Here is a 72089-nt window from a genome sequence, read left to right on the forward strand (position 1 = left end):
GGGGCCCTGCTCGTGGACCCAGGGTCGGGAGAGAAATTAGTGAGGGTGAGCTCAAGAGAGCACTTAGTGATCAAGTACTCGCGAATGGCCCAGCAGAACACGGTCTGTCCGGTGTATTCCATCATGTGTGAGTTGGTGTGTTATGACTGTTTATTCCGTTCTCAGTTCTTTCCCACAGCTTCTCACGCGACCTCATTAATGACCTGTAAGTTCCTTCCGCAAAATCAGCTAGATGTGTCCTATCTAATTCCCTTATCGAAGGCTGAGTGAGGAGGGAGTCGAACGATTCCCTGAAAATAATCAGAACACTACTTCACCTCTCGTCAACTGCCGGGTTTGACCCGATCGCAATGTTTTCTGTTTCGACACTCTGAAGCATTGCCTTCTAGCGTAAATGATTTGGGTTAATTCAGGCGTTTGCTGGCTGAAATTCGCTGGATGTACTTTACTCTCTTCATAGAAATAGCATTCAAGATTTACATGTGCATCGACACCCAATCAGTCATCACCAGCCCTCTTTCAACAACGCCGAGTCTGGTGTTGGCATAGTTTCACTGTTGGCAAGCTAGCAGGTATATTGATGTGAATGACAGCAGGGGAATCGAGAGCCCCAAATTCGTGCTTGTGCTTTCCTTTCGCCTGAGAACCTCGTCCATTGAAGCATTTCCCAGCCCTGTAAAAGTGCACGGGCGTCACCGGGTTATTTGCTAACTTGGCTTGTCATACTTCCATCATCCTGTAAGAGCTCAGCTGGTGACTCCAACACACTCCTTCCTGACAAAAAGTAATTGCATGCCCGCCTGTGCTTGGTGTGCAAGAAATACATTGAGAACTCCCCTGCTATTCGCATCATCAACAGGCGAGGCATCAGCGACCTTCGACATGGGGCGTTGAGTTGCGTTGCATTTGGCCCCCTGGCCGGGTATACATGCAACATCCGATGACGGGATACTCAGAAGCAATAACGCATTCACCCCAAATGGTACTGACAACAATAATGTTTGGAATGAGAGGGCGAAGAACAACAAATGGCAAACACACGTTGGCGACTTTTCCACCTGCGCTCGTAGAGCATGTTTCGTGCACATCACGAAACGAGAGGGTGCTACTACTTAGAGTTCAAGTCCAAGTCGCACAGATGTCCAGCATTATGGTATTCCTACTATGGAGGCTGGTCACATGCCTGATGATGTTCCGGGTCCTAGCGATCCTCCCAGCTGTCGACGAGTTAGAAGCCACAGTGGTTGGGTCAGACTGTCACCAGCCTCTGCCGAGTAAACGCCATTGTACAGTCCGTATGCAAAGGCTTTGAGCTCAGTTAGGCTGACCACAGGGCCTTGAATGGCGAGGCATGCATGACCGCAAGTAATTGACGATGCTAAGAGAAAACCCACGACCAAGGTGCCCCCCGAAGTCACAAAGTTTGAAATACGAGATTCAACCCGCAGCATCGGACGATGCCTAGTAGCCGGCAGCGTTCATGCATGGTACAGACAGCGTCACCAAGTAATACCAGTTCTGCTGAACTGTGTGGACACTGGAGCTAAGGAGGCACCCGGACTAACCTTACGATACTCGAAGTCGAGGGGAAGGTGACTCTAGAATATATTGGCACCGAAGTGCGGAGCGCCGGCCAGCCTCGCGCCAGAGCTAGAGCGAGACAGTCGAGAGACGCGCTAGCTGACCTCAGTCTGATGGAAGACTCGAAAGAGATCGTACCCGCTTAAGGTGTAGATAGGTCCTCCGCTCTGGATGTCTGTTGCCCGTGCTTACTGCGGCACGAGACTTCTTTAGACCCGGCAATATTTCCGCACTCCAATTCAGCAATTCACATGATGAATCAACCTTCCGGACCTCAGCATGATCAATCCCGTCAGAGTGCCTCGTTCGCCTAGTAATATTTGTTCGCCACACACGACCTGAAATGGCACAGGATTGATGTGAGTACTCCTCTCATAGTGTGGGGCGGTCCCGGGGTCGTCTGGTGTCTAGGCAGGATCCCAGCCTCTACTAAAGTAGATCTGGTGTCTTGAACGTATTACATGAGAGGCGAGAAAGCAAAGTGCAGAAAAAATTATCATCTGCAGGACTCCGTTCTGGGAGAATGGTGGGTAGTCATGCATTAATTCATCCTTTGTACTCAGAATTCCGTTCAAGACATGGTGAAATTCAGATGCCAGTGTCAATGTGACGGAAGTGGCCGAGCTGATCATACAATATTGCATTGAATCCGGGTGGCAAAGCCCCCAACTTCAAGGTGTCAACGCGAACGGCTATTGTCATGCAGGCGCTATCAGTGAGAATTGTCACTGACTTAATTGTGTCCCTTGGACAGCACTGCTCAGCCTCGACTCCCGTCTTATGAAAAGCAGCGTGCGTCTAATGCGTAGAGGCTTTTCAGCAAACTGAATCGACCCCCACCTCTATTAGTGTTTTTTTACCTGTGCTTCTGGCGCGTTGATGTTGAGGGACTCTCCAACCATCTCGTGGCCGATGACCCTTTGTGCTTTGTCGTGTTGCGGTGCTCTCGGGTCTGTGTCTATCATCCAAAAGGATAAAAATTTCTGCGTGTTTCAGTAGGCTTGCCTCGTTTTCGCTCTTCGGGACTTGGCTCCGCCCACTCTGCACTGGATAACATACAGGCACAAATGGGCTAGACTGGCATCACAGCACAGATAAAATTTAACCCGTAAACTGGCCCCAGATCTTATCGAAAAAAACGTACCTGTATAGTTAGGGACCCTCCTCTTGTTGGTATGAAAATCTCAGTCACGGATACCAGAAAGTACGAGTGTTCTTGAAGGCAAAAGTTCCCAACGTGACGGATCGATATCCTATCCCTTCCCTTCCCCGACCGTGGTCAAATGTTCTACATCTAAGCGGGCGGATGTCACTGGTACATACAAAAGGGACTCCGACTCTGTTTGATGACGATTATTCTTCTGTGCCTCGCTCGACCAAGTATTATCGGCACTTTTTGTTCACTCACTGTAATACTCAGCGATTTTCACGCGCACGGCAGCTCAGGCAATCAAATATGTCTCGCCCTTTATACACGCAACTGATTCCCTCATAATATTATCTTCGGTCAGTTACAAAGGTCTCAAGTGGCGATACTGGATCGCTGCTGACGCGTTCGTTGACGCGATATACTGCATATTAACTCCGCTCGTGTCGCTTCAGGTCGTGTATGATGAAGAAGGCACGCCGATAAGATCTATGGTGTTACAATCTGAGACAAACTCAAGTTGCCAAAGCTGTTGTGTGCCTTCGTAAAATGGATTCCTGCATTTGAAGCTGGAAACTTTCTAGCGCTTGAGATATGGGGTCCGCAATATTGATTATCCCCAAGCCATATTTCCAACTTTGCTAAGTTGAGTGGTCGCATGACGCTGTTCACTTCTCAACGGTCAGGATAATCCGTTGTTAAGAAGAGTCTATGATATTGGGAATCAGAAGCAAAGGGGAGATAGGGACAGAACAGAAGAATCAAAGACAGAATGATGGGTGCTAATATAAGTAATTGATGTGTAGGAACGACAAAGAGTATTCTTCGAGTGATCCTATCGTTACCCGAAGGGTATAAAGGGGATCCATACTAAAACGGAGAGCAGTGCCGTATGGCTACTACTTAGCCTTCGCCTATCTGAGACTAAAGATCCAGCGTAAGACCACCCCGCTGTGGCCGTTGGACGTTCTGCCAGTAGTGTGCGATCTTGGGAGAACCTATGTACACATCGAGTTGCTGCCCTCGATACGAGATGTTGCATTCTGCCAGCCCTGTGTGCCGAACTTTCCTCAAATTGCTTGTTAGCGTGAAGGAATTGCCGGTGGCAAGACACGCAAGCAATGATGGAGCATAACGCATCAGCGAACGCGCTGGCAGCAACTCAGTATCGCCATTTGAGACTCTTTGAGCTGACAGAAGATATTATTATGGAATCGACTGCGTGGTTAGAGGGCGAGACATACGGTGTTTTATTGTCTGAGCCGCCGCGTACGAGAAAGCCGCTGAGTAAGTGAACAAAAGGTGCTATGGATAACGTGAAAATGGCGCACCTGACTGAGCAAGACACAAAAGAATGATGGAGAGTCGGAGTCCCTTTTGTATATTGGTGATATACCAAACATATGCATCACTCCGAGGCTGGTTGAGGTGGCCGGTTGAGAGCAATTCAACCACCTCAATCGGCTCCAGTAACTCCGAAACATTGTCGGGACTGGAATGGGCACTGTTGATTGGCCCCACTCTTACACTTTCGACAACAACTTCTGTGTTTGGCCTCCGGCGCGGCTCCCACTGTATCTTACACTTGTTGACTTGCAACTACAGTTTCTGTTCCCGACCCTTCATCCCTGCCCACGGGGGTGGCTGGGGTGTGGACCAAACTATTCTGGCGGGGTATGTGATATATAAGAAACTTACCCCAGGGGTGACGGGATCCGGATATCCCCCGAATCCACGGACTCCATGAGCTCCGAATCTGTGGGCGGAGGGGTATCAAGGACCAAGTTCCCCCGCACCCGAAACGTCCCGGGGCAGTCCCCCAGAATCCCAGAATGCGCACTAGGCCTTCCCTCAACCCAATCCGTGCGATTTCACACAAACCACGTACCGAATTGAGCTGATTGCGTTGGGATAAGCCTTGACGCCACTGCGCTAGTGAGTATGAAGCCTAGGACGGCCGAGACGATTCGACGTACACATCCCTAAGACCAAATGTTTATCATGGTTGACTCACTGTAGCGTTGACCCCATGAGCGCAGAACACGTTGTAGCGAAAGGAGTGAGGATGAGACGGAGTAGAAATCGGAGGAGAGTTTTCGTATTGGATGTTGGAATAATTCGGTTAAAGAGCATGTCATCACAAGGGCCGTCTAAGAGCAGCCTGGTAACCGTGGAGGCTTCCGGAATGGTAGGGACTAAGAACTATTGCCACTGCGCATTTTTTTCTCCCATGCCATGCAGAAAATCAATAGGTGCCAGCGTTTAGCACAGAGTGAGCGAGAGTTCGCGGAACCCACGAAAGTCAGCATCCTATGTACTTATTCAAGGCCTGAAGGATGGTTGATGCTAACGCGTTTGACGGTTCGTTGTGATGAAAATAAGCACACTTAGGGCCGAGATAAGTGTACAGTCAAAAAATATTCTGTTAGTAATATCCTGTAGAGCACTTGGCCACTATGGACCCTAGTGGGGGGGGGGGGGGGGAAGGGACGCGCGCGCGATGTCCCTCGCGTGGGAGACTTAAGATTGCCTTCAAGTGCGCTCCTATTTTCTGAGTGGTATCTTGATGCCGGCGGGAAGAGCGGCTCCGGAAAGAATCTAACTATACAGGTGCGTTTTTGTTCAACAAGGATTCGGGGCCAGTTTACGGGGTTGAATTTCACCTGTCATGTGTAGTCAGCCTATAGTAGTCCAACCTTTCTGTATGTTATCCGGCGCCGAGTGACATTCATGTGATATGTTCGAGACACCAGATGTCCCCATGGCACCATCACCACGATGAGAGATGCGCTATCCTTTACATGCACCTTCGGCGATAAATTGTCTCGTCACATATCGTGACGGCAGTAATCATGTTTGCATCCTGTTTCAACTTCAATCCAGGCATGTCGTTCAGGTCGCGCATGGCGAACAAAGCACCCTGATAGGGTTGGGAAACAAACTCGAGCTAAAGACATTGGGAGCCCTCGCTCGTAATTTTACTCGCTTCGGCTAGCATGTCTCCTAACTACCTGCACGTTGGCTGGCACTTCGGCACTCCGGTGCTGTTGGTGCCAATAGGTTTCCTTCGTCTCGACTATCATAAGGTCAGCCCATTGTGGCCCCACTAGTTCCATATTCCATCGAGTGTGCCTACGTGGTCCAGTCGACTAGTACTACTCGATGAGGCTATCTGTGCTTCTGCAAGAGGTATGCATCATACGACTAGGTCGCTTGGGAAGGGTTGGCGATTGGTTGTGACTGCCATGGATCTCGGTTTCGTGGCCATTGATCCAGTTGAAATAGATCTGCCCCCCGCTCTGTTCCTCCAAACACTGCACGGCCAATGACAGCGCACAGTACCTATTTCAATTTAGTTTCATTATCGTAAATCCTTTTAAGACTTCGTCAAACCACCTGCCATCCCCACGCGTGCTCGGTGCTCTTGTGACTCTGGGCTCCATACTGAATCGTGCTAGCGAAGGCAATATGTATGCTAAGCTCTCTCTGCCTTTTAGCGATGGAATTGTTAGCTTTTGAACGATGATGGTGTCGGTAAGCTATGCATAACATGTGCATATAAGAGGACTTCAGCCTAATATAATTCCAAGGCCGGATGGAACATTATCGTGCCGATCAGCGCGGTGGTTGCGGGAAGGATTTGACTTATGATGCCAGCAGTTCGGATTGTCGATTGTAATGTGAATGATGAAATCGTTCCAGCCCTTCAACAGGGAAGGCGTCTGAAACCTTTGCTGAGGAAAGCGGGACATTGGAACGAAGCGCCGGCGGCCATAGAGACACACGACACTGGACAAGCGATGAATCGCATGTCCCTTACTCGACCTCCCGGCCCATGTTGACTGCTGGCTGGTGTCAATTTGGGGAGGACTATCAATCAAATTGGCCACAGCTTGAAACATACGGGTGTCTGCAATATGGTTCATCCACACTGCACGTTTCCAACGTCGCGAAGCCGTGCGGCCGCCTGACGTCCGCTTCTCAACAATCGAAGCAATCTACTGCTATCTCTCACAGAATATTAGGAATCAGAAGCAAAGGCGAGATACGGATGGGTAATCGGTGTTCCATATTGTGGGTGAGCGAAAAGAGTATTCTTCCGTGTTGTCACTCGAAGGGCACTCGAAGGGTACAAGGGGGTCCATTACACTCGGAATCGGCCATTACCATGCAAAATCAGGAGCAGCGTTTGTATGGTTATCATTTTAGCCTTCGCCGATCTGGGACTAAAAGATCCAGCGTAAGACCATGCTGTTGTGGCTTTTGGTACCCCACATAGTTGACTTTAGGTGGAGGTTGGCTAAGAGGCCAGAGGCATTGTGAAATGGTATCAGAGGCAGGCTCCTGCGGGTTAGTTGGAATGGGACAACCTATCCACCACGAGTGGCAAGTAACGTGCGGGAAAATGGAGAAAAATTGTCAAGCCGCAGCATCCGAAACTTCGTTTGGAGACTTCAGATAGTTGCGCGTGGGTTCATCCTTGGCACTTGTTTCTGCGACGGAGTTGGCCGAGTCAGTCTGTATCAGTATTCAATTTCCCATCGAATCAAATAGGGCGAAGCCCAACGTGAATTTATGGTCGTTTGAGGTTAACCCTAACGACCACTGCCACGCAAGCGCTCGCAAATCAACCATTGGATGGGAATCGGAACTCCCTCAACAACTCAGACCATGACCCCTTCGAGTTGCTAGACAGTGCTGCTCAGTCTCTGACCGTCCCTTGGAAAGTAGCGTCTCACATGTGTGTAGGGGCTTCTGTCGGCAAATCGAAACAACCTCTCCACTAGCTGTTTCTGCTTGTCCTTGTCTGAAGCCTGCTCCAATGATTGCGATGTTGAGGAGCTCTGCGGGCTTCCCGGGCCCACGACCTTTCATACCCTGCAGTATTGTGGCACTCTCGAGTCTAATCCATATTTTTGGCACAAGGACCTTGAGATATCATGTTATCTAGATTCATCAGTTGAGAACTCGCAGTTTGAACTAACACGACCTCGCACTGAAACTCGGTGATGCCCTTGAGACGAGAAAGTTCTTGTTATCCGTCTTGGAAGTTTATGAAGTGCTTGAAGATGGCAACGTCATTGGCGACATGACACCCTCTATCATCCGGAAATGAAAGCTTGTCTACTTTGCCTTCCCCTCCTCGGGACTTAACTGTGCTGGTCCTGCACCAAATAACATATAAGCATGGGCTACAAACGACAAATGAAATTCAACCCCATAAACTGGTCCTGGATCGTAATTGAACAAAACGCACCCATATCGTTAGATCCGTTCCGGACCCGCTCCTCCCGACGGCATCAAGATCCCACTTATGAATATCAGAAAGTACGAGCACTTTTGAAGGCAGCCTTGAAGTCTCCGATGCGAGGGATATCGTATGCTTTCCCCTCCCCCACTAGTGTCCATACAAGCTGTTCGTGAACAAGTGTTCTACATCTAAGCGGGTAGATGACACTGATGGAATATTTTTTAACTGGACACTTATCTTAACCCTAAGTGGGTATTCTCATCATAACAAATCATCAACTGCGTTGAACATCAACCACTTCCAAGCTTTGAAGAAACAGGAATGCTAACCTTCATGAGTCCTATCGTCCATTCCGTGCCACACGTTGTCTTGGACATGAAAAGATGAGGAGCAGCAACAGTCTCTAGTCTCTAGAAGTCCGGAGGCTCCCCCTACGCCGCCCAAACGACCTTTGCGACTGCACGCTCCCTGACAGAATTATTCCAGCATCCGGTGATTTGTATCCGAAAATTCTCGGATTTCTAACTCCGCCTTGAACCACAACACAACACTCCCTTCCATTTCGTACTCATGGGCTCAATGCTTCAGTGAGTGATACCACAAGCATGATACACATCTGGTCTTAAGGATATGTGCATAGAAACCTCTGGGCCGTCATGGGGTTCACACTCACTGTAACACTCTTTTCTCTTTCTCTCTTTTTCATTGCTCGCATGCATCGTTCAAGTACCTGCGCTCCTGTTTCCGCTTGGAACTATGCCGTGGCGTTGGGACTTATCCCAACCCAATTAGCCCAACTCGGTACGGAGTGAAAATTATACGATTGGCATCCAAGTTCATTCTTCCCCTTTCAGGTGTCGGATTGTTGATTTTCATATCCTGCGCTGGTATCTGTGAGACCTTTCTACAACTCTTGAGGACTTTCTTTTCATCCATTCTCCAGCTTACCCGCTGAGAGAAGAGGTGATGCGCGTTCTGGGGGCCTCTTCTTGGATCATGTCAATATTCTCTGCGTGTGCATTATATTGTAAGTTGTACCGATTCGATGTTCTTTACCTTTAGCTAAACACAACCGCACCTCAGTGTACCTCGGTTTTCGGTATGTCCCCTTATTCTCCTCTCGCTATGGAAACTTATTTCCCTGATCCCTAGTACGCTTAGCCTAAGGTGTATATGTTCGGTGTATCAGCAATATATACAAGGAGGACTCCGACTTTGTTTGGTGGCCATCATTCTTTTGTGCCTCGCTCAGTCGGGTGCGCCATTTTCACATCATCCATACGACCTTTTGTTCACTGGCTTGTCATACTCAGCGGTTTTCTCGTATGCGGCGGCTCAGACGATAAAAACACCGTATGTCTCGCGCCCTCTAACCACACAGTTGATTCCATAACAATATCTTCTTCTGTCAGCTCAAAGAGTCTCAAATGGCGATACTGGGTTGCTGCCGGCGCGTTCGCAGATGCTCTGTGCTCCATCATTGCCTGCGCTGCGTGTCTACAATTTCTTCATCATGCTAATAAGCATTTTGAAGAAAGTTCAGGACACAGCGCTGGAAGGATGCAGCGTCTTGTGTCGAGGGCAGCAGTCCGATGTGTACATAGGTCCTCCCATATCATCCCAAGATCGCACACTAACGATTATGTACTATAGATATTGGTGTTTTTATCTGTCTTTGTTCTCCAAGTGCCGCGGGGGATTTTGATCATTTGCTATGTCAGTAACAAGCCATTAACATTTCAAGCGCTGCTTACCTTGAGTTTTATTGGTTCTTCAGCCCAGCAGTCCGGCCTTGGACTTTATATCCCCGGTACTAGGGCAAGTAAGTCTAATTTCCCGCAGTGCTGATGTGCACGGATATCCTACACTGGGACCCAATTTACTAGCTCTATTATATGATCTACGTCTTATCCATCATACGGATCATACGGAGTACTCCACGGGATCACAATGTGGACATGGACGATGGGATTTCTCCGTCACCTAGCTCGGTGGCGTTGAGTTCAATCCATTTCGTGCTGCCAAACGATATCCCAGGTATGAGAGAACTCGGTACTTGATACATATGCCTGATGCCAGCCTGCAGATTCGGAGCTCATGGAGTCCATGAATCCGGAGGACCGTGCTGATACCGCCACACCTGGGGTAGGTTTCTTCTATATATTACATTAGTACCAAGGGTTGACTTTGTGGCCCTCCATCAGAATAGTTCGGTCAATCTTACTCTCATCCGTACTCCAGCCATCTCCGTAAGCCATGCCTCGCAGAAGCCTACCTCTGATGCCGTCTTATAATGCCTCCTACCCCTTAGCCCTCCGCATCATAACGAGAGATCCAGAAGACGGTCACAATGGGGTGGTCTTACGCCGGATCGGCGAAGGCTAAGTGGTAGCCAAATGGCACTGCTCCCCGTTGAGGGCCAAATGGATCCCCTTTTATAGCCTTCGAGTGACGATGGGATCACTACCCATTGTCGTTCCTACAGCATGAAACATCGATTACTTATCTAAGCAGCCATCATCCTCTCTTTAATCCTTCTGTTCTCTCCGTATCTCCCCTTTGCTTCTGATTCCCAATATCATGGACTCTTCTTATGAGACATAGCAGCGCGGATTACTCCGACCGTTGAGAAGTGAACAACGTCATGCGACCATGCAACTTCGGAAATGTGGCTTGGGGATGAATGATATTGCGAACCCCTCATCTCAAGCGCCAGAACATCCCCCCCCCTCAATTTGATCGAAAACCTTCCCCAAAAATCGACACCGGCCAGCGGCCGGTGGAGGTAGATTCATCGTTTGTCCGATCCACAAGTCGCTATTGTGGGCGTTTGATATGAGCAGTCAGCGGATTGGAACATGCAGTGAAAGCGTCACCATTTTTCCAGAAGCTGAAATTATCAGGCCCATTTTCTCTTGCGTTGTGTCTGGCCGGCAAGTTTCAACCCATAACTGCTCGCCACTCCGCGGAGCGGAAGTCTGTAGAACCCCCTTCTTGCATACTTAGGGTTCGACTGCTGCCTAGCTCAACTTTAGCACAGACCCACAACCTTGGTGACGAAATCCAAGGGCAGCTAGACGTCGCTTCAGGCCATTCTTTTCTTTTTTAGACGCCTAGTACCTTGCTGAAGCACTCAAATCCAGGAATCCGTTTTACGAAGAGTCACAACGTCTTTGGCAGCTTGTTTGTCTCAGATTGCAATTGCGCAACATCACAGACACGCTTTATTCACAATCTAAAGCAACACAGGGCTAATGCGAGGCAGGTCTTCTGTTAAACACGACGCTGCCGTCCCAATATGTGACAAGGCAATTGATCCACGAATCGGGCAAATTGGCAAGGTGCAGGTAAAGGGATACTGCACCTTTTTCGCGTGGAATTAATGTGAGGGTTCCGTATTATGCACCTTGCAATTACCAAGGGACTGCTGGCATTATGAGTCCTTCGCCCAATCGCGCTGATCGGCATCACATCGCATTGTGCAATGCCTTGGAACCCGGTTTTATATGTACATATTATGCATAGCTTGCTAACACCATCACCATTTAAACGTTAACATTCCCATCAGTGGTTGATCAGATAGCTAAGTTTATAAGTGGCGCAATCAGCATCCACGTAATGAAGTGTGGATAACGCATGCTTCAGCCGTAGGGCGTCCACAGAGAACCGGGCATGAGGAGATGGCGATGCCAATAGTGAGGCATAGATGCAGTGCGCTATCCTTTGCCATGAAGTGTTTGGGGAACAAAGCAAAAAGCTACCAAACACACCTCGACTTCCGAGACCCAGTGACAACCAATTGCCAGCCCCCGAAACCTAGCCCCTTGATAATCGTGCGATGAATGCTTTTTGCAGAGTCAGTGAAGGTCGCGGGCACGAGATTCGTGGTCAACATAGATATAAAAAAGCAACTAAAGCGAAGAAGTAAAATACAGCATTGAAAGCATAAGCAGTCCTATTCACGGTTTAGTGCAAAACATACAGAAATGTCCTAGGTCGAGGGTACCGGCGCAACGAAAATTGGAAGCTACAGCGCTCTAGGTACACTATATCCACCATTATCTTGTGATTGAGGATTCGGAGGATCTTGATAGTGAGCAAGGCCGGCGTCATGCTGGTCATAATAGGAAGGCTGGACTAGATCCAATGGTTCTGAAGGGGGAGAGCCAGCGGTTGACCGAACCGGGCGCATCTCCACGTCCTCCGGGACGTAACCACGAATAATGCCAGAGTGTACTTGGGGGGATGGATACGGTGGCGATGCATGCTGTATTTGTGGGGATGGGACAGGGATTGCCGAAGCAGAGCTGTATGAAGCGGATGGAGAGGCAGTGTTCCCGCTGCCGCCGAGAGGTGTCAATGTTCTTGAATTCTGAGACGCTGCTGGCGCCGGAGTCAGGGTTCTATGGGATGTATTATCTCTACGTCCGCCTGTATCCCCTGAGAACAACGGGGCTGGTTCAGCATTAGAGTTACGCTCGCTCTCATCACTGTATTGCTCCTTGTCTAAAAAGCCTGCGTCTTCCGGATCACGGTTTTTGCGGTAGCGGTGTCGGATCCCTAATTGCTTTTTGAGGTCTCCCGCAACCCATGCTTCTCTAATGATATCCTTGTCTAGGGGGAATAAATTTGGGACCAGGCCTTTGCAAGGTAGCGAGGGCCTGGACTTTCTAGTTAGCCTAGACGATCCGGTGATGACACCAGACATACCAATCGCAATAACAACGCTGAAAAAGACAGCACTCCAGAAGCTCGTCGTACTGAAAAGGATGTTGATCTCATCGGTGAAAGTATCAAACTGAGAATATACGGCAATCCACACAATGCACGATAGCATTGATCCAATTATCACTATCCAGGTCAAGATGGTCCAACTAAGAAATGGGTCAGTTGATGATGCACGATTAGTGAACGTGAACAAAAGACTCACTATCGATTACTCAATCCGACGAAGAGGTTTGCAGAGAAAATCGCGGCCACAGCAACAGTTGTACCGAAATCAGATAGTGATTCAATGCCACGACCATTATGCGACGCGGCTGGACCAATCGACCAAAAGAAATATGGGACGAAGAATACGACGAGAGATTGATACAGGCCCTCAAACATGTAGGTCCAAAACTTGAGTCTGCTGTACTCAAGTCCGAGAATACCTCGCTTGTACAGCTGAGGAAACGCGAGTGTTGCCTTTGCATTCAGGTCTTGATCGAAAGCTGATGCGAGGTTAGCAAATTGAGATTACATGCGTTTATCACCTGCTTACCTCCAAGAATTATTACCGGAAGGGATGTAAACACAACATTATACAAGATGATGAATGATGCATCGTAAAGATACGTCGCATCAAAGCTAAACGACAAGTCAGCAATTCCAAACACCCGCCAACAAATGCGGTTCTCACGTACTTGCAAAAAATGAGGAACCAAAACATTGCCAATGTCCATATCACATTCTTTATCGGCTGTTAGCAACCTCATAACCCTATAAATGGAGTCACGAACCTTGTAGAAGAAATTGCTGTGCATATCAGCAATGCGCTGATATGACCATCTTCCATGGACAAGTACCAACTTGGCTAGAAAACGGAACTGCGCGAACGCATAATCGGCTGACATAGCAGCCTGGGACCCCTCAAGTCCAAATAAACCGCAGCCAATATTAGCTTCTTGAATCATGGCAACATCGTTGGCCCCTGCGATGGGCCACTTTGAGTCTCGTAGTGATACAGAGAAAGATTGACCGATCGTAATACATACCATCCCCAATGGACAACGTCATTGCACTGCGTCCCTCTTTCACCTAACGGAACATGGTTAAAGAGGTACGAGGTTAGAAGGATAAGGACCCACTAATTTCACGGTAAGAGCCTTTTGGGCAGGAGATACACGGCAACAGACAACAGTCTCGCACTGAATACCGAGATTGAGGAATAGCGGTTTCAAGGTGGGATCCAAAGCGTATCGCAGCGTGTCACCATCTATGACGACAGCGAATCCACCACTGTGCCGAGGTTCCCCGTTGGCACTGTCACGTCCACTCATGGATGCAATTTTGTTCAAGCCGGCCTCAATCTGAAGTCTTGCCGTGTCCGACGAGTCAGCTGAAAGGATCATGATCTCCATTGCGTTCGTCAAAAGATTGCAGCTAAAACCTGCGATATTGCTGGCGTTAGTGAATATGATTGAGAACGTGCGCAAGAAAAATTGCATACCGATCTCGATAGCGGTCTGAACCTTGTCACCAGTGAGGATCCAGAGCTTGATACCAGCTTGATGGAGTGTCTTGATGGTCTCGGGCACACCTACTTGCAGCTTGTCTTCCAAAGCTGTGGCACCCAAGATGTGAAGATCTCTCTCAATCATGTCGCAGGCCTTCTCGATTTCCTCTTCTCGATCTTCCACCGCAGACGCAGCAGCATCATAGGCCCTCACCCATTTTTCGTACTCTCCTTCCTCTAAGTATCGGTATGCTACGCAGAGAGTTCGCAGACCGCCATTTGCAAAAGCATCAAGGTCGCTGGCAGTGCGTTCCTTCGTATCAGGATCGTGATCAGCCGCCAAACGGGCGTAGACGACGCTATCAGCGCCCTTGCAATAAAGGACAATACGACCCTCAGGATTCCGAACGATGACGCTCATCCGCTTACGTGTGCTATTGAACTCGAGAACGCGCAGGGGGGCATAGCGCTCTAATTGACCCAGAACCTCGATGTCGATGCCCTTGCTTCCTTTGTAAATAAATGGGAAACCAGCATCGCGGGCAGCTCCGACCAGCGCAGCTTCATCGGGCGATTCAGCCTTGTAAGTGACAAGGAAGGGTTGTTCATGAGGTTCCGGTTTTTCGGCTAAGACGGTATGACAGATAGAGAGAGCGCGAAAAAAAGCGATTATGTGAGGTAGCTGGGGAGAATCCGGATTTGCCATCTCGTCCGCAAGCTTGGTTGAAATGAGGGTGAGTTTGTCCTTTTGCAGGTATCGATTACTGAAGGCCCCTTCCATGGTGTAGATCATTTGCACCTTAAGTAGTCGGATGTGCTCGTCTTGTTCCTGGACCGTCATACTTTGTGTCACGCCTTCACGGACAGCGGCACCTCGCATGGCCTCTGTGATACCATCCCCATAAGCAACTCCATTAATTGAGCACTTCTGGAACTCCATCACGTTCTGGGTCAGTGTCCCTGTTTTGTCCGAGAAGATGTACTCTATTTGGCCTAGATCATCGGAGATGTTCCATGTTTTCGGTACGCAAGAGGTGTCGAGGGGCTCATGATACATGTCACTATCCTGATTGATGAAGTACGCCTGAATGGTCTTAACGAGTTCGATCGAGATGAAGAGAGATATAGGCACGATATTCTGAAAAGCAATGAGGGCAGACCTGTGTGCAAGGAAAAAACAAAGACAGTAAGTCATGGAGTACTCAAGGCTTATATGAGCGGTGCATACGCAAAAGTAAAGATTGCGTCGACAAAAGGAATTGTCGACGGGGCGGCGTTCGTTTCGTAGAAAAAATCTCCACTCGTGTCCGCGTCTTGATAATAAAACCCATTCCCAAGAGCAGCGATCAAGCACAGTGATATCAATAGGGCAAAGTTTACAATGACGTTGAAATTCGTCTCCGTCTCAATCTTGCTACGCTTATGGGGCGTTTCCCCACCGTTCAGCATGATTTTAGTGTCGGATCCGGTGAACGCAACTAGACCAATAATCCACTTTGTGTTACGCACCGCACAACCACGAAGGAGCAGTTCGTTGATCGTCACGGGCTCCTGTTGTAAAAGGGCGGAGGGGGTAACATTGACAGCGGAAGGCTTTAAGCGGTATTTGAGCACGCCGTTGAAGGAGTACAAATTAGCATGAGGGGCCTCGGCGTCCAGAATGAAGGCAGACCGTTCAACGTCTTCTTCGGACAACATGGATGAAGTGGCCTTCAATGCACGTCGCGGCTTGAGATTCGTTTCTCCATCGAGATTCTTCGTCTCGACATAGCATAAGCCATTGGGGTCAGAGGTCGAGAGCACAACGATGTCAGCAGGCACTTGATCATTCTCCCGTAAGAGGATAACATCGCCGACCTCCAGCTTCTTCCAGAGGGTTCGTTCCCAGTGAGCTGCCCCTGTGATCTGGGTATCCCAGTCGATGACGCCGTCACTACTTTGCGCCCGCGTAGACATGGCATATTGTGAAGAATTAGCAACAGGTGACCGCCCCGATTCATCAGGAATGATTGCTGATACAGACACGTTCGCATTCGGATGACCAGGAGGGTATGGGAATGATGGATCATGTTGGGCAGGGATTTCACCTGGCCCATTAGAACCCTCAATCTGAAATTCACCCTCACGTCTCAGGATGATAGCAGTGGATTCAGACGCCTCCTTCTCTCGCAGCTTGCGTACACCCTTAGTCACTGTGCCCGGAGGAGGAGCTAGTCGGAAAGTCCGCTCCAACCATGTGCGTGGATCTTTGGGTTGATTGACATTCCTCCAATCACCGAGCTTGGTGGCGGGGGAATTGTTCACGAGGTCGTCCTGCTGGGCGCGTCGGTAGTCTTCGATACCATCTTTGAGAGCGGTAACACTAATGATGAAGACAAGAGGGAGCATGGAGATTTGGGGTGCCGCAGCACCGAAGGCGGGAAAAACTGCGCGGCAGGAGCATTGGAACAAAATCCAAGGATCTTGGAATATGAAAAACGTACTGGAAAGAACGACCATCACCAAGAAGTACAGATTAGCAATCCTAAACGCAGAAAATACAATGAGAATCCATCACGAAGTCCCCTTCACAAAGCAACACACCGGCTGAACTGCTCCGCCAAATTCTTAGGGAGGAAAGTGAAAAGCGTGTACTCTGTGATGTGAACATTGGTGAGAACCCGTATGACAAGAATAACAGAAATAAACTGTTTACTCACTGCTCGTCCGAACTTTATTCCTTGGAAATCGCACTTTAGGCTCTCCTTTGTTGTCTAATTCGGAAGGGGACAAAGAGGTGTTCATATAAATATTTCTACGTGAACCTGTATGTTTGGCGCCTTGATTTCCGGCAGATTCAGACGCTGGTATATCCCTCGGATCCTGGGTAGAATCCTCATGAGCCCATGGTCGTAGGATGCTTCGTCCACTTTTACTGCTCCCTTTTCGGCGCATACTCCAGCCGTGTCTTCGCCTCCATCTCTCTCGCCGATTTTCGGTGCGTACAGACTCAGCAATGACAGATGCCGCGGTGCGGACGGTTCGAAGGCGAAGGGCTGGATCGATCATTTCGTCATCCTCGTTGTTGTTTGCATGAGGAGCGTCCTCCTGGGATGCTGCCTCAAGTGCCGGATGCCGTCGAAAGAAAGACATCCTAGCGTCGTCTGTGATGGGAAGCGGAAGAAAGATAGGAGGTGTGACAAGATGACTACTAGCACTGAGAACACATTTGAGCGACCGGAAAGAAGACAACCCTGTTCCTACCTTCTTGAGCAAGTGAATTGAAAAGAATTCTGGAGAGTTTGAGCGCGTACAACGAGCAAGTTATGGTACTATGTCACAACAGAGAGACCGCAAAGACAGTGGATGAGGAGACACAGGCTCAGCACAGTGCAGCAACCAACGGCCCAAACAGCTGTGCCGCTTGCATCAACGGGAACTTGCCGTCGATTGTAAGGTTTGAATTGAATTGAGATGGCAATGAATCAATTATCAAATTGCCTTCGTCACAGCAGGCACAGGATTTCTCAATCGCGACGTCCGATGTTGAGAATGTGACGCCTAAGGAGAAAAGGAGCAAGCAGCTAGCTGCCGCCAACGAACAAAACCTATGCAGGTTGGTACTGCCTATGATTCACACATAAAGACTAACGTAACCAGAGGCGCCAAGCCAGGGATAGTTCTATATCGTCACGACAACAAAGATGACATACTCCAATCTAGTAAGGTTCCCAACCATCATGTCGACGAACCCAAGTACATCTATCCATCACAAAGCGTTCAAGTCCACTTGAAAACCGGCCCAACACCTCGGCAAGATCTCGCGAGACGGCGGAACTTGGGAACACGACACCACTTACTCGGATCTCTTTCAGTGCATTGAATCCTCGCATAGCCTCCGCGATACCGTTCACCTTGTTCAGTAATGTGGCGGTGTCCTCCAATTCCATATGTGAACAATCCACGAGCTCCAGCGCAGTAAGATTGGGAAGTTCCCGTGCAATGAGACTTACGACTGAGGGATCGATCTCCTTCACGTGTACCGCAAGTCGCTGGACTCCATGCTCCGAACCCGAACCATCAGAAATGATTGGCAAGATCCGTTCCAGGCGATGGTGAGGAACGTAGGATGCCATGTTCGCACTCCGGATTGAGATGCGTGAAACAGGTCGACCTTTCACAAGACGGACAACATTTGACCAGTGTCCATCTAGCTCTTCAAGTTTGGGAAGCAATGACTGCGGGAACGACGTAGGAAGCATAAATGTCGAGAATGACTTTCCCAACTCGAGACGCTTCAGAGATGAATGCGCCTTTAGGAAAGTGCGGAAGCTCGGATCGTTCAAACTCCACGTAGAGCGGAAATGAGTGAGATGAGGGAACGTGCATTGGGTGAGCGAAGTGAGCGCAGGCGTAGATCGGTTTTTCGAAGATGGGATGATGCTGAGCGAACGAACGTTGACAAAGGTGGTGAGTACAAGCTCAGACGTAAATGTCGTAGGGTTGTCCATGATGATCTCGAGTTTCTGAACGTACGCCGTTCGCTGATGCTTTTTCGCCAGAGCCGCGCGAATCTTCCCATGACGGCCGTCTGTCGAGCTCACCGAGATCGAACGGTAAATGATGCGTTCAATCTCATCGGCGAAGAAGCGGTTCACACCCATGGCTGCGATTAAAGATTTGGAGTCCAACAGTGAAATTACATGGAGGAGAATCTCGTGAGGTAGTTTAGGGGAGTCCAAGGGATCCTCGGTGTCAACCTAAAGAGAGTGGAGTTTCAGCACACACATCAACGTAGCACCGAGAGGGAACGCCAACCGTCATTAAAGACAACTTCTTCTCCCCTGCGCGTCTTCAGTTACTCTTACGCGTCGATTATAATAGGACTGAGTCTATATTTCTCAGCGAAGGGCATATATCTAACATGTGTGACGTGTGTGACGTGAGCACTGTTGCAAGTGGCTGTGCCCACCCATGAGCAACCCAGACCCGCTTTCTGCATATGACATCCTAGGAGTTGCTGAGGATGTCTCAGAAGGTGATTTGAAACGCGCGTATAGGCGCCAATCCTTAAAATACCACCCTGATCGGGTAAGTGTCTTTCAGCGATCAAACCACCGAAGCTCCCTCTCACTGAGGTTACTCTTAAAGCATCCCGACGACCCCGAGGCAGGCACGTATCACCGTGACTCTGTCATTATATCATTGTCCCAACTCACGCACCAGGCCAGAAGTTTCATGAGCTGACAACCGCCTACGAACTATTGCAAGATCCCGTTAAGAGACAAGCGCTAGATGAATCACTGCGAATCTCCAAATCTAGAAAAGCTCGCCTAGCCTCTCACGACTCCAAGCGGAAGATTCTTCAGGAAGAACTCGAAGCAGGCGAGCGCGCTGCGAAAAAGTTCAGGGCTGGTGATGTCGAACGTGCGGCGGCAGCCAGCGAGAAACTGGCTAAAGCAAAAGAGGAGAGCAAGCGTCTCCTGGAGGAAAGAATGAAAAAACTACAAAGCCATGCCCCTCAATCCAGAGCAAACAGCCGTTCTAGTGCCACTGAACCTGTGGCTACAGGTACGCTCCCCTGTCCACACCACTCATCTCGTGACATCATGACAATCATTGCAGATACCCCGCTTCGTATTCGATATAATGCCTCGAAGTTCCCCACGTTAGTCGATTCTTCATCAATTTCCGCATTCTTCTCCTCTTTCGGAGAAATTAAATCCGACCTCATCGTGTTGACACGCAAGAAACGCAAGAACTCAGGAGGTGGAGATGATGTGATTACTGCACTTATTCCATTTATATCTTCTATCGATGCTCTCAACGTTGTCTCATCTGCCAGTCAAGACCGGTTCAAAGGCATGCACATCTCACTACTTTCTAAGGGTGCAGGGACGTCGGGAGAGGGATAACAGAAAGACACACGGCAGTCTAGCATCCCAAATTGTACAGTTTATATGGTAATCGACTGCGTGAAACGACCATAGAAATGGACGTGTCCCACAGAGCAAGAAGCTGATTGCACAGCTACGTAGCGACCGGCAAGGTCAAGGGTGTAAAATAGAGACGGTAAATTACACATTGCTTACATATCTGCTAGCTATGTATCCCAAGATTGCGTCCCTGCAACTTGACTACGCACATTATTAATTAATCCAACAACGTCGTTTGCATCCACGGCAACTTCAACCATTTCAGAGATGTCAATATCGAGGCCGAGAATCTGCGGAAAGGAGTGTTTGGAATTAAAATTAAAATTAAAATTGTAAGATACCCAAACTCACCCTCGCGCTGACCAGACGCTGAGAGGCGGGATTGAATATAATAGACAAGGTGTAGGACAGGGGGCTCGAATACACGAGATGCAGCTCGTTCTCTGAAGCAACTGTTACCTCATCTAACCCGATCGACTTGGAATACAGCTCAATTAGAGCTCGGCGCCTTGTGGTCGTGGGTTGAGCTAAGCGTTTCTTTTTTTCCATTGGCATTGAGTTGCCATCACTCACCAGACGCATAGATTCGTGACTGCAGATTGCTGGTGTGCTTTCTCGCGGAGGTGCTGAGCCAAGGAGCCTTCGAGCCTAGCTCGCTCTGGGCGGAGGCGTTCCAGTTCTTTCATAGCCAGAGCAATCGATCCCTTCGTATTCGTTACTTGTGCCTTTACGTTCGAATCCTCGTCATGGAGGAGAACCAAACGCTCGTCCTGCGCTTCCAGCATCTCATTGACCTTGGAGATTGGTAATCTCTAAATGGATGGTTTACTGAAAGTGAGCCCCCCCCCCAAAAAAAAAAAAACAAACAAACAAACACTCGCACCTTGTGGTTTGGATTCAAAGCTCGCATTCTGGCCAACTCCAGCTTTGCATCTTTAATCCTCTGGGAGATAGCACGGCCCAGTTCGAGTCCGGACTTGACAGCATCCTCGCGATCATTGATGGCGTATGAGGTTCTGTCAAGCTGGAGACAAACATCTTCGACAGTCTGCTTCAAAGACTCGAGTTGAGCCCTATGCTGCAAATTGAGCTTTCCTTTTTATGCACGTATTAGCACAGAGTCTCATCATGCGGCAGCTGGAAAGATAGTTGCATACTGAAATCCTCGTTGTCCCCGTGTGTTATTCTCTCTGGGTCTGATAGTACAAGATGAAGAAATTCTTTCTTTGCGACCACTTGTTTGTATTTGAGTTTGTACCATTTTGCGTATCCCTAATGCTTGATATTAAACACACGCCGTAAAAAATACCTGACTGGAACCGCGGCTATCTATATACCTTTTGCTTCTTGATGCGGTGCTCCAGAACGCGTGGATTCGTACGTGAATCGCGGATTTCAGGATCCTGGAGGTCCGCCGAGGTTACCCGGTCCGCAAAACCACGCGATATCTCGCTAAGGAACTCATCCTGGTGATGCAGCTTCACGAGACTAGTGAGATTAGAACATGAATCACAAGTGGTGTCTGCAATAGACGATAATACCGTTCTAGGGACAATTCCGCCTCTGAGGGTGTGGTGCTTAGCCTATTGCGTGCCAATTCCCCCGAATGCATCAAATCGCTTCAAACTGCAGAACTTGTTCAACTTGACATTTGCGTGGGCTCTGTTTACCTTTATTTTCTTTTTTCCCACCAACTCACCGCGCCATTCCCACGGTCCGATCAAGCGTTCATTGGTTCATTTGGGCACCGTCCTTCTCACCACTCAGTGATAGGTCTTTTGTCTTAACCATGCCCGAGCTGTTCCGCGGATCTGTTTGTTAAGGTGAAGGGCCTAAAAAAGCCTCCCCTAATTGTCAACAAGGCCCCCGGGGCTCTCGCGGTCGCGCAATACGGTCCGAAGAGCAGAGGCTGTTATTTCCTAGGGATGCTTGGAAACGACATACATAGTGACGCCCGCCTCAACTAATGGAGAAACGTAATAGCCAGTGAACGTCGCACGCTTCCTGTTTACGTCTATGCTTGTCCATTGTGGATCAGTTTATAAGTATCAATCTGTCTCCGATTCACCCCCAGAGGCGAGCGCTAGCATTCAGGGATTGAAGCGTCAAATCAGCCTACCTACATTACTGAAAGGGACGGGCACAGCCCATGTGAACGCGTATCATCGAGCCTCTCTATTCGGGGCTCCTTTTCGCGCCTATATCGAGGGGGGGAAGTAGGCCGGGCCACCTATTCTTGGTTCATTCAATCCATTTTTAGATCAAGGTGCATTGCAATCCCTGGAGAAACCCTACCATTCAAAGTATGCTCTACCACCCATCGCTTACAAGCGAGCCGCGCGCCTCAACTTTTGCCATCAGTTGTGAAAAACACATCAGGAAGCACACCTTTTTTAGGGATTCTCCAGCTGCTACCCGGGAATCTTTCCACTATTGGCCATGTTCCATGGGATGATGAAAATCCTGGGAAGCAGCCGTCGACGGCCACCGGCAAGTGCCAAAAAAACTGAAAACCCAGAAAACTGGACAACCCCTCAAATCAATCGCAATCTCTTGGTCACGGCGACCACCGCTCGGTCAGGCTCAACGTCACTACCTTTATATAAAACTAGCATACAAATTTCCCTGATTATCCAACGACTATTGTCTGTCAGAATCTAATCCTTGCATCGGCCACTTTATCGCCTTTATGTATTCGTCTCAAGCCAAGCCCCCCCCGCAGTCATTATGGGCGTTCCGTACGTACAGTACGTAAACTCCTCACAACTTCCGGTGCCTGCTATCAATGAAGAACACGATTACTACCATATCCTTTTCGCTGGCCTGAGTTTCAGAATGTTTTTTAGGGGTCTGTGTCCATGCACAACCCTCAACTTCCAGAAAAAAATCAATGGGCGCTAGCATACCTCATTTTGGACTCTCCGAGATCGATCACCTTGCACGAACATTCCGTTTCCGCCAGGCTGGCTCCCATTCCAAAAATCTGACAGGATCGCCTACGCTCGTACCACTGCTGTAAACAACGTGTACAAGGGGGAGAATCGTCTATACATGGCACAAATTCTTGCATGGCATCCCTGACGGCGGACGCATTCACTTTCAATTATTATTATTGCGACCCTTGCACTACTAAATCGTGCAGATATCGTGCGTGGTGGCCCCAGTCAATACATCGTTATCGTGTTACAATTGTTGTCCTCAAGCTCCGTGAGCCTCCGCCGATGTGTCTACTTTATCTTCCCTACTTTGGCATATGAGCGCGCACGTCCACGTCCCTTGCGTGATCCCCTGTCAACTATGCGTGATGGAAAAATCAAGACAAATTCAACACGATGGCGAACCAACGGATAAAGAGTTCAAGGTGTCGAGCGAGGAAACATGATGACATGAGGGTGACAGCGGGGGGGCAAGGACAAGGACGTGCGGGAACGTCACTAAGCTGGTCCATGAATCATTTGGACCAAAAAAAAACCATTCGAGGTCGGAGAAATGATATAATGAATTGTAGTAGAAAATGAACACAAGGGTAAAATAAAGAAGGATCTTCGAATGGTTGTCTCCGTACCTGACTCACGATACGGAAGGGCAACAACCAGGCTGGCTCTAGACCCCTCACCCCAAACGCATGATCTAATATCATTCCGGTCATTAACCCTGATCATCACCAAAAAGTGTGCGCCCGGTTCTTCAGCGCGCTCGGACCATTTTTTTGTTGTTGTTGCGTTTACCAGTAAGTAAGTAAATTCAAAAAATAACCGTGTCCCTCCGTCCACGGATGGAACAACCCCTCGGATCACTTAGACATTTACATGGCAATTTGCGGTGGAAAGGAAGAGTGGAAAAAAAGAAAAAGAAAACCGTAACTCGGGTGCAAGTACCCTAGGCACAAATGACGAGGTTTTTTTTTTTTGCATTGCGAACGGACTTCGGCGGAAAGCTTTCGATCGATCCCCATTCATCAAAAGACATAAACTGATGAATATTGTTTACATATTACTTAGGGTCCAAGATCTAATCGTACAATTACATGGAAACTAGATACATACCCTATTGAGCCAGAGTGGCCCATCGGCGGAGGATTGGCCGGTAACAAAAAAACAACAACAACACGAGTAAGTATGCATGGCCGATGGGTTCTCCGACTTGCAAAGGGGGGGGGGGGGCAAATTGCATGCAGTACATACCACGGGAAAGGAAATACTGATCAACAAAACATTGCAGTTGAACAGGGAGCAAGCTGAATAAATGTGCTTCCACTCAGAATATTACCGTAAAACAAACACTTCCATGGATCACACATCCCATGCAAGATTCGCAGTTCCATACGTGGGGTAACAATCGACCGTGCGAAAAAAAAAAACCTATCTTCTTGCAGCAGAACTTATGAGAGATCTCATAAGTAATGTAATACATACCTTTGACCTAGATCAACTCCGGATCCACGGACTCGAATCATCTTTTTTTTCTTTATTTAGCTACGACAATCACTTATGTAACATGTTCACAGCTGTCTTAGGCATGGTTACGCGCATGCATGATGATCGCGAGCTAATAGTACAGTAATGGCACATCCCCTTGGTTCCAAGCCATCATGCATGTCAACCTTGACGAGCGGCCTCGGTACTGTATAATCTAAATATAACCCGTCTAGTACTCACCTATGTCCGAATTAGCCGTGCCATTACGACGTGGAATTGCGCGGGTTGAATGAAGGAACAGACGAAGACGTCGGATCTGGAAATCAATATTTTCCTTCAAGTAAAATTGGCGAAACATCGCCGCCCCGCGGCGCCGCATAACCACCCAGGCCAGGGCAACCATTAGCGACATATCAAAGTCTAGAACTGATAATGAGGGGAGGAAGCTGGGCATTGATCATGCATGATCATGAGCATTATACACACATACGTACCCGGTTTTGCGCGAAGAATTGATTGGGTATGTAATTAACGTCGGCCACGGATTACATATGGCATCGATGATTCCGGGGGGGAGGGGTTGAAAAGGGATATCCCAGGTGTTATCATGCACGAACGCACACACATACACACACTCATGTCATGGAGTCATATCCCCGTATGGGTACGCCGAAGATCGATAGCGCAACACGTACAACCGAACCAGTCGGACTTTCGAGTCTGTGAATGGCAGATTATATGATATACACAGTGCATGCAACTCTCCCATGCATGCAAGAACATCTCCGAGCCTGAGCGTAAATTTGGAGCGTGATAATAACTTGTCACTTGCCGCGCGCACACATTGCGAGAAAGTTTAAGAGATGCGAAGCTAGCCTAGCAGCGCCAGCTGAGGTACAAATTCTATACATTCCACACCAGCGCAGCACTAGCTAGCCTTGCCACAGCTAGACAAAGCAAACTAGAAGCAAGCTAGAAGCAAGTGCGTAGCGTGGCTAGCTTCGAAGCGATATACATAATGAAACCTGCTTTTTTCAGAATCGACGGCGCAAATAATGGCACGTTCAGAAATCAATAACACTTGATCTATGAGGGGGTCTTATTTGTACGTACGATGTTATACGGGACGAAGCACCCTCCCTCCTTCGCTTACACATGCATGTATACATAGCCGCGCCCGCGCCTCCGTCCGTTCATTTACATATAATACGATACGGGCGCAGATACGAATACAATAGAACCAGCGCAAGCCGCCCCCTTCGATCCCCTTCGCCGGTTCCTGCCAGGTGCTACAATGGCCTGAGATAGATAGATGGATGGATGGATTAGATACCGTACTATATACCTGCAACGTTGTTGTTGGCTGAATGAAGGAAGTACAAAGAAAGCCGCCACTAGCGCAAAAGGAACTTTTCGAAGAGATGAAAGGAAGGATCCGGAGGTGGAAGGAAGGCGCGCGCGCCACAATATACAATGTTGAATTCGAAGATGTTGGGCAAGCTCATGCTCCATTTGGTCACGCGACTGTATTGTTGAATTGGTACCTCGCGAGTTACTTGTACTACGTGGTGCCACTAGTCTAGTCTAGTGCTGTCACCGCCCAGGTCGCACTGCTGATCCCGCAAAAATAATTAGGATAGGTACCTTGAACAAATGCGCGGAAACTTTTCCAACCTCCATATAGTAAAACAAGTCCAATGCAACATTAGTACTACGTTAGTGGCGACGGATGTTCCTTGCCTTCTTCCCCTCCTTCCTTCCTTTTACAATCGGCATGCCAGCGCAAACCAGCGCCAACCCCCCACCCCACCCAGCCGAGCCAAAAACTGACCTAGATCGTACCCGTATGTCGCCAGCAATTATACCTCTATTAACATCGTTAATACATATTCCACTAACGAAATGCTGTGTAACAAGCTCCAACCCCCCACACATCAATTCCAACCGCAGCTTCATATCCGCCTACCGCATATTCACGCACAATATCCACACGATATGATATGGTGTGACATGACATGCGAACGTCCCCCCCCCCGCAACCCTCCACTTACTATAGTAGTGCTGTCATCCCATTCTCATAATCATACGCAAAACCCCTTACCATCACTTTCTCTCGCCTTCTACATCATTCATCGTTCTACCATTTACTCAAAGCCCTCCATCCGCACTGAACAACAGCCGTGACATAAAATCATTCATTGCAGGCATTTGCAAGTTGACCTTGGCGCGTCTGTTTGTTTGTACTTTGTGAATTTTTGTACCGTGTGTAAAAGAGATCAAGAATGGATGAGACGAGTGAAAGAAAAAAAAAAGGAAAAAGTTTGATGAGCAAGACCGGTTGGGATGTTAAACATGGAGGAGACGAAAAGAGGAGAGGTAACGAGGAATGGCAACAGGATATTACGAATTATTGGTGTATTGCGAGTTGATTAGTGGGGACGAAAACCCCCTCGGATTCCTGCAAAGGAAAAAAAAAATCCCCTAATTTGCAAGAACGATAGGAAGGTAGGAGATTTTTTTTTCCTTTGAAAAGGGGGCCCCACGGAGTTTTATACACGTAAAAGACGAGAGACGGTTAAAGGGTAGTTGCGTCGATATGAGAGGAGGGGGGGGGGGTTGGTATTCGGACGTGAACGGGAGAAAGGGAAAGAACGAAACAAAAAAAAACGTATTACATTCTGCAAGGGTTGTTAGTTAGTTATGGAAGAAAGGATTGAGGGACGAGATGAAATGAAAAACTCACATATAGAATAGGAATGAAGAAAACAAAGGATGCACAGGCAAAGTTTGGGCGGGACGCAAATATGTGACAATTGGAAAAGGGGGGGGGGGAGGATGATAAAGGGAAACGACTAGCGGTTGCGTTGGTATCGTTTGATGCGAGCAAAAAAAAATTGAGGTCTTTTGAGGGGGGGGGGGAGGTATTCTGAGATGGGGGACCGTGCGAGTGCCGAGTCAAATCACAATACCGGAGGGAAGAAAGATAGACGGGAGAGGACGGGTTGGGAGAGGGAGGGGAGCGAAGTGTTGTGATTCACACACAGGGAATGAATAACGACCCTGAGGTGACCCGATAAATCATGTCGTCATTCCCCTCTCCCCTACCAAAGCGCAACAAAAAGAGTCCGGAATGCCGACCTAACACCCTCTCTCTCTCTCTCTCTCTCTCTTCACGCATTCCTGAGCAAACTTTGGGCAATATACCCCAAAGCAGGATGATTCTTCACCATCCCTTCGACTTGAGCAGGAGCGACACCAGCTCTGACGACCCTCATATCGACCTTCTTCTGTTGAACGGCCAACGTATCGAAGATGAACCGAACGTCATCCGCATCGATCTCCTTCCGACGTTCGGAGGTACATTTGATCTTTTCGATGAGCAAGTCGGTCGGTTGGAAGAAAGGTACGGAGTGGAAGTAGGATGTGTGAGGGTTCATGACTTTGATGTGGAGTATTTCGGGTGGGAAGCGACCGGGTCGAAGGAAGACGTCGATACCGACTCGGGATGTCCAAAGGACACGAACCTATCATTAGAAAAAAAAAAACAAGCAATAAGTCTCTTCCATCGAACGCCAGGGATGTAGTAGTCACTCACCGCATCGCGTCGAGTACCGGGGACGACTGCAAACTCGGGATCTGCATCGAAAGCATCGATAACCTGTTCAAACGTAGTACACGAAGAATCAATCTCCACATCGAGATCTTTGCTAGTCCTGTTCGCGCCTAACAAGACGAGTTCATATCCGCCCATAAGCGCGTAAGGGATTCGGGCAGCTGCGAGACATTTTGAGAGAGAAATGGCAGCGATGCCGAGAGTATGGTTGTCGATCTTCTTTTCTGACATTGTTTATGGGATAAGAGGAGGTGGGGGTGGGAGGTTTGTGAGATTTGGGGGGGGGGGGAGGGGACGAAGGTGGCGAGATGAACGAGGAATTCGCAGTGCTGGAGGTCTCGAACGGGTCGATGGCAAGACTGGCAAAGGAGAGAACGAGTGGCGAGAGAGCGAAAGCAAGAGAGGAGAGAAGGTATATATATATATGCTATTGCGGAATTTTTCTCGAGTTTGTAAGGACCAAGGTTAGTTGTCGATGGAGTTTCATGATATTTTTTTATTTAATTTCCAATTGCTAGATTGAATGCAACTCTCCCGGCCTTTGATGGAATGAATATGATGAGGAAAGACCCGATTGAATACATTTTAAGTAGCACAAAAAAAAAACCGATTCCATTTTATTTTATTCATCAGCGCTTAGACTTTGCTTTTTTAAGTCTGCAAATGAATGAATTATTCTTTTTCCAATTATCCTCTAATTGGAAAGAGGATTTACTGAACAAGATCTGGGTTGAGATTGTAATGATCAAGAAAAAAGAAAATACCCCTTTCTCGAAAAGAAAAAAAAAAAAAACTTTTTATACCCTCGGGAAGTAACATGGACCCATCAATTGTTTTTGAACGCTGACAATTCTATGCTGACAACGCCGAACCAATGAGGCAACTTTTCAGTTTTCTGGGTCAACCGACCATCTCTTCTCCTCTCCTCTCCTCTCTCCTCCCTCGCTCCATTTACCGGGAATCCCGTTTTCTCGGAGGCGAGAGGACTTCTTCCGCCGAGTTCCCCAGGGCAACCAACCAACCAACCCGCACGCACTGCACCCTGTGACTTTTTTTTTTGCTGTGCAAATGGATTGGCCGCTTTCCTCCACAAAACTCGCCAAGTTCGTCCCCCCATTTTACCAGCCCCGTGCCCATGCTGACACAACTGAGACATGAGGGGATTTTCTAGCGGATTTTTTCTTTTGCGTCCGTTTTGTCTTTGATAGTTTGGGTTTGCTAGCGCCGCCAAAGTTGCGACTCCAGTCACACACACGCAGAGCTACCGTTGCAATCCACAGTTGCATGCCGAAGCTAGGAAATCACACCGGGTTAAAGAGCTGTGGTTGGGGCGCTTTCCTTACTCCACGAATCAGTCGTTACCCTTCATTAATATCGTCATCTCCACAAAACAACCAAGGCAACCACCCCTCGTTTCTTTCTCCACATGACATAACGTACTCTCACTTTTTCTCCTTATTGCTTTACTCGATGAAAATGTCGCATCTCCTCATTTCCTCTCCAGGCTTACCGATAATGAAAAGCGCGCCTGTCAGGGGTTATTGGAGGAGCGAGAGAGGGCACAGCAGAGAACAATCATGGAATCGGGTCGGCGACTCACTCCGCATGTTACCGATTTAGGGTGTATATCGTGTGTATATGGGTTCTTGCGAAGCGCGCGCGCTTAATTGGAAAGCCCACAACTTGAAACAGTTAACAGTTACACAAAGCATAACCCTGTTCGCGATCCTCCATAATCTTCTGTCTATCCTCAAACCCCTTCGCTTACAGTACTTGGCAGATCAAATCACTCGCCTTCACGTACCGGTCATATATACATATAACGCTTGGTACTAACAGCTTGGCTTCTAAACGAGTTTGAAACATAATATAGACATCGATTTTCACCTATTGCTTTTATGTATACATAATCGCCAACACTACAACAGTCGCTTACATTGCCAATCGGAAGCCACTCTCACTCTCGTTACTTTCAGGGTCGAAAACAATCATCTTTTCCACGCCATCAAGGTCGGTATATCGGTAAACCCCTCCGGTCCGCATACCAAAAACGGGTTGAGGGGAAGATCAATCAAGTTTGTTTCATTTCTCTCCCTCTCTCTCTATGTCACCGCCGTCCAACATCCTGGTACAGTACCCTGAATCCCAATACAAAATATCCTTATTCTGACATAAAAGTCATAGCGGAGGAGACCGTGTTCAATTACCTGGGAGCAGCTTACTCGGTAAACAGCCTTCTTTTTTTAGTAGCCTCCGCTCCGTTCACCGAACCGAGTTACCGTCAACGACGCTAAAACGTGTGAATGAGGAGGGATGTGCCACAATCAATTATGCGGACATATACATAACATTTTTTTGCTCTCTCCCATCCGTTCATTCTATATAACCGACCCCCGTCAATACACAAACCTCCTGAACAGCAAGCAAAAACCTATAGTACTAGCTTCTTTCGTTTCTGTCACCATCAACAACGTGCGATAAGCACTCAAACTACGTAACTCGTATTATCAAATCCTACTAGTCCGCCCCCGCCCCCCCCTCCTCGACCCTGAACAATAACAATAAGAACAATCACCCTGATCACAGATCATTTTCCACCGACGCTACTTGAAACCCGGCCCTTCCCTCGTGGCTAGCTTCCAACATCTGCTTCTTGTTTGACAGACATATATATATATATACATATTTCTATATCCATCACACGTTTTAGCGGAACACCCAAGTAACAATCAGTTCTACGATCAAAAAGCGGGATCGGATTCCTATCAGTACTTGGTCAGACATTGACATATTTCTTCATATTGTTCTGAGGCAGGCAACGCAGGAGGAACATTTCGAACGTGTACGGGCCGAGAAACAAAAACAAAAACAAAACCAGAAACGGATATGGTTCATCGACATTATATATCATGGTGACCGCACGAATTGCTGAGTCAGATCGACTTGTGTTGGGCTAATATGCCTTATGTAAGGGTAAAGATGTGAGTTGCCAGTGGGTAGTAGAATGACGTACGTAGAATAGGATGGCACGGTCGTAACTAATTGTTCATATGTATAAAACCGTACACGCGTAAGAGGCATGCAATGATACTATTCCGTTGGAGACGTACGTACGATTGCAGCACATTAGTGGGTTTCTTTGCGACCCTTAACTGTACTATACCCCACTAGGATAGATGAGATGCGGGTGCCATCCAAGTGTAGTCCGTATATACGGCGTGGAGAGCCATGCAGTTGGTGGCGCAATGGCCGGCCAAGTGATTGAAATTATGAATCAACTACCCGCGTCACAAGGCCATGTCATTGCATGCAGTGATCATGCAGGCATTGGGTGATCGTATCGATGCCAAGTTGAAAAAGCTACGAACAATCATGGAGTATGTATATACTCATTTGTCATTGTCAATCGTCGGTTACTTGTGGATAGGCAGGCCGCGCGGGTCAGACGATCCGCTTACGTTGAGCACGCAGCTGGACGTGCTTTATCACTTCTTCTTCCTTCCTTCCTTCCCGTTCTCTCTCTCATCATAGTACGAGCCCGTGCACCCTTGGTTTTGCTTTCCCCGGACAGTTTCCCGTGCTGTACATTAATGTAAATGTACCTTGCACCAAGTGATTGGAAACGTACTTGTACCTCAATATTATTTTGACTCAGCGGGTCGGATACTATATATAGTAGCTGACATTTGTACTGCTGATCGTCTTTTTTGTCCTTATCATATCATTCACCATCGATAATAGCAGCACGGAACATTGATTCGCCCTTCTATGATCGATCATGTCGAAAAAATCTAAATGTCTCGGACGTATATATATATATATCGAGATCGATCTCAGACTTTCTTGACCTGAGCTTCAATTCCGCTGGTTACAATTACTATCACTAATCAGCGCGCTATGGCAGTATGTAGTACCTGACTAGTGACGCGGCCGGAAGGTACCATTTTTTTTTCCCTCCTTTTTGCGGAAAAAAGTTTTACACACACACACACACACGCACACGGCACACGGCACACGGGCGTACTGGCCATCGCAGCACAAAGTCCCGTCTTTGCAGTCCTTTTTTTTCCCAACCGTTTTACTGGCAACGGTTGCGGCTACCGGCCTTCCAAGTACTTTCCCCCCCCAAATCAAGGTAAATGGGTTACATCAATATTCATGTGCCCTGGCTCGGGTGGCCGGCCAAATCGGGGTTGACACACACCTGATTACAACGCAACTCAACGCAAATTCAATTATGTACTTCCCCCCCTAGTCATCTGTATGAATAGTGAATCATCCTTTCCTCACTTCCTCAGTTCATTGCGCATGTGCAATCCCGGTTCCTCGTCAAACCCGCTTGTGTCCGGTTCATTCACATTCGCACCGGGTTTCCGTGAAACATCTCCCTGGGCAAAGGCTTAGAATGAGCGTATTTGCACATTCTTTAGCCAGTTTCCCCTGTATAGGTAGTTCCGCGTCTCTTGAACCCTTGGCGCGCGCAAGGGTTCTGCCCGCATGACCACGATGGCTGAGACTTTTTTTTCTTTTTTTGCCCGTCGTTGGGTCGGGTTGGAATATGTGTTCGTTCAGGTTGCGAAGTAGTACTACCGTAGAAGAACTGGATCGATCGAGCCGCGGTGTATGAACCCCATATCCCCCGCGGCCGTACTTAACCGATGGGGGGGGGGGGGGGGGGTCAGAAGATACCCTCCCACTGAGCTAGCTAGGGCCCTGCATGCTGCGCTGGCCTCCTCATGGCCATGGCGGTCCAAGTTGAAGTAACCTTATCGATCGATCAATCAATCAATCGTCTCCTTCAGCCGTGCGGTGATATAAGTTAGGGCCAAGCTGGGCCGTTTTTTTGTTTACTGCATGGGAGGATGATCATCATCCCTGCATGGAAAAGTCAACTGCTGCGAAATGCGCAGCACTAACGTATGTACCTTCATCGTTATGGCCCATTTTGGATAGCGCGCGCGCGCGCAGCGCAGGGATCTATATACTATCGTGAGTAGTACTATAGGGTCCGACCCAAGAGCAACCCGTACGCACGGTATGTGGACACATCTAGAATGTAGCCTTCCAATTAGAAGGTAAAGCGCTTTCGAATATATCTGTTGTGAAATGTGCGTGCTGGGCCGGGTGGGCCAACCACTTCACGAATACACCAAGGTTCATACACTTTTCAGAATGTAAACTGTGCGTAAGTACATAATATCGCGCCTTGGCATTTGACATATGTATATATATGGCAGGAATCACGGAGATAGTGAGTAAGTAAATTGTTCATTTTTTTTTAATGCTACCAACACTGCCCGCGCGCGCGGCGGTTGCATCAAGTTGTTGCGCCGATAAATTGGCCTAGCTAGTCAAGGTATCCAGTTGTCTTCCGATAAGAGGCTGGCCAGGCTGGTCGCCTGCCTACCAGTGGTCATACTCGAAAGATTCTATGAATCTCTAGGTTTCTTCAGATGGGGATAAGTTGGCATGTACCAGTCTTGGGCCAGTCTCAACACCGTGACCAAAGCTCGTCTAAAAACAAAAAAAAAAACGCATATGGTAGCAACTGCGCCATTGGGCATATCATATGGCCATAGGAATTGTACGATTGCAATGGTTTGTACATCGTGTCATGTGTGTGAGCGATCGATGATCTTGACACAGCATTTTTAGGCCAGGAGCTGCCTCCATGCCCGGCTACTACTACTATTGATGCGTTTTTCCAATTGCCGGTGTCCACACCTCTGGGTCCGCAGCTAGTAGACTAGCTTGCTTAATCGAGGTTACCTTTAGGACTTTTCTATCATAGTAGCATGTATGCATCGAAGACGTACGGTCATCAACCTCCGCGCAATCGTGTATGTAGTGTGTGTGTACATGGATGCATGGCCCCCGCCGGTTGGATCTGGATCCGATGTGCGGGCAGAAGTGATCTAGTACAAGTAGCTACCGGCGTGGTACTTACTACGACTTACTACATACTACCTCCGTATGGCCCTAGCGAATCACTATCTATTCATCACCGGACTTCGATGATGCACGATCGGTCGGTGGTCGCATCAGAAGAACGGATGGACATTTGCCGCGCATGATCTACGTTTTTGGGTATGTTTGAATAAAATGATTGCCCCCTTTGCATTATCCCCATGCGCGCATCAACAACGCCACATGTCAGTGTATTGGAGGCTTGATTTTGAGGGGGGGGGGGGGGAGGGCCGGGGGCCGGGGGGGTTCATGATGTGTCAAACTAAACTAGTCGTAGTTGTGGCCAGCTAATTTTTTCGACTGAGAACTCGCCCTCGCCATGCATACGCATGAGTGCCGTGCATGCACCAAAGGTCCTGGCATCGGAGTCCGGCCAAGCATTGGTTGGGGCGCAATAACAATTCAGGCCAGGATATACAATGTAAGCCCGATCATCACAATCGTGCCACACATGAGCTATTTCCACGCAACACATCATTCATATTTTATGTTTTGTGTAAACGCCATTGTCCCCGAGCAATTTCATGGTATATATAGGAAAGGGGGATGCCACGCGTGGAGTGTAACCGTTGATTAAATTGTGGTTAGGGCCCGGGGTTTTTCACTGAGCTCATAAGATCTTACGGTGCGAGGGACACATGGATTTATTATCCCCATCATGTGTGGTGGTGGTGGTGGTGGGGGTGGGGGGGCCATCAAGAACTGAAGAGCGTTCGTGGGGACACGAGATGTTCAAAAGAAATACTCCTTCGGTTGAAAGCTTTGACATGACGGTTGTATGTAAGCGCCCGATTTGTGACTTCCTTTTCTCATTTCATTTCCGTGTCAGGCGAGTTATTCCATATTTGGAAATGCAACGACAACAACAACAACAACATTAACTCTTCCGCATGCACCTGACCTGGCAACGTTAACATTACCGCTATGTATGACTAGTCTTCCTCTTCTTCTCTCTCATTACGACTTGAAACACATCTCGGGGGACATGCCCGCCGGGTGAGTCTTTTTTCTTTTCTTTTATTTTTCTTTGTTCGATCGCCGTCGTTCCTTTCCCCGAGGCAAGCTTCCTGAGACACTTTCCTAGGCTCTCTTACTTAATTACGTAGCTGTTTTTCACTTACTTAGTGCCGCACGTGCGCGCGCCCACGGCGCATAAATTGTTTCCGCATCCTCGGTAAAGGGCCATCCTTTCGAGTTCGGTTACGAGGGCATTACATAGTGGCTTCGCGCCGTTGGCCAATTTTGGATCAATCGCTTTCTTTTGCGAGACTTTTCCCAGCCTGACAAAATTTTTTTCAATAACGTCCGCAAAACCCAAGATTTTGACATGAACTGCCACTGCGTGCACGCGCTGCTTCTTGAAACACAAAATTCCAATATGATCTTCCTCAAAGAGTTACTGTCAACCTTTTAGGTTGTTGTCGGGCTTGTACGCCGAAAGTGGGCCCTGGACTGTATTATCTCACAGCGAAAAGGCGAGAGTGTCTTTTGTAAAGGATATTCTCAGCCGGTTAGGTAAGCTAGCACTTTGTGTTTGAAGCACTAGCTCCGTGAAGTCCCCGCGGCTTTCCTCTGTTGATTCTTTGGCGCTTGATGGCGCTCAAATAGATTCTTCGCTTGGAATCGCGCCAGTGCACAGGGCACACTTGCCTATTCCGCTGTTGATTTGTTTTTCCAATGCAAGGGTTAGCCTTGGCAGGGGGAATCTCCGTTTTTCTCTGCCCCTCTGTTGTGGATTCGGGCATACACAAGTATCAATCAGGTGATAGTAAGTAAGTTTAAGTTCTCGACTCAATATCAATGGCGTAATGCGCTGACTTAACTAGATCCATCGCACGCACTCCTGAGATCTTGTTGGTTACCATATATTCATCGGGTTTCGGCGTCAGGCAGCTGAAACTCAGCGGATTGTCTGTGCGTGTGTGGCCCAGGACGTACACAAGGGCTCCTGATGTTCAGTCAGTCAGGTGGTGGAGGGGGGTGTGCTAGCTACAAATCCGGAAAACCTCATGGCGCGGGACCAGACTTTCGCTTAGTGCACAGGTAGTCTTGACTACATCCATGCCGCGCGGGCGCCCCCCGGCGCACAGCATTTGTATCTTCTGACCAGATCGTTTATGCAGTTCCTCCCACATAGATCCGAAATTGGAAAACATCAACCAATATCCCCGCAAATTGTCACCGTGCCGCGCAAGCACTGGAGATTCCCTGTACCCTTGTTATGGGTTCCGCCAGCAAGTTGTCTTCACACGAATCGAGGGTTGTGGCTAGCTGCCATGATATTTTTTCCGATTGACCCGCCACGGTCAGGTCATGTTCGTGTGGCTAATCAGTATATTTCTTGGCGATATGAAACTGGATCTATTGGGTGATTTTGTACCTTTCTATAAGCCGGATACTGGCTGCTATTGGAAACCGGCCACCCAAGGGAGGTCGCGGAGATGGTGCATGACTCCTGCTCAGTGAATTATGATTTCTGCATGGGGCTTGGCACCAATTTGGGGCATTCTCCGTTTCAGCCCAATTAATCCGTGTCTTCTGGTCGTCCGTTTCGTTGCATCGAAAGATTATCACGGGCCACGGACCACGGAACCGTCAGCGTGTCCGTTTTTTTGTCATCGGGTTCTCGGTGATTCTACGGAGTCCAGGTACCTTACCAAGGCTAAAGAAAAATTATCCAGAGGGACCTGGATACGGGCCTCCGTCGATGGGCGCTCAAGTGTCCAATCTGTGTACTAGCTAGAAACCCCTGGGAACGGACTGGTGTTTACGTATAGCTCAAATCGCGCATTACGGGGCATCAATTCCATTAAATCGTGATTGTTCCATTCTGGTTCTATATATGTGTAGCGCTCAATGGCCCTTGCCCCCCGTTAAATGTTGCGCTTGAAATTACGTCCCTAATTCGTTAGGGGACTTGCCAACTGTCTCCTATAATTGGAATCACACTTGGCGGTGGCCTTGCGTCTCTTGGTCTCTGTGTATAGAATCTCGCAATATCACCTCCCGTCTTTTTTATGACCATCTCCTACTTTTGAGTTCAGCTTTAATATTTTCCGCCCCTAAACTTTTGTACGAATCGCTGGATGAACCTCGCCCCCTCCGGCCACCACCCACCCACTCAACCCCCTACAAACCCGGTTGCATTATCCCGACTGACTGGGAGTTGGCAACTGGGAGAAGCCCAGAATGGCATAAAGCGCCCGCAGTTTAGAAGTAATTTGCCGGATCCCAATTGACAAGGGGTTCTAAGAGCTTTTATGATGGCCCTGGAAAGCAAATCTCTGGGTCTCTTACTACTAGTACGGTTTGTCCTTCTGTCCATAGGGGCGATTTTAGAATTGTATATCCCCTTTCGTATACTGAATATTCTGCATCTTAACAAGTAAGTTTTTGTTTTTTTTTTTGGCCTTAACTTAGATCTACACAAATACTGTGGACTGTGGCTTCCTCCTGAGTGGCATCCGTTAGGTCATGAATTTCTCCGAAATCGATGGGTTGGACCCACACACTCTGAAATCGCCACCCCTTGCATGCTCCCAGGTACCGCGTGATCACATATCGACACCGACTACCATTAGGTTCTTCATCTGCACATTATTGGCCCCAGTTTGCGAGGCCTCAGCTGGTTGTCGCGTATGCATCTCACGGCAAAGGCTCACCATGCAGTGTGGCGCACAGTCGTTGACGTTAGTCTCTGGCAGGTGGAGCAGGCTGTATGCGGGAGACCGGCGAGTGAAACGCATCTGTGCGACCCGAATAATCAAGCTAGACGTTGCGGCCGTATGAACGTTGCGTCGAAGTACGATGCCTACGAACGATCGCAGCGTTGAAACGACTCGGACTATTATCGACGCTGGGTAAGTCGTTATAGCGGCGGTCGAGCACGTCAAGCGTTAACAGTCTCATTTCGATATACTCCGCCGACACGCAAATAGTCCAATTTTTGTTCGATGGTTTTGTAGAATTCGCTAACCGACAAATGGAATCAATCAATGTTCGATGAGCAAGCAAGAACCGCAGCCGGCACACATCCCAAGATCAAACCAACAGGCATTACAGTTTCGTACGTTAAGCATTACCCCTATTAGGTTGGGTCTACCAGAGTCCATTTTTGAGAGAAGAAAAAAAAAAATACAGCAAAGGCGGAAAAGAAAAGGCGGCAAATCTCGCTCATTCTTGGCTAGTCGATGATGAGGCGTTTTTCTGGAACACCGACTTCGACGGGCCCTTTCGATCCCCTCGATCCTTTCCTGGGGCGAGTCAATTTATTGGGACCGGGGTTTTCAGGCGTATTGGGTCGTGAGGAGTGGTGCGATCGTAAAGGCGTGACAGGTAAAACTGGAGTGGGCGCACGATCTTTGTGTAAGGGACTCGAGCCCTCAGAACTCGTCGAAACTCGAACATCCTCGTTCTCAATCATTCGGGTTGCATCATCTTCTCCGTAAAGCACGGGATCGATTTCTTTGAATCGGCTCTTTGGTGAGGAGAGATGTTCGTCAGCTTCCTTCTTCGACATCTTTGACTCCCGGGAGTTCTTCCTGCTTCGAGACCAGGGGAAGACAGACTTCTTGGTCTTCTCTTTCGTGGCAGGAGTCCCCGGATACGCGCTTTGATCGCCAGCAGAGGGAATCGGGATGCTCTCACTACGTACTCTCGCCGGGACTACTTTCAACGGTGGTGACTTCTTAATGGGTGGTGCTTTGGGGAGGGGAAGGGGGACTTCCTTGTCCGAGGGCAAAGTCCCAGGTTCATGGATTATGACCCATGGTCCGCCAGGACTAAGATTATCGCTGTTCCGAATGGTCATTGGGACTTCAGCCGTTGCACGGTGCCGGCTCTTAGCGAGAACCTCGGCGGCAGCGGCCTCGGTGGTGAGGCGACGCGGTCTAGTATTGGATGTAACCTCTTTATCCTTATCTTTAGGGCTGTCATCATCTTCAGGGTGAAGGTCCATGACAGGAGGCGGGATATAATCCAAAGAAGCCTGTTCACTCTTCCTCTGTCCAGGATCTTCTTTAGACAGTTCAGGATCAATTTTTTCCGGGGATCTTGCCAAACCGGGACTGTCCGTCTCTGCATCCATTCGTTCAAGAATAGGCTCGATTGTTGTCGTAGATTTCATGGGTCCTTTCTTTGTCCAAGTCGTTTGCGCCAACTTCCCCACGGTGCTGTCGTGTGTGGACGATATATCATTAGAAGCAACCCATGTATCTTCTGTGAGGCGAGTGTCCCGGAAGAGAGCAGGAGGGAGAAGGCCTGGGTTAAAATCGTCGTCATCATCTGGCGGATCGGGCATAAAGTCCCCCTGAGTGCTCCAGCTTTTAACTCGATTCAGAGGGCGTGATTGAGATGGTGGTTCAGCATCCATTGGAGATGGGGGTTGAATGTGGAACGCTGCAGAGGGGACTGTTCGGTAAACCTGCTCGCGAGATGGGGAGGTATATAGAATTTGGGGAGCGGACGGTTCATGATCAACAGAATATGGTTGCATAGGGCGCGAATCCGGTGGATAGGATGGAAACTCTGGAGGTAAGTTCTGTTGTTGGCGAGGGGAAGGCGAAGGACCATGATTGCGACTTCGAGAATCGTCGCGTGGATCTCGTGGGAAAGGGCTCGTATTCTTTTGTTCTGCATATTCTCGATACCGCGGATCTTTGGGGGAGGGGGAAATATCCCCTTTGCGGCGTGCAGTATCCAGTGTCGCGTTTCGTGCGAGCGTGACCGGCGCCGCTGGTGGCGGGTAATTGTTTGGTTGAGAAGTTGAACGAGCATGACCTTTCTTTGACTCTGGCTTCGGACTCAATTTAGATCTCCTAGAGACCTCTTCAAGGAGCAATGAGTAACTCTGGGTATCACTATTGTCCACCGGTTCATTTTCAATGGACGTCTTGTTAAACCTTTCGACGGGCGAGGGGTCGGGCTGCTGTTTTGGAGCTGGAGCCGAAAATATCCAGAAGTCCTGGACACGAGAACGCTTTGCAAGGCTTATGGAAGTTAAAAGGCTAAGACCATGCGCATCCATCGCTTTCAGGATTTCCAGAATGTTCGACAAGGAATCCAGGTCGAATGTTGATGGTTGGAGAACTGCGAAAATGAGCAGTTAGCATACCAGTGCGAGGCACATTTAGAATGCATACATGAATATCCCTGGTCAGTTGAGGGTGGAGATTCGTTAAGTTCTTTCCGGGGACCATAGCCTGGCACTTACCTTTAATTTGAACGTATAAGTCCCCTCACTATCTCGTTTCTCGGAGACGACGCCATGGGGCCAAGAAGACCTGACTACTTGCAATATCGCAGGCGTAAATGACAAGGGCGGCGACACAACACGCAACTGTGTCATTGAGATGAAAGATATTCCGAATGTCACCCTGCGCTCAGGTTGTGGGACGCTGGCGGGGATCAGGGCGCGGGCAAATGTTAATGTGAGTTTATCCAGCTAATAAAAGATGCCATCACGGAGTTACTGTCGCGCATCAAATAGTTTCGTAATAACAAAGCGACATACGTAAATTCGCCCGTAATCGATAGAACTGACGAGATAGAACTGTTGGGAGAGAATGGCATCGAATATTGCCAGCAGGATTTGCTCCTGGCTGCACCACGTGTTGGGATAAGCAGAATGAGTTGAAACAAAGCCGGAGCCCTTACCGCACGGATCGACCTGAAAATGGTTTCCCGGCCAGGACTATCTCAACAACGGATATGTCGCTGTTTTCGCGGTAATGCCGGATTTCCTCCTTGAGGACTTTCCGAACGGCAATGACAACGTTATCAGGGAAATTGGCTAAGAAAACAAAGGGAGAAGAAAGTAATGTCAGAAGGTATCCCATATGGAACAATCAACATGCCTAAGCGCAATATCTCGCTCCCATTGAAACTTAGAAGCCCAAAATTGTGGGGAACGATGGGCGCCCTGATGAATTCTTGACGAGGCTGGAAGGTTGACTTGGATGCCGGAGATAGTGTAGCCTGAGCGCTTGAGGGACTCTGACTTGAAGGCGTTGGCGACGCCATGTCAGTCCACTGGGTGGTCTCAAGACGCCTTCGTGATCAGCTGCAGAGATGATGAGAATCACTCTTGTATGTGCTGGAGCTAGGGACTGAATTGGGGGGCCACGTTGTTGTCGTGTGTATGCACCGAACGCGTCATTTCAATTATGGGTCCGATTAGCTCGTATTAAGTTTACGATTTCCCGCAGCCAGCTTGAGGTTAACAATCACCGCCTTCCGGCATACGAGAAATGTACCCGGAGGTTATGAGGCATGCGAGATGCGACATCTGGGACTCTTGTAGATGCTGGTGCGATAAAACTGGCTAGCACCGATTGTTCGGGTGCTGGCATCATGCATGCAGTGCAACTGCGACAATCCTCCACAAAGCGGTGACTATCTAATCAGTAAACAAAGAGAAGGGGTGTATGCTTACAGGGGCGCCTGGAAACTCTCCAGTCGGGGGGATTCACGGTGGCCCCCCCGGGTGCCATGATGATTCGCCGCACTCACGATCCTACTTCCAGTGGCCCAGACTATTAAGGGAAATAATGCACTGGCCGTTTGGTATGAGATCTCCTAGCCCCGGCCCCCCGTCATCTATCGTGGCACATTCCAAGAGAACTGTGAGGATATGTTACTCGGGGCGAAGAACTGGGGTGCGAGTTTAGAGCCCACATCAAAATACATGAGGTGGTTTATATATCCATTCTTCGTCCCCCAATTGTCGCCGCCGCTGACACATTCCCAGACGGCCGAAGGAGCCGAACTCCAGTTGCAGCATACTCCACTGGGCCTAGGTCAGACTCCATTGTCGTCTCTACCCTCGCGAAAATATGGTGTTTATGACTCCGGCCTTGCTTCAGGGGACATTGTGAAGATGCGCTCCCTTATCGAAGGGATCGAAGGTTTTCAGTATTCAGAGTATCATCCAGTTCCTGTATGGTATCCCAGCTGCTCCAACTCAATTGGGGGACTTAAGTCAACTCCAGACACTCTTGCACGATATCGGCGGTGTCGGTAGTCAGTGATGAACAGCGGGTGCAGGTACTCCAAGCGCGCAATGTCGAATATAGAAGAAACTTTCTGTGGTCCGTGTTCATACCAAAGTTGCCTGGTACCACCAAGCAGGTCGCAGCCTTGGGTAGCACTTCTCATCAGTCTTGTACCGTACAGGCGTGCCGGAGTGGTGCCTTCCTCTGATACGTTCGAATCTCTTGTGCTTTTGATCTCTGTCTTTATTGTACTTGCACAGCTTCCGCTGCTATGCAGGGACAAGCTACGCATCAAGGAGCGCGGAACAAGCCATCGAATACTTTGATGCCGAAGTGAGCGGCCTCCTGGATGCCGCCAGAATTGCCCATGAAGCGGTACATCCTTCGTTTCGCGGATTGAATGACCCCCTCTTCACTCCTTCACTTGGATCTGTTCGCATTCTTAGCCTGACGTACTGGGCTCACTTCATGTTAAATTAGCAGCGCTGAATGCCCGAATTACACACTGGAAACTATCCGACGTTGAACTTCTAGCAGCTTGCAACAGGCTTCATCACACTGGAACGTATTTCTTAATGCCTTATCGCTACATCCCATACTACCCTCAGAGGGTAGCCAAATGGCTCGGACGAAGCAATGGTTGATGCGGAAGGGTCAGCCATGAGCAGAGGGCCAATTCCAGGCTACAGATGATTGTACGTATTATCGCCTCTGAGGGCACAACCCCATCTTCGTGAGTGGGCCCTAAACCCTGGACTGAAACAGGTTGGAAACTAGGGTGATGCAGTCAAGGTCACGAAGTTCTCATTTGGGGGGTGAGCAGGCACATCTCAATCCTACGCTGTTTAGGGAAATAGTGGATCAACCCATTTGCCTCATTGCGCTCATTCTTAGTTGTTCATCGTGGTGCCATTCAGGAGGTGGTGAATGCACAAAGCAGATTAATTGCTGAGGTCAATACAGTGCGCACCTACCTTGTGTTGTTGAATTACTTAAAAGAGGATGGATTGGCAACTGATTGCCAGACAGAGGGTGACTTCTACTGTCAAATGATATTCACTGCAATTGACTGAAAATTATCTCACACGGCATATAGTGGGAAAGCGTGTATCATGGACGTTGAGAGAGATGGGGTGTTTGGTCTCCACTGAAGTAATTTTTTTACCCGTCACTTTCTACAGAAGTTGGACACACTCAGGGCAACGTAACCAACATTTTTGGTAGGGTCGTGATGGGTTTCCATTCTTAGTGGTGATGAGTTTCCTTACCCTGGAAGTCCATGGAGTAGACTGCAGAATACCAATAGGGCCAACCGTCAATCAAAAAACTAACAGGACCAGCCCGAAAAAGACATACCTGACCCGCATTCTGGGCACCGGCTGCGCTTATCTTTAGTGAGGTTAAGCCAGATTGTGTCGTGAGAATCGACTGGGAAACCGGTGCAACCAACTTGTCGGAGAGGAGCCTGCGGTTCAAAGCCCGGAAAGGTGATCAAAAGCATAAATGATACAAATTGAAGGGATGTTGAGATGCCTGTCTTAATAATGATGGAGGTATAGATAAACCCACAAAAGACCTGACGACAATTGGATCTGCCTTGGTCCCGAGTCGGGTCACTTCCAAAGGCTGCATCTCGAAAACATCAACGCCGTCCATATGTCCAAGGATCTGGAGACGCTCAAGACCGGTGGCTTGGTTTTCATCGGTGGGGACGGTACCACGGGGAGCTCCATCTCCCAGGAGGGCTGGCGGTGGATGATGGCCGCCAGCATACCTCTGAAGACTAGTGGAGAGGTGACAGACAGAAACCGCACGAGGGTTAGCGGAGTTCGCGCGCGCCACGGCACGAGAGCTGGTCACAAGAGTGCGGAACATTGTCGATTCACCCAGCGTTTGAGTTGTTGCGTTTCTGCGCGAGCGGCAACTGGCGATTCACGTGCTCTCAGTACATGAATCATCGATAGACACTTCCTCGTGAAGCTTATGTACAGATTCAAGGAAGTAGAAACATATTTTGTGGAAATTTGCTAAAACACAGATGGGGCAATTTACGTGCTACTACCAGCCTCTCCATAGACTCGTCTGAACCACTCAGAGTATGAGATGACAATGTTCCAGGACCTGCCAGACATGCAGGCTAAGTCAATTGCTCCATTGTGCCGACTTATTGTGATGTATTTGTTCCGGGAATGTGGCTGGCCAATTCAATTGATATACAGTGCAACATCACTTGCAGGCAGTCGTAACCCGCCCACGTTGAGTCTCTTCCTTCTTCACTACGCCACGGCGCACCCCAACATATCTAATTATGGACGGAGAGGAATTTCCTGAGGCTCCGAATGGCTCAAGTACTCATACTTTGTCTGCGAGTTTGAAGCGCAATTTTGACAGGCTCACCGCCAATGGGGATCATGCCGAAGCAACTGGTTCCAACCTCCACAATCCTGATGCTAATGCAAGCGATAGGAATGGAAATAAGAGACTTCGTAGTAGTTCTCCTACAAGAGCTCAGGGACATGGACAGACTTCAGTAAGATTGCCCCCCCTATCCTCTTCAGCGCGCCGTTGACACATTTTACTCGCTTCGTGATAGCTGATGGCGCCTTCATCACTTGCCAACGTTTACAACACATCTCAACCGTCCACTATGTCATCGAGCAGGGTTCTCGATGACGACGGATCTTCCAATTCCACAACACACACGTCCATGCTTTTAGATGCACCCGTATCTCTCGCCACATCTTTCCTACGGCCTCGTACAGGCTCTGAGACAACTCCCATATCCACGGCTTCTGGTTCCGCCGCAGTCAATGGGAGTGATCGCTCAACTCCCCTGCAGGACAGATCATCTTTAACTCGCGACGAATGGCAAATAACAAATCGCGATACAACGGGACAGAATCGTACGCTAACATCAATTTCCGGGCCTTCAATCCTCCAATCGCTTCCGAATGCTTCCTCGTTGTCTGGCACGCGGCAGGGCGCAACTCAGGCTCAGCTGGACGCATTAGAAACTGTTCTCGCAAGGTCGCGCGATTTTCAAGCAAACGTTCAGGCTATCCTTGAGTCACCTGTTAGTGCCCAAGGCGTCCGGCCACCAATCCCCACACGTGGAGCTACAGGCGACCCTTCCGGGACCACGTTGCCACGTCGCCATACCACAACCCCTCGGTGGCCGGAGCTTGTGCCAATAGCTCTTGACAGCCCTAGAAGCGTCCTCATGTCCTCTGTAGCGTATGAATCTGTGGATAGCTCTGGAAATGAAACGGATGCCACGGCACGTGTCCAGACAGCTGAGACGTCTGCTTCTGAGCAACCCCTAGTCCCTAATTGGGGGAGCCGCTCTACTGGGCCGTCTATTGCTGCAGTCGAGCATCCCGCAGCAAATATCTTGCATAATGGGTCCGCACCTGTTCTCCCGTTCAGATCACACCCACCGCGAAGGATCGGGTCGCCTCCGACAATGGATTGGTCACAAGTTCCTGCATCCGCTGAGGTGAGCTATTGTCCGGTTCTTAGAAACATTTATGTAATTCTCTAAGTGCGCGTGCTTTCTCAGACTCTCACCTCAGCAGCATCAACAATCGATTCTAATGAGGCATCGGAATCAATGTCTCGCATGGCGACTCCCCCAACCTCACCGAGAATGGTAATGCCCGTTGAAGAGCGTCGAACATACCAGAATCCCAGGTCTGCAGGTACAACTAACTCTAATTGGAGAAGGCTTGTCCCGGTGCCAAACTCTCCCGCCCTGAGGTCAGATCCTGCCAGTGTGGATGTGAACGCTGGTAATGCCTCTGATGGATCCTTTTCATTTCGGCCTCAACCCCTCCCGGGTTCAGGTCCGACAGCGTTGAGCAGAGGGGGATTGGCACACGGTCCGCCCATTATGTCCTCGGGGGTTCGTTCGGGGACTCGGAGATCTTCCCTCTTGAGGAATGTGATAGAGACATCTCCTGTCCCCGATCAGTTCCGGAACCACATAAGACTCGAGGATGGTGACTCGTTTCATAATCCGTTCCCACCCGCTTTGGGCCCTGTTGCATCTCGATCTCAAAATATCCCCTCACCTAATCGCACCAATAACGATCCCCGGCAACTTTCCCACTCATCATCACTCCCTCAACCTAGACTTCCACAATGGCAACGAAGGCTCGCACCATATCCGCCTCAGTTGTCACAAAGGCGAGATTGGTTGCATGAAGGGCCAGTTCATGATCGTACCCGCAACTGGGCCGATTCCCTGTGGTCACCTGGTGGTGAAGACTGGGACGATCCGACCGGGAATTGTAAGTAGTTGAATACCAAAACGCATCAGTAGCTAAAGCGGATAATTTTAGCTTTCCCGGATGATATCGCGGATGATATGACCACTTTTCGTGGAGGTATGCAGAATCCGGCTTTTTCATCGCAACCCTGCACTGATGGGCATCTTTAGTTCGCAACCCCGGCGAACGCTACCCCCAGGCAAACCGTATTCCTTCTGTAGGAGATACTGACGCAGTTGACGTTGGGCTGTTGAATGATCTTTCGGGGGATTCTCAACACAACTCTTCCTCTCGACCATCGCCTTCTTGGGAACAACCGGTGGTTCGCCCTGGCTCCTTCAATTCATTCATTGCAGACTCACTCAACCGTCAGGAATGGAATCCTTCGCCTTCTCTGATACCTCCGCGGATACGATCCGACGGTTTATCTACTGTTTACCGCCGATCACAAGCGATCTCTGGTGACCGGAGGACTAGAAACACTTCAGACGAAGTGGTGGCTAGCTCCTTTGAATCATCAGGTGTCGCTACTCCAGTTTTCAGAGATCTCGTAGACATGCCGGGCGGTTCTGGGCCTGAGCCCGCGAATGCCCAGCGCTCACATCGTCAGCCACCAGGGCTTCTGCGTCGGCTGACTCACAACGCGGGATTGTTCCCCCCGTTCACTCGTCGCGCAGATGAGCCTCCGGAAGTTTATGTCATTGCGCCCTCTGCATCACGCGAAGAAACCGTGAGCTTCATTACTTCTCTCGTTTCGACGATTTGATTTTGACCACCCCCAAGGAATCTTTGGATTTATCCTCAATGGATCGTATGAGCACTATCAGCGAGTATCAAGCGTTTGTTCGACGCATTCAGCGGATACGGAGTCGACTCCACCAACAGATGAATAGTCTCGATGGCGCTCTACGCGAAGCGCGCAACAGAATTGACACCTTGCAGGACAGCATTGCGATCCCTTATGCCAATAGTTCCAGCTTTCCACGAGGCGCCTCCGAGAACCCCCAATCTGGTTTACTGGGTGCGCCTATACCGTACCCAAGCAGTAGACAGTCGACCCAAAACAGGAATCTTGGTGTTGCTCAACAGATGAGGCCTGAAACGATGCGCGATTCGTCGAGGGATGTCCAATGGAGCCCTCAGTACCGTCATCCACCGCCACCACCCCCCTTCCGTGTGCATCATGCAAGGCCCGCTGTTGGGATCCGCCGACGCACGACGACAGTGGGCGGATACGATTCTGTCATGGGGCACTCAGATCGGGAGATAGCGATGAATGGGTTGCGCGGTGAGATGACAAGCGATTCGGATGAGGAACCCTTGATCGACCTATCGGATGGGTCTAGAGAGCGAGACACGAGGGCAGACTATCTGGAACGCCATCATAACCCTCCAGCAATGCGGTCACCGAGATCGTCTGCTTTTTGGGAGGCGTCCAGGGGAGGGAATTTGGCGCCATCATCGTTTCGCACCCAGTCACCATCTCCCACTGCCTATCCACAAATTTCTGCCGGCGGAGGCGCAGGAATTGGGCTGGAATCTTGGACGCTCGGTCCCAGAGGTCGAGTTAATCATTCTGGCCGACCTTCACTGTCAAACATGGGAAACGGAGCATTCGGCGTCATACGACGTCGCATGGGAGATTACATGGTGAGATGGTTTTACGGAGCAATTTATTCCTATTCTCATGGAAGCACAATATGTACTAGTTCGATAGCGAGATAGACAATTCGTACGAAGGTCTTCTGCGCTTGGGTGAACGCATCGGCTTCGCAGGACCGCAGCATACGCCGTCATCGATAATCAACTCGTTGCGCAGAGGCATCTTTAGTGGATTCCCGAACCCTGGCAATGAGACTCGGTGTCCAATATGTCTCGACGATGTAGGTCCAGGATCCCATTTTTCTCGATGTGGTCAATTAATCATTGGTATTGCAGTATCTACCGGATGTTCAGGTACTTGCCGCCTATCCATGCAACCACTTCTACCACTCTGAATGCCTTGAGCAATGGTTGCAAAGCTCTCGCTCATGTCCAAACTGCCGTACAAGGATCCAACCCCCGCGTTCACCGACAACCGCTTTTACTCGAACTGAAAACTCGATCCCTTCGGCTCCACTTAACACAAACTCACTGGAGCAGCCTGTTGCACATGGTGGGGCCCCAGGTGGGCTCCGAGAAGCAATGACTTCTGCTGAAACTCAGACTGAGTCTATGCTTGGCATCGAAAATCGGGTCGAAGAGATGTAGATCTAAGAAAATGTGTTCAGTTTATCGATGGGAAATGGACAATGATATGCTTTTAGGCCCCTCAGAGGCACTTTGGAGACGTTGAATGCTTGTCCGCACAACCCGCCTGATTCCTCCCTCTTTTTCTTTATCGATCCTGGTGTTATGATCGGAACGCGGAAAAGCTCTATCTATTCAACGACAGACTGAAAACCTATCAACAACTGAGGCCCATTCCTTAAAAAGCGGTGCCCGGGGTAAAGCAGAGCAGAATGCGGCGCGTCGCCCGCCCGACATGCATCAAGTAAATCATATCCGCAGTCCCACATTCATGTTGAAATGGAAGAGGCAAAACATGCTGAATGTAATGTTGGGCACCTGGGCCGAAACGAGATCAGAAATCAGTCGAATTGAAGGTCTCACCCCGTGACAGTGATATTATCAGTGAACTAGCTAGTCTACAGTCTCTGCAGTGTCATCAACATCTGCATGCGAAACCTTACGGAGTCTGCTCTGATTCTTAAACATGGAGGAAGCAATGAGAGCAATGGGAAACTGGAGGTAGGGTTCCATTGGTGACTCCACGTCTAGACCCAATTGGACAACTACGGTGGCTACCACACAGAGTAATTGGTAGTGTCCGCGACCGCACAGCATATACCCAGAATCGCAGTGGAAGGAAGTTACGTCAGTATCCACGCGTGCAGTGTATGATGAGCACATTCTTCAGAGTTCATCTACTGTCACCGCAGGGACCAAGGCCATGCCAAGGGCACACACCCACATCGAATAGCGAGACTTCTACTCTGAGATGACCGTATGCCCGTGTTACATTTAATCACCGCCCTTGATGCTTGGCAAGCCACGTGCTAACGCACTGCCAACAGGCCCAAATAACCAAAAAATACACCGTCTAGATCGGCAGGCACTGAACAACCGATCCCACCAAGTGTTGATGAAGGTTCGGAGAATCGAATGAGACAACATGTCCGATATCAAGCATATACGTCTTCTCCCTCAGCTGACCGCAAAGCGAGTTAGCCAGTGAACTCCATAAATCGAGATAGCGGGAAGACATAGCTGCCACGCTGATACGCAACAGAAAGTGACGCCAAGTCATTTTTGATGGCGTCCATGGCTAGAAGCATCATGCTGGTGGCCATTAAAGCTGATCTGCCGTCCTCGCCATAAGAGCTGGACTTTGGTGGTTGGTGGAAATGCCCGTAAGACCCCAGCATCTCTCAAACTTCTTTCCTTGCCTCTGCTTCACTCTTCTTTTCTCCTGCGCCGGTCGCAGACTAGCTTCAAGATTAATCAAATCAGTATTACGGGTACACGTACCCGGCTCCGACTCTTCTCTGCATCTCCGCTCGGTCACAATGTCTATTCTCACCTGAATGGTCATTGCTATCCACCTATATTGGCTGCCCCATTGATATGAGGGTACATTGGATTTTGGACATTACTCCAATCATTGAAGTTTCGGATCGTTTTGCTTGGCGGCGCCGATGGGCTCTCCAGGGCCGAGCGGCCGGAGTGGCAAAGAGCTTCCCTCTGCTCTCCAGGTCAAATAGGCTCAGAAATCGCCCAATCCTATGCTGCTGCGCATGTTAATAGGTAGGCCGCCGTGAGAGTTCCACATTAAATGTTAAAAGTCATTCCTTCCGTCCGTTACAGTTGTTCAGAGGGGGAAAGGTGATCGTGGCCCTGTTTTCCCGTAATGAACAAGACAAAAATCTTGGAAGACGGCTATTGCCAATCGCTCTGGGAGCCGGAGGGGCCCTCCCTTCTTTTTTCATTTCTCGCCGGGCTGCTCCGGTGTGATGGCACGTAAGCAACCTGGGGCCAGACACAGATGCTCGGGGCTCTTGTGGAACACGACGAGAACATTGGGAAACGATTATTTTGGCTGCGAATGGAGCCGCGCTTCCTTCCCAAACCAACCCCATACGTTTGCCGAGGATGTGCACAACGTAACAGTCTTGCAATCTATAAAATCAGGTAGCGTTACTTAAACTGGACCAAGGAGGCCATTCAAGGCCCACAGCAAACACGTTGAGGCGACTGTTTTCGTCAGTTTTGGACGAAGGTGGAGCCAGGCTTCCCTCTATCATCAGGCTGCTTCAACAATGTGACGATTCGTGAGTGCAGCCCCTCCACGGCAAGACACAGCTTTACGCCAATATGCAAACGCCTACAGCCACGCTGGATTGCAGCAGAGAGGTTTTCAGCGGCAGAAACAAGCAGCTTGCGCATGGACACTGCACAAAATGCAATGGCTTGTGCGCTCAACAATGAGCCTCAGCAGCAAGCGCTTCTAGGCGCAGAAGTGGTAGTCGTATCCATTATCATTCCCTTGATCGAATAATTCTTCTCCCCACCATTCAGAGTCACTGTCTGCATTAGGGCCAAGCATGGATCGGCTCGAGCATGCAAAAGGACTTCAGAATACCATCGAGTAGTCATGTAGGAGCTGGGAGCTTGAACAGTTTAGGCTGCGAGAAGCGCTGCAGCAGGATAAGAGTAACGAAGAAGCAACACGTATACTACCATATGGAATGATCGACTGCTTGCAGGATCGAATCAGAAGCCTGACTAGATTGTCATGATGACAGCGTGAACAGACCGGAGGCCAAATTGAGCCTGGCTGAACTCAGCACTGAAGCTGTTCCACAACACCATGTTGGTGTTGAGACCCACCAAAAACTGAAGACCGGTCCATTCAAGCCTTCCTCAAGAATGACCAGTGGTCTAAGTAATTGTTCGAGGGTAGAACCGAACAAAAATGGTCGCAACGCAAACCTGTCCATCCGCCCAAGGTCGCGAATACGAAATCAAACGGTGGCAGTTTGCCATCCACACGAAGGAGTCAGAGACATGGTCCAAACACAGACGTTGGTGAGGTCACGTGAACTGTACAGTTTTTGAGTCTTGTCTTTATTTCCGTTGTCCCCTTCCACCTCTCGGCATCATGGCGTCCGAACAAGTATGTGGACATATTCGCCTAGGAGAGTGCGAATGAACTGAGAAACGATATGCTTTTCGTTCTGCTTGTAACCTCTAGACCGAGAAAAGTTACCAGAAGCAGCCTATTTTCCAAAATGCTAAGACGCTTGGTCAGTGCTCATGAACATGCCCAGTAGTCTGGCATTGTTACACCGAAAGCTTTTACTGCTTACTGATGTTATATGCATGCTCCAGGTCCAAAAGTCACTAAGCTTAAGCGGTGGTACAAAAATGTCGGTCTTGGCTTCAAGGTTCCACCCGAGGCAATCAACGGGACCTACATTGGTTCGTTCCTCCATGACTTGGCGAGAACTTGAGGCACTGACATTGATACCACCTCTGCCTGTCGGAAAATTTGTTGTTCGCCACCCTTGCGATCAACAGACAAGAAGTGCCCATTCACTGGCAATGTCTCCATTCGTGGGCGCATCCTAACTGGGCGGGTCGTGTCAACAAAGATGCAGCGTACCATTGTCATCCGTCGGGAATATATGCACTACATCCCGAAGTATAGTGAGCCTCCCTTGGCCATTCTGCATCCAATTGTTCATCACCATTTCTAGAGCGCTATGAAAAGCGCCACACTAATATTTCTGTCCACTGTTCGCCTTGTTTCCGTGTGGAAGTCGGTGACCTTGTTACTGTTGGTCTGTACTATTTATAACATGTCAAGGACAAAATTCAGGCTAATTTTGAACTCAGGACAATGTCGACCTTTATCCAAGACTGTTCGATTCAACGTCCTTGAGGTGAACAGGAGGAAGTCGGACATGAAAGCCTTCTCGAGGTTCTGAGAGAGTGTGTTGCACGAAAGGGGTGATTGATTGTTGTCCCATGACCTCAGTTGGTTGATCCATGCAATCCAATTTTCTATATTTTTCCGACTGTCACAGCCATCATGTCCTTTATGCTGCATGATATTATGTGCGCTATTTAGCCTCTGGGAATGTTGTGTACCCATACATTTTTATGCCCCCTTCCTATTGGGAGCTGATTTGGAGATCTCAGATTAGAAGTTTACTTTTGCGGCAACTCGCGGCGTTCGAAGGTGTGACACCCACATCGACAAGTGAAACAGGCTAACGTCCACACTGACACTCGCGTCCACCACGGGGCGTCCAGCGAATACAGCGCTGAACGTGCAACTAAAGTCGGCGCACAAGTGGGCGATCCTGTTAACTCCCCTTAATTCACTGACAAGTCAACAACTCGTTTGGGAATCTCTTGCGTAAATGGGTCAGACACCATCCAGGAAGAGGGCCAAGTCCGGTGGTGACACTGACGGCCCACCCGACTCTGTGTCCTTCAAACATCAAGAACAACCTCTTGCTGACACACTGAGCAAAGCGGGTGGCCGCCCACCCTCGCGCAAAGCTCGTGGGTTTGCTGGAAAGGGCACACGAGATCCATCTCCTTCACCTCTTCACGTCAATGCCGCAAACTTTCCCAACGATGATGATGAGGACAATGTACCAAATATTTCCGTTCCTAATAGCAATGGATCACATTCGGTTCCTATCCCTACTCCGGATGCTTCCAGGCTTGCGCGAGGTTCCGTGAACCAGACGCCATCTCCATTTCCTCCATCCGCCGATACTAACCAAAACTCAGACCCCGCGGGTGATGTGTCCTCATCATATGCAACAATCCTATCGAATCCAGCAGGCACGAATCATGGTGCTCTTGGACTCAGCGTTGCGCCAAGCACAAATGGAGAAAAGGTCCGGTCCATGGACATTGACGATATGATCAGCCGGCTGTTAGACGTAGGCTATAGCGGGAAGATTAGTAAGTCGGTGTGTCTTAAGAACACCGAAATCACCTCCCTTTGCATGGCTGCCCGGGAGGTGTTCCTGTCACAACCAACCCTAATTGAACTCAGTCCACCCGTGAAGATTGTTGGAGATGTTCATGGTCAATACACCGATTTGATACGATTGTTTGAGATGTGCGGCTTTCCACCGTCATCGAACTACCTCTTTCTTGGCGACTACGTCGATCGGGGTAAACAGAGCTTGGAGACTATCTTGCTGTTGTTATGCTACAAGGTCAAGTACCCAGAGAATTTCTTCCTTCTCAGGGGTAATCATGAATGTGCGAACGTCACTCGAGGTACGCAGGCTCATACTTCCCGGATCTCGTTCATGGGAACCAGTGACTGACCGATCGTGACACTTGACACACAATGATAGTGTACGGTTTCTACGACGAGTGCAAAAGACGGTGCAACATCAAGATTTGGAAAACATTCATTGATGTCTTCAATTGTCTGCCTATTGCCGCCGTTGTTGCTTCCAAGATTTTCTGCGTCCACGGTGGTTTGTCACCATCTATGAACTCGCTGGAGGATATAAGGCGGATACAGCGACCAACAGATGTGCCGGACTATGGACTGCTGAATGACTTGTTGTGGTCTGATCCGAGCGATACGGCTGCAGACTGGGAGGAGAACGAACGCGGAGTTAGCTATTGCTTTGGCAAATCAATCATCAATCAATTCTTACTGCGGTACGACATGGACCTCATCTGTCGAGCGCATATGGTCGTCGAAGATGGGTACGAATTTTGGAATGACCGGACGCTTGTTACTGTGTTTAGTGCGCCAAATTATTGCGGAGGTATGGAGTTATTATTATCTCGGTTTGACTAAACCGCCAGTGATATTGGTTTTGGGCTCTGGTAGAATTCGATAATTATGGTGCTTGTATGAGCGTGTCAGAAGAGTTATTGTGTGCATTCGAGTTACTGAAGGCGAGAAACCCAGTCTGTCTCTCAGTTGCCATTGTTGACGCCTATCCATTGTAGCCGCTGGATGACGCTGCTCTACGGAAAGAAATGACGAAAGCTAAACGGAAGAGGTACGCATCTTGTCCATCATTCCCAACTTTCGATTCAGTTAATCAAACTCGCACAGTTTAGCGGTGACCCCCGGTTAGATTAGTTGCCGCCAACGCATTCATCCCACGTCACCAGCATCCACCCCCTTCTGCACCTTCTGATTGCGTTACATTCGTCCTTTACACACATCCAACATCTTCCATACGCCGTCGAGGCATCCCTCACTACCGAATTTACCCGTCATGCGGACCTTCGTCCCAGCTGACGTCCATCGAATCGAATCTCATTTTCATGGTTTACTCATGCAATGATATCCTCTTGTTGCTATAGCTCATTGGTATGAACCATGCCTTCCATTTTTGTTTGTTTTGTCTTGTCTTGTCTTGTCTTGTCTTGTCCTCTTATGCGGATATCTATATATTGGGCGAGGGTACACATAAAGTTTCCCTTGGGGTGTAATTCCACTCGAACTTTGTTCTCTTGAAAGACCAACCTTCCTTATCCTATCAGTCTCTAACTGAGATTTCCCCCGTTAGCTTCTCTTTGGTAATTGGACCACTTGTACATAATTTGATCCTTGTTTCAAAAGCATTCTCTACATTTCAATAGGCTCGTCTAACAGTATGCTTACAGAATAGACGTATATACGATGCGAAGTGGTCCTGGTGGAAATGCAAGAAACATGCGAGTGGTGCAGAACAAAGAACGGGTTGGGTTCCAGCCAAACATAAGGTGAGGGTATAAAGGGTCAGTTGCATTCAGTCAATGAGCGTTAGCCGAGGATCCATGCCTCTCGCGGCTCTTAGGTTGACGACGCCACCAGCAACGCTTGACATGGCATGTGCATAGAAGTACGCGGCGTGGGACATGACATTTTGTTCCAGCAAAGCCAATACATCCGTGACGAGCAGTGGCCAACCAACCAGCCGTCGGTCTTCGGGAGTGAGGAGGTCCGAGATGAGGATAGCGCCATGCTCACGGATATACTTCAACGCTTCTGGATCTCGCTCATCGGTTGCGATATAAAATTTATCGTCTACTCGTGGGGGTTCTAACTTGCCAAAAGCCTCGTCAGGTTTGACGTTTGGCACGTCATACGTTCCCCAATGAACACCATCCTTAATGAGTTGACGAATCAACGCGCCACCATTCGATAAATGCTCCTTTATCCGTTCGAGGTGCTTCTCGACTGGTCCTTCCATAGACCACCCAAGTCTGACGACTAACCGATCCGGAAAGCTTGAGACATTTGTTGTCACAAAGGATAGAAAGAACACTTACAGTCGCCACGTCGCATATGACCAGCAAGCCACATTCGTCCATCATTTACTTTCCTCATACGCTCAGCAATGATATCGGTCACCTTAAGAATTGACGGTATTGGTCTCATACTGTGAAGGACAAGATCCGCAAAATGTGCGCGAGCCTCTGGAGTTGTAAACCGGAGAGCACCCTAAGAGAAGATTAAGGAACCAGTAGAGACATGACGGTAGAATACAACTGACAGGTTTCCGACTCAAGTGAGTCTCGCCCTCAAGGAGCAGGACGTCTTCGGTAAGATGATCGTAATCGTCGACGAGGCCCTTTAGAAATTCCCGTCGAGTGATTTGCTTCAATGGCTCAACAGTACTTTTCAGGAAGTCCATCCGTGCACTGTATCGGAATCAAGTCAAACATCAAGATCTTTGTGAATCAAAAGGAAGTTGCACTAACTATCCTGCGAAGGTATGCAAAATCGCCCAGCCTTCCTTCTCGAGCAACTCCTCCAGTTCCTTCTCACTCGTCCAGCTCTTCAGACCGTTCTTCACCAGTGCCTTCTCTGCGTCATCGAGCCTCATTGAGAAACTGTTCTTGTCCAGAACGTTCATCAAAGAAGTGGTGATGATGGTTGTTTCGGCCTGCTCCGGAGCGGGCTGGAGCTTGTCCACGCGGATGACACCAGATGGATCGTACTCATTATTGGGAATGACAGCGAGAGAGGGCTTTGGGAAAGTGTCGTGATACGCCTCACGTTGCCAAGCACCATTGGACCATTCCTTGTCCGGGTCCATGTTGTGTAGTTTGAGATATTCGCTTACTGTGATAACGGAGTAATCCTTGCGAAGGTGGTCAAGGTCAAGCATGATGTCAATAGGTATACGCCACCCCCTGAGTTACGTAGAGAATTGCACTGAGTTGCTGACGGACCGACAGTTCACAGTTCGCTCACATCTGTTTCTCAATGGGAAGCTCTCGCCATTCGCCCCAGCCGATCGCATCACCACGATTGACCATGATCGCAAACGCGGCACAGACGGTGCTGGTGACAAAATAGGGAACTTCAGAAAGCAGAAAACAGTTGAATAAATACTTCGGCGGACTTACATGTTGTGCTCGCAGGCTCGTGCATAGACAAAGGAAGGGAGTACCAACGTCCGGTTAAGGAGATGAGCGTGTAACACGCTAGCCTCAACAATATACCGCATCTACGAGATTTTTCCATAAACTGAGCTGATATGCGAACATCTCGGGAAGGCTCACGTTATTCCATCCAAGTCCCAAACTATAGTCACGAGCATAATATCCCTTCGTCTTGGAGACCATTGTGCGAATCCGCTCCAATGTCCATTCATCTTCGTCTGGTGTGATATACTGGCCCAAACCTGGACGAGTATAGGGATGCGCCGTATCCGTCGAACAAGGACCCGTTGACGGCGGTTGATGCGTGACAATGTCAGTGGGAGATGGTGCGTCCACAGGACCGGGTTTAGGTCTTCCCCACCATTCTTCGACTACAGTACCACCTGTCGGGACAGCGCCAAGTCCAAGCAATAACAGGTGGAAAACGATCCCACTCGCCACGGCGGTCCCGATAAACGTCAAAAGACGTGTCCGGTGACTTGAGCGGGACATCCAAGGGACACTGGGCTTAGTGGTAATTGGGAGGTCATCTGTTTCCAGTCTCTGATACGACATGGTGAAGACGAGGAGATTGTGGGAAGTGGACCAGGTAGCGCCTTCAGGTAGTGGCTTGACGATGAGGAGTAGCGAAGGATGGACCAAGCTCGTCTTTTGCGACCAAATTGGATTCAAGAGTTCTTAAAGAACAACAAAGAGAATACTGTATTAAGGAGAGTATGATATGCACACGTCGCTGAAGGTCTGTAACGATGGTAAGTTCTGAGAGGAACCGCCACAGCACCGGTTTGCTTCCGCCTCTGCTGTTCAACTTCCGGTCAGCGTGCAGATCTACTCCTACTTATCGATCAGTGCTGTGAAGGAATGGCCCTAAACGTGACGATTATCGTTGCTGCAACGCGCTCCAATCGGATAGGTGTCTCGTCTCAAGGTCTCCCGTGGCGCTTGCCTCTCGAAATGGCATACTTTGCCCACGTCACTTCTGGGGCCCCGAAGGGATCCATCAACGCGGTCGTGATGGGTCGAAAGACCTGGGAATCTATCCCATCTAAATTCCGACCACTAAAAAATCGACTGAATTTAGTGATAACCAACCAACCATCTTACGATTTGTTGCGTATACTAATGGCCCTCTGTAACCACCGTATCCTGGCTGATTGAAACCCGTGCACCCATGTGATTAGAGGCCCGAATGCTGGAAGCGTCATCTTGGCGCACTCCCTGGATGAGGCATTGAAGAAAATCGATCCGAATGCATCAAATCCCCAGCCATTGCAACAGTCTTTAAATCGCATTTTCATTATTGGTGGCGCTACGATCTACAATCAGGCTCTCTCATCATCATCCCTAACTCGTATCCTCCTAACGCGCATAACAGAGCCAGATTTCGACGATTGCGATGTGTTTCTTCCTGAATTCCGTAATCAGACAGAGGCAAGGATCTGGACACAGAGCACACATCAAGATCTTGTCGACTGGGTGGGCTCAGACGTTCCAAAAGGGAGCCAACAGGAGAAGGACGTGGAGTATGAGTTCCAGATGTGGACGAGATGAAGGAAGTTGATGACCAGCCGCAGGCGACAACGTGGCCCATCTCAGCAACGACGAACTAACACCACCGCAGTGAGGTTCGCGAGATGGCCTTTTCAATATTACGCAGGACGCGAGGCGGTGTGTTTAAGCTGCACATAACATACCCAACGTCGCCGAGGGTTCGGTAGTGCATTGTATATTGAGAATCCGCGCCATCATCTTTCATTGCACGCCGCACTCCTTGCATGAAGTGCTCCGCTGATGTAGCTTGATAACCGCGCGTGAAGGATTCATCGCTTGATTGAGGGTCGTGAAGACGGAACGCAAGAACGGTGCCTAGCGTCATTACTTCGCGAATTTGAGGGCGGCACGAAAGTTCGGTCACAAAGCCAGGGTCCCACAGACTCCAAACCTTGGGCTCACAAGACTCCATAATTCCGCCTCGGACCTCGGGGGGTCTAGGGTCCGAACGGGACGACCACCGAGTCCTTGCTTCCTTCCAATCTTTGCTATTTGAGACAATATCCTCGATGAGGTCAAGGGACGCATTAGCAATAGCGCAGCCAACCGGATGGGCCGTGTAACTATGTCCATGAAGAAGCGCTTGTGGCTTTGTATCACCCAGAAACGCGTTATAGATGCTCTGCCGAGCAAGCGTCACAGAGAGGGGAACAACTCCACCTGTCAGAGTTTTAGCGTGAATGGATATATCGGGCTCTACTCCAAGAATATCCGACGCTCTGAGGAATCCGAGTCGATAAAAACCGACAAACACTTCATCAAAAATGACAGGAAGACCATGCCACTCTTCGGAAAATTCAATACTTGCGTTCCGCTTAAAGTCTGAAAGTAGAGGCCATTCTGAGCGTACCGTTGTTATCAGCAGTCGTTGGAAAAGGGGATCCACAAAGGTCATGCCGCCCGCTCCCATCACTAACGGCTCGATGAGGAGAGCACCAAATGAACCGTGGCCTAAGGCAAGGCTTGTCAACGTAGTGCGAATGCTCTCCAAGTATAGCTTTGTAATGGGGGAATCCACACGACTCTGCACATCATACACCCATTCCAACGCGGAAGCCACTGGGCCATCAAACCTGAGATATATCGAAGAAGAATCTTCCAGCACCCTGACTTCATAGCCCAAGGATGACTTCATCGTCCTTGGCAATGTCTCCACTGACCGGAAGGATGAAGGAAGTGCGATGACAAGCTTTCCGTTTCTGATTGCGACCTTCGGAGGCTGGATCCAGGACCCTCGCTCGCGATGCCATTCCACTGAGCTGTTGTATACACCGCCTTCACATGCATCCATGGCTCCAATAGTATCCCCGTGATAGGAGCCGCTTATGCCTATTACGTGCATTTCCTTCCCTTTCCATGGACCGTTCTTTTTCAGCTTCTCATAGCGGAGAGCAGCAGCACGCATTGCCATCTTCAGTGCAACCTGAGATGTGTCCAGATATCAAATATATGCGGGAGGTGTTTCCAATTTTTACGATTGGATTGTAAAGAAAACCAACCTCTGCAGCAGTCGACCCGTTGTCAGAGAAAAATACTTTGTCCGCCCATCCTGCACCAGGTCCCCTGTGTAAGAGCCTCTCCGCAAGTTGAAGAGCTGGCTCATGTGTTGCTGATGGGAATATGACGTGGCCATAACGTCCCGATGCGCGAGCCGCAGCAAGGGCAAGTGACGGATGAGCATGACCCACGGCTTGGGTCCACCACGAGGCAGAGCCATCAAACCGCTGCTCGAAGAACGAGGGGATATGGGATTTCCAAGCTCCTCTCAAGGGCGGCGAGAATGGCTGAGCCATGCTCATGAAATCACCATGAGCACTGTCAATGATTGCAATATCGCTCTTGCGCAAGCCTTCATGTTGAAGGAATGGCCACCAGAGAGCATCAATCGATCGCTGCGGCATCGATTCCAACTTCTCCAGCCGTGCAATATGCTTAGTGTCCAGACTTTTAAGAAGATCTGACATGGGTGAACTAGGGGATGGTTCGTCTGCCAGCTCCGCGTAATGCTTGTCAAGTAGCGTGACATCCTTGCTAAGAATGTCCGATCTGGGAGGAGGTGATGGGACAGAGAAAACGTCCACTTTCTCCCTTCCTTTTCCATTCTCAAAGTACTCCTTCAAATACTCCCAGTTTTTGTAATACTCATCTTTGAAGACCAGAATTGCTTCAATCATGTAGCCTCTGAGAGTGAGGGATTCATAGGCAGAGATGGTGGACGAAATCCCTCCTAAACGGGAGTCCCCAACCAGAAGTGTAGGAAGAAAGAGGGGTCGATAAGCATCAGCTTGAGGCGTACCGGAGAGCGAAGGGGAGTGTACGCCTAGACACGGTGTGAATACACGAGGTAGCACATCAACCAACTGACAAACCCCCGGCTGTTTCAACAAACAACCACGAGAAAGGTCCACTTTGGCTAGCCACTTCTCTAACATGGGTTGAAATCCGTTTGATGAATTCATCCTGTGAGTATTCATCTTGGCCTCCAGGCTGACGCAGACGCAACGGATTGAGTGGGTGGCACAACACAAAAATTTGCCACGGAAGCATGAACTCACGACGGGTCTTCCTCTTGATACGGCTGCTTGCCGTGCATTTGCCATCTTTACTGCTAGATGGGGGCTGACAGGGTCCTGAAGCTGGTACAAACATGAAGTGTATATGCTCGAGTGATGCGGCCCTGAAAAGCGCTTCACGTGTCTATCCCTCGTCCACAATGCACGTCAAGACGCAAGTACACTCCCCAAAAATCGATCTCACCGATCGTCTGCTTCGTCCGGCGGCCCGGTGCTACACGGTTTGAGATAATAGACCCCAGACGGTGCTATCTCCGGGTTGGGGACTTCGCTTTCTAAGTGCTTAATACGGGCGGCTGCACCACGGACAAGAGCTGTCGCAAATATCGTTTTTCCCACATCCGTATTTGCCCCAAAAAGTTGGTAAATGCGAAGATTGCGATAAAGGAGACCCATCTCAGGGGTTCGGACGAATGGAAACCATGCACTAGGGCTTCAATAGGCTAGTGTGATGCCGATCCATATCGGCCGGATCGTGCGAATATTTGCGCACTCTCTTGTGGCCCCACAGCATAGCTGGTCACTGCCCTGGGTGGCAACAGGGGCTGGTACGCATTTAATGTCCAGGCTAGGGATGCTCATGGCCTGGAGCCGTGCGGGTATCACTGCCATTGAACTAGCTTGGACGGTACTTAGTTGTTTGGGCAATCAATCATCTCGGTCGATTTGCCTTCAACTGACTTAGTATTATGAATGCTGAGACGACTTGAAGGGCAACCATAGCCTCTTTGATTCAAGATGCTTCGCTTAGCAGCGATGCTGATGCAGACCCAACTCGTGCGGTGCCATCGAACTCGAAATTAGGCTTGGAACTTTAGCCCTATGGACACAAGTCACTCTCCGCGAAGCTCTGTCCGTTGTCCATCCGATATGTCCATGAGAAAGGGAAGGATACCTGGCAACTCATGATCAGGCCGCAACGCAACTCCCGTTTGTTTCCACATCAGTGGCAGTCTGTGGTATGCATACGGGGGGAAACCACTTCGACCGGTACCGTCTTCCTTGATCACTGCTTCCTAACGGACAGCCGGTTTTTGGCCGAGATATTTCACCCCGTAAACTAGCAACCAAGCTTCATCGCACATCACATCAGAAGCCTGCATGGGACCAGTCTTAAAGGGAAACAACGGACATACTGATAAGAAAGGAACGGTTTCAACTTCCATCGGCTCATCAGCCTATCACCAGCCCTCCCTGAACCTCCCTGCAATTGAGGAATAAAATCTACCCGGAAAATCCCTTAATCCACTGGCGTGTAAAACACGGTATTCATGCACCTTTCAAAAGGACTTGCTTTGATAAGGGACGGCAACGCCAACCAAACAATACCGAACGGGTGGCCGTGGTTGGGAAGCTGCTTGAGGGGCAAGTCCAAGATAATTGCTACTTCGAGCGAATCGTTATCACGCCAAACCCTTCATGCCACCAATGCTCCAAAACTGATGTATACGCCATGTAATCATCGAACCAACATCATTCGCATTCAGATTACAGCTCGTGCGAATCCCGTTTACCTGGTGGCCGGCAAACAACGTTCAATTCCATTGCCCTGAATCCGATGTACCCTGACTACCCCCGGATGCCGTGAACGGGTCCCACGACGACGCAGCTCACTTGCACGACTCCAGGCAGCCCAATCATCCGTTCCACCACGGGTGCACTTGGATCCTGGATCCTGAGCTTCCTGATATCGATGCGATGCTGAAGAAATGGGAGCCCGGCTGATCCCCGAATCAGAGGAGTTCGCAATCAACTTCTGACTTGGATCAAAAACATGTGCAGAGCGCTTCTAAGCCCTACACAGCTTCCCTAGCGTCCCTTTCTTAATTGCAGATCATCCCCTGGGCAAGCCACATCATTTGACCAACCACGTATCACACTAGCTAGCTTACCTGCATGACAGGATAAACCAGCTGCCCATCCATGCCCACCCACCCCCGGACCCTAGCTTACAACGAAGAGCCTTGTCAATCAGAAACCCTCTTTGACAGGTCTTCCCCCCTGTACAGACTTCCAGCCGAACATCCTCCGGTGCACCAGCGCTTACCGCAATTCGATCTGTTCCCAATAACAATATATCGATATCACCCAAAAAAAAACCACCCCCCCCATCAATTGAACGCGTACTTCGTTCCCCGCTCATAAATCGATTTGCAAGAAACCCAACCCCCGCTCCCACCTCCGCAGCGCACGGTCAGGGTTCAATGGTCCCACAACATGATCCACCGCTATCCCATCCCACAAAGGAAGGTTCATCCGAAATGGCAAAAATTCTAATGTCATCCATTCCTCCCCCTTGCACTCTCAAAGCAGCAAGTATCGTTCTTCAGCACAAAGGGGAGGATTTGATTTCAATTGAAAGTCAGTGCATGCATGTTGCTTCCAAATTCGAATTAGCACAATAATATGGTACATGCACAAGAGCCTCGTGTACAACTTGTACGTAGGGATGGGAGCAAAATTATATGCGTCCCCTTAACACATTGCTTTGCCACGATATTACCAACAGTGCTCTTATCCCTTCCTCCCAATAAAGTGGCGCGGCATCTTGGGGCCGGCCGACCAAGCTGGGTAGTCGACGGCAGTAAGCGCAACGAAAAACTGTACGTGTGCAAATCATCACGAATCAGTTTCGATAGCGAGGCGAAAAGAAAGGCTCTTACTTAATGATTGCTTGATATGTTGAACGGGATCCCAGTACTTTGTAGGGGCCCCAACGATCGAATCGTGCTCGGACCCAAATCCTGCCTGTACACGCCTATGTAGATGAAACGAGCTTCTAGATTTTTGAGGAAAGAAGGCTTGGCCCAACCATAAACGTATGTTTAGAGTTCTAGCCCGGGACTGGACACTGTTCGGTTCGTATATACATTGGACAAGCACGAAGCCAGTCGGAAATTCGATGATGTTCATCTGAACGTCACATCGAACCGGTGCCAAAGTGCTTCGTCGCTGCAGTTGGTGCAGGGACCCAAAAACATCATATCGCCTATGTATATCTCACACCACAACGGGCGTATTGAAATGCAGAAATGAAAAAGATATGATACGAATGACGAACAAGAATTGGTAATTGATGCATTGAGACAAGGTAGGGGAGCGAGAAAATTAGAACCAGATAGGAAATTGAAAGTAAAGGAAAAATCAGAGGAAAATAGGAAGAAGGTTCGAGTTCAAACCCCAGACATTTGGAGGGAAGGGACAGGATAATCGACCGGACACTTGCGGCGGAGTAGGAGTGTGGAGAGGCGGTACAGGGAGATTGGAAGAAGGTAGGAGAGTGGATGAAAGAAGGGGTATACATGCAGCGGCCTAGAAAGGGAGTAAAAGAAAAATAGTTGAGCTACGTAACAAGTCAACAATATGAACCTACGCATAGAAGTTAAGAGAAAAAATAACACGCGAAAGGCATTTGCGCAGGATCTATGAAGTAAAGACACCAATAAGGCGAGAACTCAACATCAACCTCCAAACCCGAACAACGGTGGCGGCGGCACCGTCATATGTATAAACACACACGACACACTGTTTTTAACACTGCCAGCCACACAATGATAAGTCCCAATTGAGAACGTTCGAGCTCAGATTGAAGGGAAGTGAAAGAAAAAGGAATATTACACAAACAGGTTTTAAGGGCATTTACCACAACCTTGAATGTTATAAAGAAATGATGTTGAAAGTGAGGAGGAAAATAACGTATAAAAGGAACCGAGGGAAAGCTGCAATGTAACATTTAACAAGACGGTTCAACTTAACGGTCAAAGTGAAGGTGATGAAGAGGTGATAGGTGGTGGAAAGGAATTCGGAATAGGTTAGGACTACAGTTTGGGTTCGTGATAGTGGGGAAGTGAAGCGATGATGCGGGATTGATTGAATGAGATGCTTTGGATGAATGATATGAGAGTTGCGGAAATGCGGGGAGGTGGTTAGGATGGGGATGGTTCAGAGCCGGTCGAACGACTTGGATTTTAAAGGGAGGGAAGGGAAAAAGGGAACGGCCCAATCTGAAGAATGGGGAACAAAGGAAATGAGTGGAATGTGTATTTTTTCTTCGCTTTGATGCCAATGCACGAGTGAGAAACGACAGGGAGACGCCCAAGGTGGATAATGATGCTGATGAAAGGAAATTGAGACGACGGGAACGCAGTCGAGGACCAGGATAAGAAGGGAAGAAAACGAATGTGTGCTGCAGCCGGTCCAAGAAGAGTGCCAGAAACGGAGGGATGCTCGATGCAGACATAATATTGAGGAGAGACAGAAAGGAGGCGCCAGAGAGGTAGGAGGTGGCCAGTCCAGGTTAGGTAGAATCGATATACCACATATACGGGATGACTGTTGTGTGTAGCCTGAAGCCGAAGAATGAATTGGAATCTTGCCATGTGCCTTTCCAAGTGTTCAGGTAGACGAAGAGAGAGACAGTGAGAGAACGATGCTAGTGAATAAATGAAAGTCGATGCAAGAATGGATTGTAAGCGCATTGAGGTTGACGGCGATGCGAGGCGGATTTGGTTGGTGGTAAGGATTAAGGAAATAATGGAGTGGTTATGCGAAGATGATGGTGATACAGTGACAAGGTAGAAAAAAGATGTTTGAAATGGATGATGAGTTTGGGGTTGAACTGATGAAAAAGGATATGCAACAAAGTGTATGACAGGGATGGGATGACGGTCTAGAGATTGAGATGGATTGATGGAGATTGGATGTGAGAGAGACTCACAAAACGAAGGACGGAAGAGAGGATGGGGCAAGCGGGAATGAGAGTGGAATAAACGGCAAAAGTCGGAGTAGAGTATTAACATATCCTCTCGCATGAATCATCATCGATAGGTTTCGTCACAAAGGATGCCTGAGATATTTGTCACTGAACCACATTCAGGCTATTCAGACTGGTCTGAGACGTTCTCGCAGCCCCATTAGGCGTCAACGAATGTAACGCCGCACGGGGAATATACGTCGCCTCACACGAAGCAGGTGATGGTTGACAGAGATCCATCGAACCGACCACTAATCCTTCCAACGAGGATTTTCGACTTCGCGAACCATCTTGAACAACTGCGAGCGGATTCGCACCTCCATTCGCACCACCGCCGTTCGCGCCTAAGCTTAAACCTCCTACAACATGATGATGGTTCGCACCCATCATAGACATCGACACAGGCATATTCTCCTTATTCGACGAAGCGTTCGTCGTCGTAGCCGTCGTCATCGTCGTACTGGTGGCGAAAACTACAGCAGTAGCTGAGGCTGATTGTGATGTTACAACACCCATATTCACATTCGAGATATTCCCAAAGCTCGTGTTACTCGTCAGCGTCATTCCTTGCATAACGAACGGATCCACGGCAATGCTGCCAGTCGAGGTGGCGCCAAGGCCTGGCGGTGTGGCAGGCATGCTACTATCGTCATCGAATTCGGAGGAGCTAAAGTCCGTAAAGTCAGAGCCAGAGAAGCTGGGTGTAGACGACTGTGAGCTGGAAGTGGAGCTGGGCCATTTCTGAGCACGCGGTCTGCGGCTGACGGGTGTAATCGGAGTGGCGGGCAGGGTAGGAGGGGCAGGTATGGGATAAGGGACATAATGATAGCGACCACCTTGCAGATAGTACTGGCAGACGAGTGTAGAAGCTTTCGAAAAGTAAGAATACGAATACTTCTTGACAATCATCTGTGAGACCTGATTCAAGCGCTCGGCCAAGTAGGAATCCAGAATTTGGATGACAGCGAGAACCGGCTCAGTCTCTTCAAATGGCTATACCAAGATCAAAAACCAAAAAAAGCATACATTTAACGATGGAAACTGCTTCATCAGAGGAAATGGATACGCACACGGCGTTGTTTCCCCAGGATGTACCGGGCAAGTAGCAAAGCGGCGCCCGCAATAACTGAAGGCTTGAAAGATACAAAGTCCCTGTAGAACAGAGTGATCTCCATCAAGAAACGCGCGACATGTTGTGTTTGAAGATCCTCAAAGCAAACACCAGTGCATGCGAGACGAAGCCAAGCCTCAGCGGTAGGGTGTCCAACCTTCCACGCGATCGTAGCCAGAACATGCCCTTCCATTTGAATGAAAGCGGCTTCATCGTAAGTGTCGCGGCAGATTTCCCGTAGATCGTGAACAGTTGGCACGCGCTCTTTGGCATCTTCGAACTTGGCGGCAATCCAAAGAGCAGCACATCCGACGAGTTGATAGTGCTTCTTGTAAACGACACGCCGGGACACGTATCGGTCGACGATGTTGCACGTCAGATAGAGCGTTTCGGGACGAAGGCGAAAGCTCATGTGAACCTCAATGAGGAACTCGATGAGACACACTCGCATACTCCACTGCAATTCTGGTTGCATGTCGATAGAAGTGGCGGAGCCCATTGTCAGGGACTAGGAGAAGTGTCATGACAGCGCAAGGGGAAGAATTTATGAGTGAGGCTGTGCAGTCGAGTGGCAAATCATTCAATACCTCCATCTGATGCATATACGATTTCACATCGTCACGGTATTCCTCCTCAAGCAGCGTCCGAGCCTGTCTTTCAAGAGAGATAACTTGCAGCTGTCGCCGTCGCTGGAATTCGAGGGCGAGCAAAGTATTTGGCGATCGTTTTGGCACGTTGACATGGCGGGGGGATGCCAGCGATGCAGACACGGCTTTTGAACGAGACTTGGACACACCACAGGAAGGGGAGGCGAAGTTCTGAGAGTTGCTGTGGGAGAGGTAGGTCGAGCCGGCGCGTTTTGTGGTCGGTCGGGCGTAGATCGAGTTGCGGGGAGGCTTGGCGGCCTGCAGAGCTGATTCTGCCCTCATTGTGTGGTGGATCGAAGTTGGATGGATGAAGACCGACGTAGACTGCGAAACGGTTATTCGGAGGAGCTGAGTGTAAGGAGAGTGGTTTCAAAGTTAGCAAAAAAAAACTTTGGAGGTCAATTGATAACGAGTGTCAGAGTGAGATGTAAATTGAATTCTGGGATGGCCGTCCGTTGCGCCTTTAGTACGGGAGGACCAAGGTAGCCGACAAGCAAGCAACGCGAAGTAGAGGTGGCGACACAAACAGACAAAGTCAGCAAGGCGTTATGATAGATGACTGGGCCGCCCTTGGAGCGGTTGTGGGGCGGAACACGAGCGACGTTGATGGCAATGAATGGGTCGAGGCTCACTTTGGTGCAGTTCAGCAGCTACTGCTCATCAATCGGTTAGATAGATGAGTTTCGGCCAAGACGTGTGAAAGACTCGACGAAAAGCTGGCTGAGCTTTTGCTGCAGGGAGGGGAAGAGAGGGTGGCAGCTAAACTCCAGATACGGAGATGATTTTTGGGGGAGGTCGTATAGACGAGCAATGGGGTCACAACCAAGGATGGCGCGACGACGAGAGCTCAACGACGGGTATAGGAGAAGGAGAAGGAGGTAGCTTCGTTGGAAAGCTTTTGGGGGATAAGTAAGAAAGAAAGGAGAAGGTGGCAGCCTTCGGGCTGGGTTATCGGACGAATTTTGTATCCGAATATACTCAAGAGAGAGATGGATGATTGTAATAATAAACTAAAATCCCAGAAATCTAGCCGCATTCGATGGCAGAGAAAATAGGAGTGAAATAGGATAGGAAGGCTTACAGAATGGAGGAAGAAAAGCGGTTTGATGTGAGGAGTGTTGAAGGAGTGGAAGAGAGCTATCAAGGGAATGATATATAAATACAGCGCCTCTGCCACTTGTCAGCCACTGAGAGCAGAGCACCCAGCCACCGATTGGAAAGTGGACTCGCCTTGACGCACAGACTAGAAATGAAACGAACGACGAAGGTGAGGAAAGAGAGAGAGAGATGAAGAAGAGAGTTGTTAGGAATGAAGAACTGCACAGTTTCTGGTGCGGACCTTGTTAGCTGCTATTGCAACTATAAAGGCCTCGTGTTCGCAGATGGTGATGCAAGGTGAAACTGAATGTGGGAATGGCGATTACTGGAAAAGGGCATGGTGATGGTGAGAACGCGTGTTGGAGGCGTGGGTCCAGCGTGTTTTCTCAATTGGGCCCTATTATTTCTTTTTTTTCCTGATTGTTTTTTTCCAACCTGGGCCTGGATGGAGGAACTCAAAAGGCAACAGACCCTGATGCTCCCCTGACTTCCACATCGGGCTCGAATCTCATTCGTTCCCAATCCCATATATGAATGAGTCATTCAACATCAAGCGCTCATGTCTCTGGGTCCCGTGCATGATTCGGACCGGCCAAAGTTGCTTGGTTCTTTGTCGTTGAGTGGCGAAGATCACATGATCTTGGGATTCTACTATGGATATTCATGAGCTCAATCGCTTTCATGTCCAATCCCCATTAGGTAAATATATATATATTCATTATGTCATCTTTCACCTGTTCATCTGGAATTGGTTCTTCCATCTTTGGCAACCATCAATGAACCCCATTCCGTCGGCAGCACTCGAATGAATGGTAATTCATTTAGAACACACTTCAAGCGCAATTCAACTCAATCTGTCTATTCAATTATTCACCATCCAACTTTATAAGCGCCGAGTTTAAATTTGCACACTTTGGCCCCTCCTCAAAGCGCTTGCCGCACCCTCAGGAACGTTCACATTGGGCTTCGTCTATCGTCCACTCTTCCCTCTCTGATATGTCTACGTTCGCACGGAGGCATTATCCTGCTTTCGCTGTCCCGAATAGAAGCAATCATCGATCCGTTCAACAGCGCTGAGGAACGTTTTCCATCCGGCGTCACCCAATGATTCATGACCGCAATAATATACGCATATTGAACGAGCAATCGATGGGACAGAGATGCAAAAGTGTCCTGACAAATTTGAAAAGTATTGAGTCAGAACCCTGACCTGATGATAAGAGAATGACGTCGTCAGTCCACCATCGAGGAAACTCATAACGATAGCTGTTCCTAGTCTGTACATGCAACTGTCAACCACCCTCATGCGAACTGGGACCGGACAAGCTACACCGTCAAATACCGAATTATGTATGGCAGTGCTTACATCTCCATACCCCATATAGATAGACCGATCACCAAACATCATGAGCTGGCATCTCCCGGCCTGATCGGCATCAGCTCGGACAAGAAGCAACACAGGCATCAAGATAACACCATTAGACTCAAATTTAATGTGTACAAGCCTCAATCAAAAGGCCCTGCAACCAACGTCGTGCAGTGGCCGTCCCTTTTTTTTTCCGCCATCCGTCAGCGAGATTACGAACACCCAGCTTCGCGCGACTACTTGACTTGCGCTCCTTCCGCGATTCTCCAAACATGCCATATCCGTTACGCGAACAACGATAGGAAGTGAGGAAGTGGCACAGTTGTGTTCGATGAACCGAATCCACAACTGAAACAGGGGAGCGCAACTGCTTGTACCTTCTCTGCCCTTCTGTGGCCACGGCCGAAGTGCGAGAAACGAACCAAACGGAAGAACAAACCTGAACCGCGTTTATCATAAGCATCATGACGGCAACCCTTTCGTCAGGCCATATTCCGATCCCTATAACAGTGTGACGATGATTCCAGACGCCCACCCCTGACAGCTGGAAGATTACCCACTACCTGAAAGTCAGCCCTGCTCGCGGGATGTACGTACCCGTCACGAAGCCATGGCGCTATGGCTTATATACCCACCCCATGATCCTCGGCGATCCGCGCATGGACAATTTAAATATAGCCTGTTTTTCCCGTGGTTCACGTGTAACAATTTGGCTGGGTTGATACAACGGCCGGGCAAGCCTTGCATGCCTCGTGTGACCGTGCCCGCAAAGGCACGGCCCACAAACTCAAGGGTCGTGTGTGCGTGTAAAGATCATATATTGCAATCACGGTTCACCTGTCGTTTGCTGCCCGCTTCGACACTTGGATCTGGTTGCAGCAGTTTTGATCATAGGCCATTCGTTTCAGATGGCAGGCATCCATCTGTGCTGAAACCTCCCCGACGGCTATATGCATTCGATTCACTTTGCATAGACCGCCTGTGCATATTGTCCCGCAAATGACCCTGATCACGTATATATATACATATACCCATAGGGACGTCGTCGTGGGTAAGGCCATCTGCTTGTCTCCTTGGTTGGATGGGTCAACCGTCTATTCCTGAGAGTCATAATTATGTACTGGTACCGTCTATTATTTACTGCAATAATCAAGCCCAACCACGACGTCGCTGTTACTAGCTGATCTCGGAACAGTGGCCTCATACTTCCTCCCGCTCGACGACTTGACAGGGCTCAAATATTGCAAGCACCGCATGAGGGAATATTTTTTGATGCACAGCGCAGCCTGTTCCAGCTGGCATAGTATGACCAACACTATGGGTAGGATCAGCATATTCTTACCCCAACTTGTACCGAGCTAGTGGCTACGTAAATACTCTATGTACTTCTGCATACACCCATCTTCCGGTCCAAATCGTCGGTGCATCACTTCATGATGGAACCTCCATCAACCCTGATCGTCCAGCTACGGGCCCGACATACATATATCAAACACAGACATGAATATATGCTCTGGCGGTCATGCACGGGATCTCATATTGTTCGCAATTCTTTCCAGCTGATGGTCGTGGCTAACTTATTGACGCTACGGACCGCCCCCATAGTGAAACAACGTTAGACGAGGCAAAGGGAGGCGCTTCAAAAGGTTTCCCTGGTCGGGCTCGTAGGGTATTGTCTTTCTTCCATCTCTGTTCCCCTTAGATCCTGCCACAAAAATATTGCCAATGAGCATTATTTATCCTGTGTTTTACCGGCCGGCAATATTATCTGCCTCCATCGATTACTTCGTAGACACAACGCGTTGGGGGCTTCTACGTTTGCCGCTTGCGCTGGAAGCTAACCATGGCAGCAGTTGAATGCAAGGCTGGGAATAACGTCCATCCCAACTCCTCCAAAAAAAGAGGGAGAGAAAAAAAAAGAAAATCAGATAACCGAAGCCGAAGGCTACATTCATATCATACATATAGCCAATCTTGTTGTGAAATCGAAAAAGACGTGCCCTTTTTTTGGTATCCATGTCTTGATTTGAAATCCGCTTGCCTGCCGGATAAAGGGGGAGGTCAGCATTTTTTCAAACATCCTTGATGAATGCAAACGAAAAATTATTCGTGAAACTACAATACATATCCGCTTACTTTGTTAGGAGGC

This window comes from Cantharellus anzutake (genome assembly GCF_015039405.1).
Source record: "Cantharellus anzutake strain C23 chromosome Unknown EI90scaffold_207, whole genome shotgun sequence".
Taxonomy (NCBI): domain Eukaryota; kingdom Fungi; phylum Basidiomycota; class Agaricomycetes; order Cantharellales; family Hydnaceae; genus Cantharellus; species Cantharellus anzutake.